The sequence below is a fragment of the Mirounga leonina genome, unplaced genomic scaffold, assembly GCF_011800145.1.
Source record: "Mirounga leonina isolate KUSES-001 unplaced genomic scaffold, KU_Mleo_1.0 Mir_165, whole genome shotgun sequence".
Lineage (NCBI taxonomy): Eukaryota > Metazoa > Chordata > Mammalia > Carnivora > Phocidae > Mirounga > Mirounga leonina.
The window spans coordinates 60,701,799-60,773,887 of record NW_023270415.1 but is presented as its reverse complement, the minus strand read 5'-3'; the positions used below and the strand labels follow the sequence as shown (position 1 = coordinate 60,773,887).

The 72,089-nt window shown below is 38.7% G+C and overlaps 1 protein-coding gene across 1 annotated transcript; it reads right to left on the bottom strand.

Moving 5' to 3' along the window:
• Positions 1 to 17,914: 17,914 nt before the first annotated feature.
• SLC30A8 (solute carrier family 30 member 8) lies at positions 17,915 to 52,907 on the bottom strand. The gene is made up of 8 exons (XM_035011796.1): positions 52,468 to 52,907; positions 42,425 to 42,624; positions 32,711 to 32,857; positions 30,027 to 30,180; positions 26,205 to 26,355; positions 24,534 to 24,639; positions 20,403 to 20,537; positions 17,915 to 19,031 (listed from the first exon to the last, which is right to left on the bottom strand). The coding sequence occupies exons 1-8, from the start codon at positions 52,536 to 52,538 to the stop codon at positions 18,886 to 18,888; spliced, it is 1,110 nt and encodes a 369-aa protein (XP_034867687.1). The 5' UTR covers positions 52,539 to 52,907; the 3' UTR covers positions 17,915 to 18,885.
• Between the last annotated feature and the right edge of the window lie 19,182 nt (positions 52,908 to 72,089).

Sequence of the window (72,089 nt, the reverse complement as noted above, 5' to 3'; positions counted from 1 at the left end):
TGATAAACTGCAAACCAAGTTTATTATTGTGTAACACGAGGTACCAATCATTACCCATGGTAGGCTTGCCTTTATTCATTCATTTATCCAATATTTCTTTAGCCTCTATTAGATGTCACTGATTGCGTTCATCACTGGCAAATACTTACAGTCAATATAGGGTGGAGGAAGAGACATTTTAAAAGTGCAGAAAATCTACGTTTAATTATAAATGTGATTGGTGCTACAAAGGAGGAGTTCAGGATGCTTATAGGGGAGTGCAATATAGGGGATCTAAGCCAGGCCTAATTGTATGTCATTTAAGTCAAGATTGAATGCGAATTTAGCCCTTATTCTGTAAGGAAGAAGGTGGGAATTTTCCAAGCAGAGGATTAGAATATGCCAAGTCCCTGAAGGAGAAAGTTGGGACATCTGATGAGTGGGAATGTGGCTGGAGTAAGAACAGGAAGAAGGAAGAGAGATGCCGCATGAGACTGTAGAGATGGGTCAGGGAAGACCTTGTCAACTATAGTTTGCATTTCAGATTTTATTCTAAGAGCACTTAGAAGTTACGTGACGGATTTTAAGGTGGGATGTGACATAGTAGCAACAAGCCAGGAATCCTTCTAAGTACTTTATATGTGTCAACTCTACAACCCTACCAGGTGGATAGTTTTCTGTCTTCCCCCTCTTTTATAGATGGGGAAGTTCAGCCTTAGAAAATTTCAGTAACTGATGTTAGACAACCAGCAAAAAGCTGAACTGGGATTAACGCCCGGGGCAGTCTGGCTCCAGATTCCCAGAACTGTTACCTGACGCTGCCTCTAATGATTAGCTTTGTGTTTTGGAGGAGAGTGGATTGATAAGCGTGTTCCATACATCAGTTATATCAGTTGGCTACACGAGTGAATGAAAGTAGACTACGATTCCAAGAAGAAATCACTAGTCATCTATCTGCCTTGGGTATGTACTGCTGGAGGAGGCCTTTTGACAAATGTGAACATCACTGGCAGAAGTACTTTCTGCACCTATAAGACGTTTTGCACTTACAAGGCTCTGCAAAAATGGGAAGCAGTCCGTATTTCAGCAACTTCCATTAAGCTGTCATATACCTTCCCTGCGTTTCTGGCCTTATAGCAAGCCTTGGATTAATATCTTCTTTACTTAGTGGAAGTTTCCCCCACCCCCCACACCCACCCAGCCATCCTGTAGTCTGCTCCTGATGGTACAGTCTAATTACCTTAATGTGAGATGCACAAGGTCAAACCCAGATCTTGGGCTCTTGGGTGGTTGTGAATCATTTAGCAGCTACAACCAACCTTTAACGATGGCTAGAAAGTATTAAAAGTTTGGACTTTTTCTTTCCCTCAAATGACACGTACAAGAGAGCAGTGATGACCTTCATATGCAAAGGTGTCTTTTTTGAAGTTCTAAAGAAAAGTCTGCCTCACCCAAATCCACAGTATGAGAAACAAGAGGAATACAATGGAAAAAGCTAATCATAAATTTTGTTTTGTGTATTTTTTGCATATGGCAAATTCAGAGACTATAGATGTAGAACTCTACATTAAGTATATATTAATTAAGCATTTTAAGCCATTGAAGGTGATTGTTTTTCAAAGTTTATTTTTTAAAATAAGTAATAGAGGGGCTCCTGGGTGGCTCAGTTGGTTGAGCTCCCAACTCTTGACTTCAGCTCAGGTCATGATCTCAGTGTGGAGAGATGGAGCCTCGCATTGGGCTCTGCACTCAGTGGGGAGTTGGCTTGTCCCTCTCCCTCCCACTTTTCCCCTTCCCCTCTGCCCTCCCCCCTTGCATACCCTCAAGCTCGCTCACTCTGAAATAAATAAATACAATCTTTAGAATAAAATAAGTAATATATTCACAACACAAACACAATTTTCCACCCAATCCACTAAAAAAATTATATACATATTTACATACATATAAAATTCTAGGTCCCCATTCTTTAAACAGAATAAATTGACGCCTATTTAAGACAAACGAATTTCTTCTTTGGGGCCTGCTTGAGATTCTCTCTCTCCCTCTCCCTCTGCCCTTCCTCACTGCTCACTTGTGCTCATTCTCTCTCTCTTTCTTCCCCCCCCCCCCACAAAAAAGGGAGGACTTTACTTTGAGTCTTCTTACTCCAGCCCCTACCTTACCACCTCACCTTCTATGACTACCAAGCAGTCTTTCCCCTTTGGTGCCAGATGAGGGAATCGAAGCCTTCCTCTTGCCCCTCAAGTTATATTTTCATGGTATGCATGTAGCCATGATGAGAAATAAGGAATATAGAATAAAGTTTTAGAGCATGTGTTTGGTAATGACACAAATCTGCGTTTGAATCTATGATCTCTTACAAGCTTTGGACCAGTCATTTCACCCCCCTGAGCTGTTTCCCATCTGCAGCATGGAGGATATCATATGTACATCATGAAGTTTGTTGAGGGTTAAATAGGAAAATGTATTTAATTTCTTATCCCAGTACCTGACACCTGGCTAGCTACTGTTATCATTATTATTGATATTATATCAATAGTATATTGCTGTCATGATTATCATTTATAATGAGGAAAAGGTTGGACCCTGTTCTCTCCCTCTAGCAGCCAGTTCAAGACAGTACCTGACCCCTGGCCAAGACTTTGGAAGAGATATGCTAAGCTTGAGCTATTAATGCTATTTTTGTTATTTAATATTCACTGAGCACTGAGAAGGTACAGCATTCATGGAGGCAACCTCTCCAGCTCTCAGAGCTGGCAGCCGAGAGCTGGCTGGGTGTGTGGCTGGGAACAGCACAGCCAAAAAAGACCATCTGGCCCAGTGCAGTCAGGGCTCCCAGGAAGCCCGTGGGGCCTCTGACTAAACCAGATAATTTGGCTTCTAATCAATTTAGCATTTAAATTCTCCAAGCCCTCCTGTCTAAGATGCTAATTTCTCATAAAGAGGCCTGTGCTGTATAGGAGCCTGCATCATCAGCTGCTGCTTTTTCTTCTGCCCTGTCTCACTCCTGTCCGCTGTATGGATCCACTGGAAAACAGAGACTTCTGCCTTATAATAAATCAAAATCCTAATTTGAATAAACACCACTGCCAACCCCTCACTTTAAGAGGCCTAAACACATTTGGGATTTATGGCTTTGCCACTCAGGTAATACTTCTAGAAGAGATGCCAGATTCCCTTTCTTGTTAGGAAAGTGGGCTGGCTTTCTCTGGCCAACCGTTCCTTCTAGAACCACCCAGTCCTCGACGTCCAATGCCTCCAAAAATCGTTTGAAGGCCGAGGGTGTCCTGAATTCCAACATAACATCAGTGCAGAAGCTGTGTCCTCCAACATGTTAATTAGTAACAGGATTCTATTCTAAGTCACAAAATGCATCCCGTAATTGCTTTCTTTATTACCTGCTTCAGCCAGGTAAATGGCATTCCAGGAAGTCTGACTGTGTCCAGTTTCCCACAGCAAGTTAAGCAAGACTTCCTATTAAAATCCTGTGTTATAAGTTTGACTTACAGTGCCCGGGGGAAACTTCAGATCAGACCCTCTGCCTCATTTTCCACTGAACTACTTTGAGTTCCTCAAGTATAGTGTCAGGCATGTAAAAGCTGCTCAGTCAACGTCTGCTGAACAGAGCGCAATAATTGCTACCTAAAGAATTATTTCTCGGTTTAAATGGATTTGTATTTGCAACCTCATGGTCAAGTGGTCTTACAGGAAGACCTCAATAAGCAATTCTCCACACTTCAGAGAAGCAAATAGTCATTGTGTATATGACTGCGTGTGTTTTAGATATGTTGAAGGTTGGGGAGCTATACTCCCATGAAAAGAGGCAAATCTATATAATACAATTTCTATAAGATGGCGCCATACAGTAATCATTACAGTTAGTAGTAATAGTAATAATAATAATAATAATAATAACAGCCACGGATTATATGATAGTTTACAGTCTACAAAGTGCTTTGCCTGTGATTTCCCATTTGATCTCCATAACAAGTACAGGGGGGGTAAAAAGGTCAAGAAGAACTCATCCCCATTTTACTTGTAGGGAGACAGCTCCAGAGTTGGCTGTGCATGATTTACAATGACAGAATTGGCTCTGTGGACACCAGTCTTGTTACACTTGCTACCCTCTATTCCCATCTGCTCCACGCACTCCACTTCCCAAAGGCTCAGGCAGGGATCCATGAGCCACTCCTACATTTTAAATGTTAATATATTGCAGGGCGCCTGGGTGGCTCAATTGGTTGAGCATCTGGCTCTTGGTTCTGGCTCAGGTTATGATCTCATGGGTCAGGGGATGCAGTCGAGCCTTGAGTTGGTCTCTGAGCTCAGTGGGGAGTCTGCTTGAAGAATCTCTCCTTCTGCCTCCCTCCCCAGTTCTCTCTCTCTCTCAAATAAATAAATCTTTTTTTAACAAATTAATATATTCCATAATTATTTGTTCAATAAACAGTCCTGTGAGTACTTGGATGCTAGGCATAAGGATGGGTTCTAGGGGAGGATAAAAAGCTAAATAGGAGAAAGATCACTGCTTTTGAGATACTTGAAACCTAACTGGGAAAGTCAAATTTGTAAATAAATATGTTTTTTTGTGGAATGTGATAAATGCCTACAAAGTGTTGAATAAGCAAAGAAGGTAGAGGATCTAACTCTTCTGAGGGTGGAAGTCAGAGAAGCTTTGGAGAGAGGTGATCTTTGGCAAGGCCTTAGAGGATGAATAGGAGTTTGTATTTTCTTTTAGTTTTGTTGAGATACAACTGACATATAATATTGTATAAATTTAAGGTATATAACATAATGATTGGTATATATATAGTGAAATGATCATCACAGTGAGTTAACATAGACGCAATTTTTTTTTTTTTCTTACGATGAGAACTTTTAAGATCTACTGTCTTAGCAGTTTTCAAATTTACAATACAGGATTGTTAACTATGGTCACCATGCTGTATATCACATCCCTGGAATGTATTTATCTTATAACTTGGAGTTTGTAGAATATGAGTTTTTAAGGAGGAGGAGAAGAGAAGGAAGGTATTTCAGATAGGAGAAGTGAGCCCTAGTGCAGAGCCATGAACCAGTAATGGCCATCTGTGAACAGATGAGGAGCTCAGTGTGCTATGAGTATAGAATGCTTGGGAAGAGTGATAGTGGATGAAACTGGAAAATGAAATCAAGTCAGGTGACCCCATACTGAGAAGTCTGGTTTTTAATCCTGTGTGTAATGTATTTTCTCAGAACTAAATTTTTGGAAAGGCACAAGGTTTATGCACAAGTATTATACCTGTGTACGTGCTTAATAAACTTTAAAATTCCTCCTCTGGACAGAGGCCAAGATTGTCCCAGATCAGGTGTGGATAGGAAATGGGCCTTGAAGTTCATAGTGGGGATTGTCTGGGTACCATGGCTTTTCCCAGGTGGCTGCCTGAAGGAAAAGGACAGCTTCTGCAGACCCATTGGAGGAAACCATACCATCACAGCCAAAAAGGAAAGATAGCCAAGTATGGGTTTATTTATTATTATCTTGTTTAAATGGTGGTGATAGCAGATAGGAGAAGGGCTCCGAAGAAGAGATGCATCTCAGGAGCATGAAGATGAGATTAACTAGTTATCTTGTCCCCCACCTCCACCTGGTGATTCTTCTGACACCGATCATGGGTTGTATTGCCCTGAGAGTGGTGCTTCACTGTGTGTGTGTGTGCGTGTGTGTGTGTGTGTGTGTGTGTTAAAAGCAAAGAATTTCTTTACAAGGGGTTTTGGGGCACTTGGTCAATCTTTGATCAATTTGTTTGAAAATGTGTTTTGCCAAAATACAAACCTGCCAAAAGGCAGCATGCCAAGCTTCTGCGGCAGTTTCTCCTACCCTGTGGAGAGCTTTGCACTTACTAACATTCCAGTTCCTCACCACGGCCTACAAGACTGACCCATTCCAGCCCATCTTGTCCCCCTTCCCCCAGGCTTGCTCACAATGCTCAAGCACAGCGACTTCCTTTCTCTTCCTCAAGCATGTCAAGTTCTTCCTACCTCGGGCCTTTGCTCATGCTGGCCTCCCTTCACCTCTGCCCTTTTGCATGGCTGGCTCCTTCTTGACATTCAGCCTCAGCCCGTAAGTCATCTACGCATAAAGGACCTATGTGACCATGCTGTATGCCACGCTGTGACCTCCCTCTAATGCAGCCCCACTCATTACCATATCCTCTGGTTTGATTTTATTCTTACCACTGCTAACTTTAAACAGAATGAAGAGCAATCTTATTTTAGTTAAAAAATGAGTTTATTTGGGCATAACAGAGGAATTGTAATTTGGGAAAAGCAAGCTATGGTGAAGCATAGGAAAGTCCGAAGAGACAACGGGAAGGTCAGCTTTTACTAGGTTTTAGGAGAAAATTGGGGAGGGTTATTCTGAACAAAAGTTTATTAGAGAGCAAGAGTTTGAGGTTGTGTGGCTTCTGGTTGGCTGCTGGTGGCAGGTCCTGCATTGTTGCTGGGGCAGGGAGGGATCTTTCTGCCTTTTTATAAAGGCAGGAGAGGAAGTCCTATGTGAAAAGGGCCCTCCCTTGTTGAAATATTTCTCATCTTCCTCCTTCCTGTTGGTTTTGCAGGCCACGTGCATGAGGTCTCCCACTTCAGGGCTTTTTGACTCCATTTTAATTCTTAATTTATTTTTGTACCATTTATAGATATCTGAAAATTTCTCATTTAAGTCTTTATTTATTGGTCTGTTGCCTATATTCCCCATTAGAGAGTGACTGTCATGGTCACTCTTGGATGCCCATGCCTACCACAGAGCCTAGCACATACTCGGCAGCCACTAAACGCTCATTAAATAAACAAGTGGATGAAAAAGCAAAGACAGTTTGGGGGTGACTTAAATTCTGCCCTACATTAGCATTAGTATTTCAAATACCCAATTTCTATTTGACATCACTAAGCATAGAGGGAAATGCCATCTCTTCTTATGCTTGCATCACATTATTTCAATGTCCCCCACCCTGAATGTGTGTAACTTGTAAATCAGTTTTCCTTTATTATCCCCAACCTCTTACCCTTATTTCTTACCCCATACCCCATCCTCCACCCCATATCTCTCCAGTCTCTCAGTCTAGTCTGTTTGGTACATGAAAGGAGAGGGATTTATACTTATCTTGTGTACCCTTATTTATGTTGGGCATTTTATATGCATTATCTCAGTGCAATTTGCTTAAATACCGTCCAAATATTGTCAGACCCTACAAAATTGCATTATAACCTCCTCTTTTTTTGGAAGCTCCTTTTTCCCTTCTATTTTTCCATTTCCTATTTATTTCCACCAACTCCTTAAAATACTTGTGTACTCAACAGAATGAATCTAATTTTTAAAGGTCCCCTGATATGGGCCAGAGATCTTTTCCTGGCATATTTTGATCATTGAATACTCCAAGTGAGTCCATTAACCTTTCATTCAAAATACAGAACCCATACCTTCTATGACACTGCATCAAAAGCAGAGACCTAGTTCACAGAAAGAGGAAACTTTTTATGTTCTCAGTCTATGCTATGTGCAGGTCGCAATGAGGATGTCACATTAGTTACCTAACAATCGCAACAACCTTGTGATATAGGTGGCAGTATTCAGTATCCTCATTTATTATGAGAAACTTTATTTCATGATGTAGCCAAAACCATGCAACTAGAAAAATGTACTGGATTAGAACCAGGGGTGAATGAATCCAAGGCTAGAATTTAAATGTGCATATCTAGTGTTTAAAACAAAACATATGAAAGAATTAAATGCTTCATCATCTTATTAATGATGATTAAAGTCTGTTGGACAAGAGTATGTTACTCTGGATAAGATAATTCACTGAATACTGTTCTGTGCTAGGCCATGTGCTAGGTGTTATTATTCATCATAAATATGATAAATAGGGAGGGAAACAGACATAATACAAAGAGACAAAAGCAAAAGCACAAGCACATATCTGGTTGAAAGGGTAGCACTGAAGATGGAATAATTGGCATTGGGTGGAATGTCAGGAAAGCTTTCCAGATGAGGGCCATCTGAGCAGGTTCGCCTCAAAAGAGAAAAATAATAACTAAAATTTACTGAGAACTTACTCTGAGTAGCGGCTTGTGCTAAGTGCTTTAATCCTTGCAACTCATTTAATCCTCATGACGGCCAAAATAAAGTGGGTATTATTAATCCATTTATCAGTGATGGAACAAAGACTTCGGTCAGTTGAATAGCCTTCCCATGGTCAGACAGCCACTTTGTCAATCAGGGTCCAATGAGACCACATTCATTATTCTCTATTATTTTATATTTCACATAAATATTTTAACTAGGTATTGAAGAACTGGAAGGCAAAAAGAGAACATTAAAATATAAAACACAGACCTGCAGAAAGCAGCTGACACTCCTAGAACTTGGGAAGGTAATAGAAATCAGAAGCTTGGAGAAGTAAACCCCCATGGAACTAAAACTCTGTCCCATGAGGAGGTGGCACTGAGCAATTGATGCTGGTTTTTTAGCCCAGGGTGGCCACCATGGAGCTGGGATCTAGACCTGTGAGAAGGGAATATAGCAAGCTAGTGCTTTGCTCTGAGTTTTGTGATGACACTGGTTCTGTGAGTGCTGGATAAGCTGAAAATTGGAAATACTGCTGAAACTGGAATGAACTTCCAATGCCAGGCTGAAGAAACATTGCTGGTTGACACAGATCAGGAGAAGATCAAGCAAGAATCTGACAAGCAGAAAGTCTTCTTTTCCTCCCTGTGGGCTTCTGATCTCCCTCCAGGGCCTCTGACCAGGGAGCAGCCAGCAAAGGAGAAGTGTGGTGAACACGATCCCTACCCCAGCATCATGAAGTCATTCCAGCCAATGCCCGTATAGAGAGCTGGGAGCTGAGAGACAAGGGCTTAGCACAGCCACCTGGTCATCCTCTCATCATTGCCTTTCCATTGTTCACTCTCCTAGATGACTATTTCACTCTCTCTCCTCTTGCTTTAAATCCCCAATACCTCTTCCTCCATTGTCATACTCTGTTGATAATCCTGCTTCCTCCTTCACTTAGAAAAATGAAGCAACCAGAAGAGCATGACAGGCCATCTCCATTGCATCTGCCCACCAACCCACAGAGTTCTGTTCTGGTAGAATCTCGGGTTTGTAGATAAATTACCCATGCTCCCCTAGAGCCAGTCCCAACACTTGCACAATAGAATCATTCCCCTCCTGCTTATCCATGTATACCACTCTAGAAATTCTCTCCTCTTTCTGAGTTAGTAATCCATGTGCTTACCTGTATTTCCCAGATTCCTTTCAGTTAGGTTGGGGTTAATTCTGGCCAGTGGACTCTGAGCAGAAATGAGATGTGTCAGTTTAAAGGCATTACAAGTGACAAGTTTAAGAAGTGGTTAAAAACCAGCATGTCTCTCCTTCTCTCTCTCTCTCCCCCTTTACATCAGAGGCTAAATGTTCCACACGGTGCCATTATATGACCTTCATTACCATGGACACCTGTATAACTGTGTGGGGTCTACAAAACCACTACTTTTGTAACTGTAGCCCGGATTTCCCTCCTGAACTGTAGTCTCATAAACACTGTCTGTTTGACATCTTTACTTTTTTTGTTGTTTAATAACTTGTCTAATTCCAGATTCCCAATCCTGCCCCATCCCATCCTCTCACATTTCCCCACTCTCTTTTTCTTTTTTTCCCAGCTTTATTGAGGTATAATTGACAAACAATAATTGTCTATAAGATGTATAATTTGACTTTTTTTGACTGTGTGAAACAATTACCATGATCAAGCTAATTAACGTCTCCATCACTTCTGTAGGTACTGTGTGTGTGTGTGTGGGGGTGTGGGTGTGTGATGAGAACACTCTTCAGGCCTGCTCTCTTAGCAAATTTTAAAGTATGTAATACAGTATTTTTTTAAAGATTTATTTATTTATTTATTTATTTATTTATTTGACAGAGAGAGATAGAAAGAGACAGCGAGAGAGGGAACACAAGCAGGGGGAGTGGGAGAGGGAGAAGCCAGCTTCCTGCAGAGCAGGGAGCCCAATGCAGGGCTCGATCTCAGGACCCTGGGATCCTGACCTGAGCCGAAGGCAGATGTTTAATGACTGAGCTACCCAGGAGCCCCATATAATACAATATTTTTAACCATAGTCACCATGCTGTACATTAGATCTCCAGAACTTATTTATCCTGCAGAAACGGGGACTTTGTACCTTTGACTAACATCTCCCCATTAACCCACTCCTCAGCTCCTGGTAATCACCATTCTACTCTCTGCTTTTATGAGTTCAACTTTTTTAGATCCCACATGTAAGTGGCCTCATGCAATAGTTGTCCTTCTGTGTCCAGCTTATTTCACTTAGCATAATGCTCTCAAGGTTCATCCTTGTTGCAAAAGGCAAGATTTCCTTTTATTAAGGTTGAATAATATTCCTGTGTCTGTGTGTGCATGTACATGCACCATATTTTCTTTATCCATTTATCTGTAAACAGACCACTTAGGTTGTTTCCATACCTTGGCTATTGATAGTGCTGCAGTGAACATGGGAGTGTGGATATCCCTTCAAGATACTGATTTCGTTTCCTTTGGATATATATCCAGAAGTGGGATCAGGGTTCCTGGATAATATAGTTATTCTATTTTTAACTTTTTGAGAATCTTCCATACTGTTTTCCACAATGGCTGCACCAGTTTGCAATTCTACCAACAGTGTGCAAGGGCTCCCTTTCCTCCACATCCTCACCAACACTTGTTATCTCTTGTCTTTTTTATAATAATCATTCAAACAGGTATGAAGTGATATTTCATTGTGGTTTTGATTTCATTTCCCTGATGATTAGTGGTGTTGAGCACCTTTTTGAATACCTGTTGGCTATTTGTGTGTCTTCTTTTTTTTTTCTTTTTTTAAATTTTATTTTATTTAAATTCAATTAATTAACATATAGTGTATATCATTACATCACGTGCCCTCCTTAATGCCCATCACCCAGTTACCCCATCCCCCCCACCTCCCCTCTAGCAACCCTCAGTTTGTTTCCTATAGTTACATGTCTTCTTTTAAGGAATATTCGGGCCCTTTGGTCATTTTTAAATCGCATTATTTGATTTTTGCTATTGAGCTATTTTAGTACCTTATATATTTTAGATATTAACCCTTTATCAGATGTATGATTTGCAAATATTTTATTTTATTTTATTTATTTTTATTTTTTTTTAAAGATTTTATTTATTTGAGAGAGAGAGAATGAGAGACAGAGAGCATGAGAGGGAGGAGGGTCAGAGGGAGAAGCAGACTCCCTGCTGAGCAGGGAGCCCGATGTGGGACTCGATCCCGGGACTCCAGGATCATGACCTGAGCTGAATGAAGGCAGTTGCTTAACCAACTGAGCCACCCAGGTGCCCCGCAAATATTTTATTTCATTCCATAGGTTATCTCTTCATTCTACTGACTGTTTTCTTTGATGTGTAGGAGTTTTTAGTTTGATGTAATCCCACTTGTCTATTTTGCTATTACTGCCTGTACTTTGGGGGTAATATCTAAAAAATTATTGCCCAGGCTAATGTCAAGAAGCTCTTCCCCTATGTTTTCATTGAGTAGTTTTGGTGTTTTAGGTCTTACCTTTATGTCTTTAATCCATTATGAGTTGATTTTTGTACATAGTGTGGGATAGGGGTCCAGTTTCATTCTTCTGCATGTGGATCTCCAGTTTTCCCAACACCATTTAGAGACTGTCCTTTTCCAGTTGTGTGTTCTTGGCATCCTTGTCAAAGATCAGTTGGTTATAAATTCATGGATTTATTTTTGAGATCTCCATTGGTCTGTATGTCTGGTCTTATGCCAATACCATTTCAATTATTGTAGCTTTGTGATATATTTTGAAATCAGGGAGTGTGATGCCTCCAGCTCTGTTCTTGCTCAAGACTGCTTTGGCTTTTCAGGCTCTTTTGTGGTTCCATATGAATTTGAGGATTGTTTTTTCTATTTCTGTGGAAAATGCCATTGGAAATTTGGTAGGAATTGCATTTACTCTGTAGATAATGTTAGGTAGTATACCCATTTTAACAATATTAATGTTTGCAATCTCTGAACAGCTGGTATCTTTTCACTTATGTGTGTCTTCTTCAGATTCTTTCATCAATGTTATTATCATTTTCAGTGTGCAAATTTTTTCCCTTCTTGGTTAATTCTTTTCCTAAGTATATAATCTTACCTGTTCCAGCACTAACATTCCAAGCTCATCTAATCCTCAAGTCATTGCCCAACATTTGCTATTGCATTAGAGACACTGATACCTCAGTAACTGGAGAAAGAAGTGAAGTGAAATACTTCAAGTTCTGGAATAATCAGTAAGATTGCATCAGGAAATATGACTAATTTCATTATTTGACTGCACTGAACAATACCTTTATGAAATATATTTTTCAAGGGAGAAGCAATGCAGGTGTATTTACTTCTCAGAGTTGATGCCTAGCATTTGAGTGTTAATTTTTTTCAGGACCTCCAGGGTTTAGTTATGCAGCCATTTCTTAATCCATGATAGAATCTTCTAGACTAATATAAACATACCTAAAGCAATATTGTACTTCCTGAACTTGTGTCTGACATCTAGTTGATCAATAAATATTAGTAAAATGAGTTGAAAAATGAATTACGTGAGTTAACAAATTAATGAAAAGTCTCAGGGTAGAGGATTAGTAGTATTCTTCAAAATCTATATATGGAAATGTCTCTACTATTGTGCAAATGTTTATATCCAGGTAAAACATTCTCCATCGTTGTAGTATAAGGGGTAAATTCCAGAGTATTTAAAAGCTATCAAAATAATAATTATGATAAGAGGAAGGAGGAGGAAAGGAAGAGGAGATGAGAAGGTAAGGGAAAGGAAAGAAGGAGAAAGGTAGAGGAGGAGGAGGAAAACAATAATATGTCCTCATCAACTGTGCTTGATCATAGTGCCTCCCTCAGAATTTTCTCTTTAGTCAACATTAAAGATGATCTAATCTAAGACCCTAAAGAATCTTCTGTATAGCTTTGTGTTTGTAAAGGATTAAAGATTGAATGGAAAGAGAATCTGCTTCTTGTTTATGAATTCAGAGCTTACTGAGCCAAGGAAATCTGAACTGTCCCTTCCCATTTCAAATTCACACAAGGTGCTGAACTCTGTGAGAAAGTGGAAACTAGAAAAGGATACTTCATCTTTCTAGGCCATTAATTATTCATAGAAAGCATTGCTCTGAAGAAATGTCAACACAGGGTACTCATATTTTTTTGACTGTAGACTTCTGCCACGTCAAAGACAAATGTGGAGTAGAGAATGGGACAGTAACAGAAATTCTTGTTCATCATTTGCATGTATATGCCAGATAAAATCCATTCTTCATCTCTGAAAAAAAAGTAAGAGAGGGGATGGAAAAGAAACAGGGTATTAGCTTGTTAAGTGCCTACAGTCTCATGTGAAGAATGCAGTTCAACTTCAAACAAGACCCCAAAGTCACATCTGATCCTGATTCTTTTGGACAGGTTAACTCACCGTGGTTTATAATATCTTCAGTACAACCGGTGCCCTTTCTTCTTCTGTAATACCCCCAAAACCTCCTAAATTCTACAATCTAGGGAAATAACACTTGAAGGGACCATTGGACTGTGTACAACAACCACATGGCTTCAATGGCTTCAAATAGGATAATTATGTTTTTAGCAAATGGGTATCCCTTTGAAGGAAGGAAATATAGGGCAATTATGCTGAAACGTTGTCTCCTAGGGCTTGATTGACACACCTGAAAAGGGTGCAATTCAGCTTGACATCTCTCTTCACTTCCTGGCCTTCATGGGTGACAAAGCACAAGTGTGTTTGTTTTTTACAACTGTCAAGGGCTCCCACTGTCTCTGACCCCCATCCTTTTCCTCACTGGGGTTTCATACTGATGACCAAGATGATTTCAGAAGTGCCCCTGATTCTTAGATCATCTTCCATCTCCTTTAGCCCAATCTGCTCCCTCAATGGGTTCTTTCCTCCAATAAAAGATTGAGAGTGGAGTAGTATATTCTCATTACAGTCCTGACTGGTGTTATGAGAAATATTTTCCGCCATGATTCTAGTGATAAAAAGATGATGACTTAACCCAAACTCTCTCTTTTTCCTGATTTTGTTCTAAACAACATACATTAACATTTTAAAATAGAATTTAAACAGGTGTCCAGTAACAGAATGACAAATGTTAAGTGTGAAATCTGAAAGTTAGGAAACTGAGCCACATATGGTCACCTTTTTTTTTTTTTTTAAATATCTGCCTGTGCTGGACTATTAAGTGGTTTCATCATTGTCACATCAAGCAGGACTTGTAAAACTTGGGATGTGGGTATTCAAAGACATTTGCTTGGTGCCTTTAATGATTTCTGTAATTAGTCATTTAAACAGATTGCCCTGTGATCCAATGCAGGGAATGCAGGGAGACAAGCTGAGAAAATCATTTCCTAAAGGTACTTTAAACTAATTGCAGAAAATGAGGCTTGTCTCTGAAAGAGTCTCTGGCCCATAGTTCAGTGGTGGAGCTGGAGCTGGAGAGCCGCATTCTCCAAGAATCTATAAAATGTATATGCCAGGTGTTTTTTTGGACAGTGCTAAAGGCCTTTGGTGGCTCTGCAAAATTTAACAGATAAGGAAATGGTTCCTCCATGCCAATGACAATTTAGAAACCAGAAGGAGGAAATGCACCTGGTTAGAACAAACTGTGGCTAGGAGAGAGACCAAGGAAGGGATCCTTCACAGGAGCAGGGGAAGAGGGTTGGGAGATCTGTGACTCTGCCCTCTTGAACTGGGCAGCTGTACTTTGTTATTAAATGTACTTGAAGTGACTAACTCAGCATTTACTTTAAAGATAAAAGTAGGAGTGTTCAGAGTGCGTCAGAATGGGACTTCACTATTTTAATGAGTCCATGCCTCGCACACTAGGCAATGTTCTCAGTTGACGTCTTTATCTCAGCAAGCCTCAATCGCTCCATGAGAGAAAGAGCTGTTCAATGCTCACCAATAATTCTGCCACTCTGTTGCAGGAGTTGTGTTGAAGACTCAAAACCTTTTAAAAGTGGGGATGGTGTACACATACATATGCACTCATTTCATATATAATAAGCAATGAAAGTTAAGATTTACTGGGTGCTAACTAACCACATGCTATGCACAAGTCTGACATCTTTAACTGTCCTAATGTATTAAATTCTCACATATCTGAATAGGGAGGTTTTCCTGATCAGGAAACAGAGGGACAGAACATTTAAGTAACTTGCTCGAGGTCACAGAGCTAATAAAGGCAAGAGCTAAGATTCAAACTCAGGCAATCTAACTACAAATGTGATGTTCAAAGTGCAAACATTCTCTCCTTCATGTCCTTCAACGTTCCCACTTCCCATCTGTAACCAAATATATGAAATGCATCAATTTCTTTTATGGGCTCTAACATCACCATAGAGTGCTAGATGAATCTTGACTGGGTGCTGGATGACAGAGAAGCATATTAAGGATGGAGGGTGGCAATGAAGTTGGCCTGATTTCAATACTCTGAAGAATAAAGTGTGTTTCTTTGAATGACGTGAAAGATGTTTTGATAGCCAGAGAGAATACAATGCCACAAAGTAAAGAATTCTACTATGCTATTCCAGGAATGTCAGTGGCCTGGAGTTCACAATCCTGGACTCCAGGGAAGAGGCAAAAAGAGAAGCTGACTTTCAAAATTGATACATGGTACCTAAAGTCTCTTGGTGTCATCTGCTCTTTCATCTTCAAATCCTTAAAATCCCCATTGCAGATTGTCTTGCACTTTACCCCAAAACATCTACCATCCAGAGTTTTCAATCTAGCTGACAAAAGAGGTCAAATTTCAGGGAAATAGCAGAAATGGTTAGGGGCCATGGGGCAATTCGTTGGTTGATATACAAATCCCCTTATGATTACCTTATGATTACTGACAGTCAGTGTATTCCTGACATAAAATAAAAGATAAATATGATTTTGAAAAGAAAGCAGAGAAATTACACAAGAACTTTTGTATTTGCCAAGTCTTAAGGGCTCTGTCCTACACAAAATAGGAAAAGCAAAACCATTCAATGGCCTTTGAGACAGGAGAAATGATTTGGTGTGAACTATCCCTTCCATTTTGAGAGCCAGCTGAGGCAGGGCACATTAGAAACCCGAGTGGCTGTAATTCTGGTTGCCTAAACGTGCTTACCGAGGTGGGGGACAAGTCTATTTGTCTCCACTGAGCAGGGTGAATCGTCAGCAGAATGCTAAGTAGCTGTTTCAGCAGTGCCGATTGATTCACAGAGATGGCACAGATGTGACCTCCTCAGTCAAAGTCAATGTTTTCTTGGCCTCAGAATTTCAGAAAAATACAAATGTAAATGAAAAATAATGGCAAGGCCCACACATAGCCCAGAGTCATTGCCCCAATAATTATTTAATGCCTGCTAGGTTTCCAACACGCTGCTAGATGCTGACAATGACATAAAAATCATCAAAGACATAACTTTTGTTCTCTACAATGGTAAAGTGGTAAAAATTATATAGTTTTAAAAATCAGAGTTGAAAGTTTCCTTTGCCACATATCAATAAAAATTAACAGGTAGCCTGGGTGGTATAGCCGGTTAAGTGTCCAACTCTTGGTTTCCCCTCAGGTCATGATCTCAGGACCATGAGATTGAGCCCCGCGTCAGGCTCCACACTCAGTATGGAGTCTGCTTGAGTTTCTCTCTCCCTCTCCCTCTCCCTCTGCCCCTCCCACTCGTGCTGTCTCTCAAATAAATAAATCTTAAAATATTAATCTTAACAGGTAAACATGAGTATACCTTCCATATAGTCTTTTCTTTGTCTAGAATGCCCTTTTCTTTATCTGTCTAGGGAAATTCCAGACACAAGTCAGAGTCCAACATGACTGTCACTTCAATGACATGAAGCCTCAGTGGCCATGCCCACGCAGCAATGCCCCTTTATACCCCATCTGCATGTTTGCAATTCAAGATATTACTGTAGGTATCTGGGTATGTGTCTGAATCCCCCACTCAGTGACCTCCTTTGGTTGAAGTTCTTTTATTTTTAAAAATTTTTTAAAGATTTTATTTATTTGAGAGAGAGAGAGAGACAGCAAGAGAGGGAACACAAGCAGGGGCAGTGGGAGAAGGAGAAGCAGGCTTCCCGCTGAGCAGAGAATCCAATGGGGGGCTCGATCCTAGGACCCTGGCATCATGACCTGAGCCAAAGGCAGACACTTAACAACTGAGCCACCCAGGTGCTCCTGGTTGAAGTTCTTTTAGATTCCAGCTATTCTTTAGAATATCTCTGGGTATGTTAAAAAAAAAAAAAATACAGACGTTTAGATTCCAAACCAGACCCATTGACTCAAAATTTCCAGGATGTAGGCCTGTACATCTTTATTTTACTTTAAGCTACAATCAGTGCTAGAAGCATGGAATTATATAATCAGTGACTCTGAATGAGAAAATCTTGCCTTGCCAACTGCACTTGCTCATCTCTCCTCCCTGATGTCCTCCATGTTTTTTAATTCACCGCTCACTTAGTACCCTCCAGCCACAAGGGCCTTCCTCATTTCCTCCCATGCACCAAATTCTTTCTTCTTGGTGCCACTCATGCTCTTGCTTCTTCTAGAATGTACTTCCTCCTATAATTCATTTGGCTATCGCCTACTTATCTGTTCAGGTCTCAACTTGGATGCTGTTTCTTCAGAGAGGATCTCCACTGACTTCCCCCAATCTAAACCAGGCTCTCTTCTTTCATCACTTGCCACTATTTGTAGTACATTCCTGGTGTTTATTGGTGGAATGCCTGTCTCCCCAACAAAAGGGAAGGAGCTCCATGAACATAAAGACCACATTGACATAATTCACCAATGCTCAGTTCATAGCCTGCATTGACAAATTATTTTTGAATGAATGGATAAATAAATGACATTGGTTAAGTTACTTAACCTCTGTGAGCCTATGTCCTTATCTACAATGATGGTATTAATTCCAACTTTCCAAAGTTGACATTCAAATAAAATGAAGTGACACATCTAAATAGCCTGGTACAATACCTAGACAATAGTTGGGACTCCATCAGTATTATTCAGGATCTGGGAGTTCTTAATTCTTCGACTGAATTATTTCCCATGTGACCTGGGACAAGAACCCTGATGCTCTGTGCCTCCTTATTTTATTATTAGTTCACACTACATGAAAACACTCAAAAAGCAGCAATTTCATAATTTGTCCAGAGCTTTTATACAGACAAATAAAATATCATTCAATGGTTTCAGCATATTAAAACATAATTTGTAAGCAAGAGGGAAAGAGGATATTTGTACCCCATTTGGTGAATAGTGATGTGGATATGGAGCAAAAAGATAATGCTCAAAATCATATTATAACATGGGGAGAGAGTCAAGTTATAGTGGGTGTTAGGTCTCCAGAATCTCTTTTAACCTGGCTTGGCTGTTCTTCTTTTGCTTCTCATGTTTTGGGAGAATTCCTAGGTGCCGACTCTAATAAGACTTTGCCGAGTTCAATTTTACCCACTCATCCTCAGGATACATTATTGAAGGGAGATGAACTTTTTATTGCCTCTGGCTACAAACAGCTGTTACTTCAGCCCCAGTCAGGAACAGTCTATACACACATTCCTGTAATTGAACACAGCTACTGATGAGTCGATAATCCAATTGGCTGATGAATCTAAATGGATTTTCATCTATGGTGGATGGAGCTAAATAAAGAAGGATAAAAGGTGCACTGTACAGTGTCATGAATTTCTCAAACTTCTTCCTTTGGTTCTTTATTTCTTGTGTGCTGGAAACCACAGAGCAGCATATAGTGGCCCGTCAAATGCGAGAAGTCAATGTTGTGACTGAACTAGTCCCGGGGGTCTTCACAGAAAAAGCAGTCGGGGTCCTGGTCAGCTGGAGATTCCATCTGAATGGTGAGTGAGTGCAGAGCAAAGCTATTGCTGAGGACTTTAACAATCTCTCTCCGAACAACCTGGCTGTCACGGCTGGCTACTGTTGAGAAAGAACCATGGTAAGATTGGCACTGATTGCACACACGTGGGTGACTGCTACATTTCCAGCTTCAAGTACTTTGTCTTTGACCTGATGGGAGGGGCGTAGGTGGGGCACTCAGAAGAAGCCATGTTGCCTCTGACAGCTCCGTTGGCACAGACAAAACGGGGAAATTCGAGTGCGGCAAAGTACCCATCACTGTGGGAACTCTTCCTGCCCACAGTTCTCTCTGGGGTCTGGCACACTTAGAAGCTGAGCATGGGAGGGGAGATAAGGCCTGAAGGAAGCTAAGACACAGCTATTTATTTCTTATATGGCCCTTTCCACCAGTCCCCAGAGCTCTCTGGGTTGCAGCCCTTGTATCTCATCAGCATTTATATCAAGACTAGTGATAGGAACAGGGAAACATTTAGAGCTCCCAACAAACTGTTCTTAGAGCAGCAATCTCACCGCCGTCTTTTCTCTTGTCCCAAAAGGCATCTGGAGACTGTAAGTTTCCCTCCATAGTAACCTGACTGCTTACTAGATTCTTCCATCTGCAGTGAAATATTGGTGTAGCAGATGCTATAAATTACTTGTAGCCAGATCTGAGCCTCTCAGCAAAGATGATGATGTCAAAGAAAGCATAGTCCTCAAATGCCTGTCACTGTCGTTGCTGTAGCCTGCCTCTACGTGACTTCTTGAGTTATTTTTTAGCTGCCTGACGTATCATTTCGCCTGAGCTGTCTTCCTGAGGCAGTGAGGGATCCTCTCCCTTCCCCTTCTCCACTGCCTATTTCCCCAGGCCAAGGACACATAATGGACAAATTACCTTCTACTTGAGAAAGTAGTTTTTAGAATAAACCCAACATCCTAAGAATTATCTCACATGATTACAGAATTTCTAACCATCCAGTGAGGGAACCACCATTAAACCCTGCTAGCACGTCTTTTAGCTTATTAGAACCTTAAAGATGGGACCTATGTCTCCTTCATCTTTTTATCTTCAGTGATACACAGAGCATCTTAGACACAGGAAATATTCAACGAAGATTTATTGTTGACTTCATCCCATTATTTAACTGATTGGGTACCAACTCAAACAGGTGAGGTCTGGTTTTCAGAGTCTAAGACCTTGAAGTCTGGGTGGCATTTAAACCATCTATTCTACCTGATACGCTCTGCAGTCTGCCTCAAGGGGTGCCTTCAGTATTATTGTTGCTACGATAAATTTGACCAGAGGTGCTTTCAAAGGACTTGGTAAAAGGAAACACTCCACAGTTGTTTTGATAGGCAATGGACACTACAGGCAGCTCTACAGAAAGGAGGGAAATTATTGAGTTTACAGGACAAGGACTGAATTTTGGCAGAGTATTTACAGAACACACTGACCTGCAGCAACATGAGCTGAGAGAATCACTTGGTTCATTGCTAGAGACCAGATGTGCAAGCTGTGCACAGACACCACTCCATCCACCGCTAAGATGCGCTCTTTCACATCATTATAATTCAGGTTCTTTGGCACACCTGACAAGAGGAAAGGGAGGGACGGAGGTTGTTTTTATTTAACTAAATACAGCTCATCCACATGGCTAAAAGGGGCCGCAAAATCTGCTCCGGAATATCAATGTGCCCTCCCCCTTTCTGGTTTCTGACTTCAGGTGTTTACAATTCAAATTCACCTGACTCTTTCAAAGGGTTTAACATCAAAGACTGTTTGCAGATGTTATGCAATAACCAACAATAGTAATCATTCTCTGTTTTTGGTGTGTGTTATTAAACCAACTGAGCTTTTTCTAATGATCTTTGCATACACTCTAGAAAGCAAAATGAAGAAACATGGGACTTGGTATCAAGTAATTCTGGGTTAGCACTCTGACCACAGCTACCATGAATTTACCCAAATCTTGGAACTTCTCTGATCCTCAGCACATCTGTGGTTAAAATAGGGACAGAAAGAGCAATAGGTATACTAAGTTCTTTGAGGAGCAAATGGAAAAATATCTGCTCTTTATACACTTGCAATGCTATGTAAATAGTAGTTATCCAACAAGTCACTTACTGAACTGTGTTAATAGTTGCTACTAACATTATAATGCCATCTTATTACTCAGTTTATAGAATTTTTATTGATTTACGTGCATTAGTCAGGGTTTATTGGTTCAGGTCTCATAATGTCAGAGTTTGACATCATCCTTGCTTCTAAAGGAATGGTGTAGGGCCACAGAAGAAGGTAGGGGCCCTGTCAGCCAATCAACAATTCTTTTGGGCTGAAGGAACTGGGGTTTCTCTAGCTTGAAGAAGTGAAAGCTCAGGGCAGAAGGATCACTTTTCTCAAACATTGCAAGGATTGTCATTTGGAAGATGAGAGGCTATGAAAGTGTAAGGGTCCTTGCTTTGGCTAGAGAGAAGGCAAGCCAATGGTAGGTTAGAATTGTAAAACACATCAATTTAATATCAGTTTTTTTTTTTTTATCAACTCAACCAGCATAACACTGATAAAGCCACTTGATGCAATAAGTAAATCCCTGCCAACTAACGATGACCCAAAGAGGATGCTGTAGAAGAGATTTCTAAGGATGACCACATTTTAACTTCTACTTCAATCATATATACACAACATGAACACCTGCTGTGTTTGTTAAAAATAAATATGCCTTAGCTCCATTCCAGTTCTTCCAAAGAAAATTTCTATGGATGAGGCTCTGAAATTGACACGCTTTCGAAGTGGCTCTCCACCTTGAATGCACGTTAGTATCATCAGAGGAGATTTTAGGAATCCTGATTGCCAGGTTACATCTAAGACCAATTAAATCAGACCCTCTGGGGATAAGATGAAGCATCACTATTTTTATAGCTCATTTGGTGACTAACAGCCAAGTTTGAGAACCATTGCACTAACGTTTACAAACCACTGGGCAGCTCTAGTTCTCAAGCTTGGCTGCATGTTAAAAAAACATCAAAGCCAGCCCCCACCTGAGTCAATTAATCAGAATCTCTGGGTATGGGGCCTGGGCATAAGTATTTTAAAAAGCTTCCCAAAAGATTAGAATGAGCAGTTAGTCAAGAACAACTTAGTTAAAGGAATAGGGAATCCTTAACCCTCCTTTTCCAGGATTTAAGAACTTTGCTCATGGGGATTTCCTTCTTGGAGCTAATATTAAAATTCTCTACAGTTTTAGTTTAGTTTAATCCCACTTCATATTGTTTCATGGAGGTAACAAGGAGCTGGTTCATATTGTTTCATGGAGGTAACAAAGAGCATGTTCTTTTACTCTGTGAGCTGCACAGAGCTCAGGGCACTAGAAACAAAAGAGTTCTTAGATTAGCCATAGAAGTGTATGGAGTCATGGTCGACACTGTTATATTGTAATGATAATAACGCACCTTTACTGAGAAACTACCATATGTCAAGGTTTATGCTAAGTACTGTATTCATAGTGATTAGCTTACTTAATAGAGATAAGAACTTTAAGAGCTAATTATCAGTGTCACAATTCCTATTTAATTGGGAGAGAGGAAATTGGGAGTCAGAGAGGTTAAGAACCATTGCTAAGGCCAAATAGAGAAGGGGGACATCAGATTCTCAAGTCCATGCTCTGAGTGTGAAATGTTATACCAATAGAGTCTAAGTCTTGCAACCCAAAATTGATTATTATGCCTAATGTGTCATCTCTGAGGAGTTTCATGTGACCCTCTGAAGACCTATTGTCCTCATCTAGGACCCTTGAGATGAAATCACAAGCCCACTACCCCCTTCCCTCTTGCCTCACTTATCTCTTTACTTTTATGGAGAACACAAATCCACTGTTACTTATTTTACTCTCTAGAATAATGTTGACAAGCAAGAGGAAATGTTCCCAGTGGTCTTCAGTGCTCCATCATATATTAGAAATTTTTTTCCTGAGAGAGAGCCTGCAGACATATCAATGCATCCAGGAAAATACCCAAATTAGTGTTTAAAAAATAATTACTCAGGTTAATAAATATATGAAAAATCACTCAATATCTCTCATAATGAAGGAATTGCATATGGAATCAAAAACCTATAATATTTCACCTATCAGATTAGAAAAGAATCAACATCTTGATAATACTCAATGATGGCGAGGATGTGAGGAAATGGGCATTCTCGCATGCTGTTTGTGGGAAAGAAATTGATATGGTATCTTTGGTAGAAATGGCAATATCTACCAAATTTTAAAATGCATATAACTTTTGAAACAGCAATACCACTTCTAGGAGTTACACTACAGATATACAAGCATTAAAAATATATATGTGCAGAATGGTAATTACACTGTTATTTCTAATATCTATCAATAAGCAAGTACATGCATGCAGTGGAATACTTTGTACCATGGAAAGGAATAGGGTGTATCTCTGTATGTGCTAATACGGACAAACCTCCAAGTGAAGAAAATAAAGTGCAGAACAAAATATGTATCAATGCATAATTCTGTTTGTACAAAAAAAAGATATATATACTCTATAGATACATATATATTTCAGGTACATATATATGTAAATGCATAAATATTTTTGGACAGATACATTTCAACTTATTAGTAGGTGTTACCCTTGAAGAATGGGATTGAGATTTCAAAGGTGGAAAAGTGGGGAGACTTTTTATAATTTTATACCTTTCCATATTTTTAGAAAACTTCATTAAGTACAAGTACTCTAACAGTTATAGTGCCCAACGGGACAAAACCCTTAAACGTGTACTCAGCGGTGAATCCTAAGGAAGTGTGGGCTTTTGTCTAGGCACCTGCGCTCTGAGACTGTATTGGCCTTATGTCAAAATGTGCTGGACAAAAAAGAAAAGGTTAAGCCAAGGTCTGGATAGTTTTGATCATCTGAATGCTTGATGTGATGCAACCCTCTAATTCTGATTGAATTTTCTAGGTGCCACTCTCAGTGCCCTCATGTAGTAACCCTTTAAATGCTATGAAAAGACTATTCCAGTTGTTCTCAAAGTGTGGTCCCTGAACCAGCAGCATCAGCATCTTGTTAGAAATTCAAATTCTTGGGCCTCACTCCAGACTGGTTCAGGAATATGGGGGTGGACCCAGCAGATCCCAAGTGATTCTGATGCACTGAAGTTGGAGGACTGCTGGCCTGGTCTAACAGGGGTTTTAGGCAAGCCCTTCATAGGAGTTATAATGCTGTCTGAGAGAGAGATCATTCAATTTTTCTTAGGTATTTTCCATATATTTAGGGAGGAATTTATGTTTTTGCAATATCTCCCTCAATATCTATCCTTAGTATTTGTACATATTGTTTTTATACTGTGCCATATTATTATTTAATGGTTGCTGGAGGAAAAGAGAAGCCAGTTTTTTTTTTTTTTATTTGTTCCCATACAAATAAAAATCATTTTGTTTTCACAAAAATTCCTTACAAATTTATATTTTCCTTAGAATGCAAATTAACGGTGAACATGCCTTGATGCCATTCCCTTCTGTGATTATAGGGAAGAGAAAACATTGATCCTGGAAATAATAATAAAGTCACTCCTACCTTCCATGAGTAAGATGGAAAAGTCCTTTAAGACAGTGATGGTGCTGGCCAGAACCAGGATGGAAAAGACAAATGTGCAGATTGGGTCAGCCATTTTATAGTCTGGCTAGAAAATAAAGGGACTTCAGTTAACTGAATTCGGGCCCTCCATGCAAAAAGTCTGATTAATAAAATAAATAAACGTCCCCGCTTCTTTTTCACAGTCACCCTTTCACCTCCCTGACACTTGACATCCAACTCAGAGCCAAGACTTCCTGAAGACTCAATCCTTCTTTTAAGCTTCAAACTATGTACAGGGAAAAATATCCTTGAGTGTTCTCTCCAAAGGCCTGATTTGACTTTTCTCAAATTAATAGAAGCGCAGAGTATGTGATGAAAATATGCACAAGTTTATACAATATTCAATGGCTTTTCAGCCTTCCTCATGATGAGAAGAAAGGGTATTACCTGCCCAGAGGTTGCATATGACCAAGGTCCAGCTGGAGCTTGGTCTTGGCAGACTGGGGTTAGTTCCTTTCTTTCCCTTTTCAGGATGACACATATTCGAGGCAGGCATCTTTGATTAAGTCCTAAGAGTATGAGCTGAGGCCTCATTCTTGCACTGTCTCACCACCGGCGCCCTTAGCCTCAGGCTGAGGTACCTGATCTTCTGCCCTTGATGAAGTTCTGTTCCACAGAAGAGTCCATGCCTCATTACCTCTGAGAAACTCTCAAACTCCACTAACCAGTACAAGTTTGAACAATTTTGCCTTAAACTTAAAGCTTTCAATGAATATTTGTTCAATTGAATTCAGATACATCTTTATAATTTTTATTTATGTGTTTTCATTTTTTAGTAAAAATGATAAGGAATTCCTGCTAACTGGATGATCAAGATGCAAATGAGAGAGCTAAATGCTCTTCTCCATTACCCCCCACCTATATCCCAACCCACTTCTGTTAGTTCTTGGTCTAACAGATCTGTAGTAAATGTTTGTTTAGGGTCAGAGGTTCATCTAGGATCCATCCAACTTCTTATTAATACCCTGATTTTGAGAGAATTATCTTTCCCCCATTGTGGGTGCTATTGGTGGGGCAGTCAATCAGGTGCTCTCCCTCCCCAGCCAAGCAGCAGGTAAAAGACCCAACCTTAGTCTGTTGGACTCTCTTTCCCAGAAATATGACTCCCCAGCAGAATGACAAGAAATGGGGAAAAAAAAATTGTTGAATCACATTCATTTCTGCATTGGTACCTGGGACAGAATGTGGATAAGTTTCTAAAATCTAAGATACCCAATGTTGCCCTTATTTCTACCTTGATTTCTGTCCAAGAGTACATCTAGTAAATTTCAGCCAATAAATATATTTTTGCTTAAGTAAGCTAGACATCTTTTCTGTTGCATACAACCCAAGAAACTTAAGGTATCCATGGTGTTCACCTTAACTCCATGACAAAAGGAACTACTTTCTGGAAAGACTGATAGCCCTACAGTTGAAGACAGAGCACTTAGGAATTTGGAAAGTCTAAGATTTCAGGCTTTGAACATTTGTTTGCTTGTGTAAACCCTGCAAAGCAGTTGGTATAGACAAATAGGCTGTCCACCCTCATTTAAGTTAATATTGACAGGTCAGCTTCTGTACTACCTAATCTATAAACGTACTATGACAATGAGTAAACTCAAACATTCTCACCTTAAAGTAGATAATAAGTGCGCTGGTTAACACACTGATGCTCTGCAATAGATCTCCAAGGGCATGCACAAAAGCCGCTCTGACACTGGCATTAGCTTGCATGTCTTTGTGATTGTGGTTGGAGTGTCCTTGGTGCAGAATCACACTTAGCCTGAAAGAGAGAAGGGTGTTCTTGGCACATGAGATTAGCCCTTGAAAACCTATGCAGCATAATGGAGAGTTGGCAAGAACATGTATTATGCAGGGTCGCAGAGAGTTGAAATATTAAGGCTGTAAAATGTCCTATTTTGGACTAATTTTGAAAACACATGTACCATAGAATTTTAAATTTGTACACAAGGACAGACAACAAAAGTTCACCTCGGTTTTCTCTTCCATCTACCCAGTGCTACTCTGGTTCACATGAAAACTGGCAATCATCCCTCCCTAGATGAAACAATTTGACAATGAGGAGAGGAAATACCATTTATTGAGGGTCTACTGAATGTTGGGTGCTAAGCTAGGCTTAAAGCTGAGCTTTGGTGGGAGCTAAATTAAACATACTGGTTTCAAATGCAAAAAGCGGCATAAGGGGTAAAACAAAATAAGAAAATATCACCAAGGTCAGATTTTTAAAAATATTTTATTTTACTCAATTTTGTGCATTTCTGTGAGAACTTAAAAATCTGAATAATTTTTTAGTGGCCAATGATGATAGTCATGTGTTTGTATATATGTAGCTATTAACAAGAAACTAAAATATATTAATATATTTTAAATATATGTGTGTAAATATGTATGTAATTTAACATGCAAATGTATATAGAAATGTACATATATAAACATATGTATATTTTATATGGTCCTAAGAGTATGAGCTGCGGCCTCATTCTCTATATATAACATACAGCAAAATTTAACATCTCCTATCCAAGTCAAAGAGATAAGTATTAGGCACTATAAATTATGTAACTGATTTTATTTTGGAACAAAGGTTTTAAAAAAATGATTGTTTAGTACCACATATCCCAGTCTATTTGTTGGTAAAGTATCTGTTAAATCTAAGGTCATCACCACAAAGTGGAATGACTGCCATCCAGCAAGATTTGATCATTACATAATGTACAGCTTTTAGATGGTTGCTGCTTGGGCAGAAATTCACCCTTGATTGATAGTTACCACTTAAGAATCTTCAGACAGCCTGATATAGCTCACAGTTAAACATACTCTCTTTCTAGGTCTATTCATGTGTGCTTATCATATTGTCATTCATTCTTTTACTCATTTTATTAAAAAAAAAAACAACTTATGTAGAGGCTCTTGTGTGCCAGGCACTGTTAAATGCTTGGGGTATTAAAGGTGAGTGAAAGAGACACGGTCCCTCCCCCAAGTAGCTTTAAGAATGATGGAGATGGCAGAGATTTTAAAAAGACCCAGATAAATAAAAATTCTAATCTTAGTAGGTGTACTAAGAACTGGGTACTCTGGGTAACACAACAGGGAAGTCTGATTTCGTTAGACAAAGAAATTGAGTTGGATTCAAAAGGTTATGGTAGAGTTAAATTACAGGCTGGAGGGGAGAGAATGTTTCAGGCAGAGAAAACAGCATGCGACAGCCTTAAGGCTCTATTAATAATCTTTGTCCTAGGATCCCTTTGCAACTTCTATTAGAACCTTCTGTCCTGATTTTGGGTCTCCACGGAATAGATTTATTCCCAAACTATAGTTCTGATATTTCTGTATTCAGACAACACAGCATTTAGCAACACTTGAAACCTATAATCCTGGTTCTGGGAGAAAACATTATAGTCACTCAGTATCTTTATCCATAAATGACTACCTATTTGCACAGGGAAGTCACCACTTTTCAATTCCCTTGCCTTTGTAAGTATGAGAAACACCTGCAGCGTTAAGGTCAAAGTTCAAAAGCAGTTGCAGTAAAAGGAAAATTTGGATGGTATCTATTTAGAAAGTCAAACTTGATCATCAAGTTTCTAGATGTATGTGGTAGTTAGCTAGGTGTATCCTTCATACTCATGTAGCATCGACACAACCTATGTGACATATGACTCTCATGAAATTATTAATATTTTCATTTTCCCTGCTGGACATATTGTTCTCCTTATGCAAAGACAATGTTATTGACCCCCAGTCAGCAGCACATGTGCTCTGCCTTATTTGTCTCCTTGTGGTGATAGATTTGCATTGATCTCCACACACTTTTTCTCCTGGTTCCAATATGAAACACATTTTCAAGTTAGCTGGATGGAAATAGGAATCTACTCAATAATAGCAGTCAAAATACCACTCTTCTAATTGTTTAGCTCAGAGATTTCAAGCAATGATTTACACACTAAGAGGTAAGGAACTGAGGCAGGCATAAGGTAAGGAGATTAGAGTGACCTGAGGAGCTTTTTCAAAATGTACACATTCAGAATTTCCTCTAATACCAGGGATTCCACTGTGCCCTCTCTTAAAAGACACTCTTTAAAATTCGATTCTTCTATCACTGTCTTCTTCACTTTCATGTATAAGCTCACCTCATAGCATGTGTCATGTTGCATTGCAAGATAGATAATACATAGTATGTATGAGTCTTTTTTTTTTTTTCTGCTATAACAAGTTACCACAAAGCTTTTGTGGTTAGAACAACATAAATTTATTATCTTATAGTTCTGGAGGTCAGAAGTCTAAAATGGGTGTGCAGGACTGCATTCCTTATGGAGACTCTAGGAGAGAATTCATTGTCTTACCTTTTCCAGCTTCAGGAGGTCACATACATTCCTTGGCTCCAGGATCCTTTCTCTATCTTCAAAGCCAGCAATACAACATCTTCCCTTCACTCTGACCTCAAGTGTCCCTCTTATTTACAAGAACCTTTCTGGTCACATTGGGCCTGTCTGGATAACCCAGGATAATCTCCCCATCTCAAAATCCCATCCTTAACTTAATCACATTTGCAAAGTTCCTTTTGCTATGTAAGTTAACATACTTAGAAGTTCCAAGGATTAGAATGTGGAAATCTTTGAGGGACCATTATTCTGTCTACCATAGATGACTAATAGGTAGGTAGGTAGGTAGATAGATAATACAGTTTTAAGTAGGGTTGCCCAGAATCAAGCTATCAAATGGGAAGGAGCCAAACAACCAAAAAAGATCAAAGGCCTGGTCTCAGAACCCCCTGTCATAAACAATCAGCTCATTTGGGTAAGAGAAGAGCAATGTGGCAATGATCACGTGTCCAGTAAGACATCACATGTCTCATAAGAATGAATTAAGACTGCCTGGATAAGAGAATGGACCAACAGGTGGAAACTAAAGAGAGAGTTTAGGAGAGAGTTTAGCTAATGCAGCTTAAGAAGGAATTTTCGTGCAGTCACAATGATGCAAAGATAAAATAGGCTGCTTTGGAGAGAAATAAATTCCCTGTTATTAGTTCTGTTAAAATATATGACACTAATGACTATTTTATAGGGATGTTGCAAAAGAGAATTCAAAAGTAGGAAGGGAACTGAAGTAAATAAAATTTAAGATCCTTTCCAGCCCAGCCCTCTGGGAACCCATAATGTGTTCATGTAACAAAAACTAAGTAGGAATAAGTCATATCCCATATGGAACCATCAATATGCATGAGAGAGCAGACTGGCTAGGAGCTCGATTCTGGGCCTAGTGGATCTAGATTCGGATCCTGGCTCTTCACTATCTCATTGGCAATTTATTCACTTTACCATCTTCACTAGTAGAGAAATTAAACAAAAACAAACAGCATCAACAGAAACCCCACCACCTGCGTCCACACAGGGTTCAAGACAAGCTTTATGGGCAGTGTGTGGGGTGACTTACATAATGTTAGCTGCCACAGCACAGCCTGAAACAATGATCATCACAGTCGCCTGGATCTGGTAATCAGGGTAGAGCAGGCGTTCACATGCCAGGTACACCAACACCCCAGTCAGCACCCAGACGCACAAGATGGACAGCAGGGCACCAAGGATCTCTAGGGATTCAAGCACACAGACACCCATACACAAAGACTTTGTCAATCGCCTTAACCTCCCAAGAGTCATAAGACATTCCTGTTCCTTGACGTACCCCCCTCCCCTCAAAGAGGCTTTAAACTAGTTCACTCAGTGATTCACAAAGCAGAAGTGTGGATGGGTTTTAGCACTAAGATGAGACACTTCAATGTTGCGTTCATAAAACACCAGCGTCTGAGTTCATTATGCTCCATATTACTAAGTAATTTCTAGCAAATTTTTAAAGCATATTAATCGCTCTCTGCCATTGCTGTTTTCCTTGGGGATTTTAATTTAAACAGGTGCTAAAATGATTGAAACTTATTAGGAGATGAAATAATGAGACACAGAGAGTAAAATGTGTTTAGAAATTCTTAATTTCGTCACAAAACATTTACAATTTGTCAGTACTGGTACCTTGTGTGGAATAAAATAGTCACAAGGGAAGGCTTCAGAGGGTACTTGATGAAAATGAGTTTCACTTGCCAGCCCAGTGTATTATAAACACAGAGGCAAGCTCAGAGGTATATCAACACTCTGACGGCATTTTAAGAGCAACTATATGGAAAATAAGTATGAGTGGAGACATTTACATTAATATTTAAAAATAAGATAGTGTTCAGTCTGCAGGCCGAGTAAAGCACCTTTGCTCACTTAAGAGTTCCTTAACATCTCACCCTGATCTTTAACTTAACCTTGTAGGTAGGTACTAAAAGCCTAGGAGGGTCTAGAAATCTGGGACTCAGTGGCCAGGCACATTTGGTACTTTTGGCCTTCCCTCTTTTATTTTATTTTATTTATTATTATTATTATTATTATTTTTAAAGATTTTATTTATTTATTTGAGAGGGAGAAAATGAGAGACAGAGAGCACGAGAGGGAAGAGGGCAAAGGGAGAAGCAGACCCCCTGCCGAGCAGGGAGTCCGATGTGGGACTCGATCCCGGGACTCCAGGATCATGACCTGAGCCGAAGGCAGTCGCTTAACCAACTGAGCCACCCAGGCGCCCTGGCCTTCCCTCTTTTAAAGCAGAACAGTGTAACATACTGTTTTCCTAGTGTGGGGCTATTGTTTCCCAGACTTTGGTCATTTACACACAGCCTTCATGATTGTAACCACATCTGCATGCCACCTTTCTCATTAGCCACTTATATTTTTTTAATAAATTTATTTTTTATAACTTAGCTTCTTCCTAAACAAAGCCATCCATGAAATTACATGTGTGACAAGCTAGTTCATTTTCACCTATACGTCTCTAACAGGGCTGCCTCATATGGTAACCATCATCACATGTGACTGTTTCCATTTAAATTAAGTAAAATTAAAAATCCGGTTCTTCAGTAGCAGTAGCCACATTTAAAGTGCTCTATTAGGGCGCCTGCATGGTTCAGTCGGTTGAGCGTCCGACTCTTAATCTCAGCTCAGGTCCTGATCTCAGGGTCGTGAGTTTAAGCCCCACGTTGGGCTCCATGCTGGGCGTGGAGCCTACTTTAAAAAACTAATAAAATTAAAAAGAAAATAAAGTGCTCTATGGCCACATTATACTCTATATTATGGAACATTTCTCTTGAAGCAGAGAGTTCTAGTGAACAGCACTGGTCTTCTAGAGCATCAGTGCTCATGGGCTTCCATCACCGGGATGAGGAAATACAAGCAGTACTCTAAGTTCTCTCTGTGTTTACAAAACAGCTTTGATATATAGTATCAGAATGGGGAAAGTACATGTAAAAATATATACAGAAAAATGACAGGTGCGCAGCCAAAGATACGTGTTTTCCAAGCATAGCACTGTTCAGGGACTGAAAAGCATCTTCAGATCACATTGTCACAAATTCTTTTTATTGAATATGTTTATTGCCTCATCTCTCACTCTCCCTCTCCTTCTCTCTACATGTTAAAGGATAGGCAATTCAAAACACTTGTGATGATAAATTGTTTGGTGTGAAATTAGAACTTCCTACCAGTTCAGCTTGAAAAACCACAGCCCACATTGTCAGTGTATAAGTTGTGGTCTGTATCTAGAGGCAGCTTTCAATGAAGGCTGACCATGTCAGCGTGTTGTCCACCCTTGCTCTGCCCTAAATTCTCCTTCCTATTCCATTCTCGACTTACCTGTGAGAAGTTCTTCAATCTCTCCAGCTGTCCTGGGCTCTCTGTACCTTAGTTTGCAAAATGGTAGAAGCTTTATCCCATCCTCCCTCCCAGATGCAGAGTAGCTTAATGAATGGTCTCGTGGCTATTCCTGTGCACTGAGACCCTTGGTCTGGGGCAGTTGCTAAAGCGATACAGGTGTTCTTGTTGTCCTATTGCAGTAGAGGTAGTGCAATTAATCTGGCTTTTTGCCAAATCAACATTGAGAGCACGTGTTCCCATGCACACATCCTTTATATTCTGTGCACTGATGTGCCTCTAAGGGATTTTCGAACAAGGCTTTGCTTTGTTTCTTCTGTTTTTATCCTTGGTCTGACTGCACAGCTACTTTGCCATTAATGCTCAGTGGGTGAACTGTACCTGCCCGGTGCCATCCAAATGTCAGCTGCTTCGAAGGGGGCTTCGATGACAACCACAAGGAGAAGAGACTGAGCAGGAAACTGGTCAGGTCTATTAAGAGATGGGCAGCGTCTGTGATGACAGCAAGACTCCCAGCAACATGCCCACCTAGGGGATGCAGAACATTACGTGGGATTAGGGCCCCAGAATGCAACTAGTTTCACACGCGTACTAACCACAGTTGGTGAAAGATGGCACAGACTCATAAAACTTTATGAGAAAAGGTCTTGACATGGATTCAGTCTACCTCTTCTTCCCAATTTGACAAGAAACTGACACCCAGAGAGTGTGTAGGATGTGAGCACATAGAAATGGATTTCAGGGGAGCGGCCATTCCTCAAAGAGCAAAGGGGCAGAGACTGGAAAGTGTGGGACACGTCTAGAGAACGTCCCAGTTAGATGGGGACATAAGAGTTCAAAAAGAATATGAAAAGATGAGGCTGGAGAGTGTGGGCTGGATTTGAAGAATCTTGCTCTTAAGGCTGAGGACCTGGGCTTCTGTCTGTAACCCAGGGGTTGTGGTCTGGCACACAGCTGTGTCTGCATTTGACTTGCGATTTTACTATCATCTTCACCACTTCCTTCTGCTCTACTAATTTGTATTATCCGCCTGAGTTCAAGACCCCTATTATGAATAGTGGGGAGCAGTAAAGGAAAGGGCTGGGGTCCTTGACTGTAGTTACAACCTAATAAAGCATAGGAAGACAATGAATCATAGAACACTACATCAAAAACCAATGAAGTACTGTATGGTGACTAACAACATAATAAAAAAATTAAAAATTAAAAAATTAAAAAAAAAAAAAAGCATAGGAAGAGAACCCAAACCATGGCAATCCTGCCTTGCCTTTCTTTCTATTTGGTTTGCCTTCTCTACCTCCTTCTAGTTCCCCTTCGAGAAAAGACCTCCAGCCTCCAAAATAGAAGTTAGAAGAAACTTCTGTCTCTTCCTTCCCAAACAGGGCTCCTTGTTGGAGATCAATCTGGATTGCTCTTACTACTTCTTCCCCCCAAAAAAGAGGTATTGCTGACCCATTGTCCTCCCAGCAGCTGTTTATTGCCTGTGTACGATGAGGCAACAGGGACTATCAGTCACCAGCCCTTCCATCATCAGACTCACCTTGTCTCAACTAATGATTTTTAAAAATCACATATATGGCTCATAATTGCAATAATCCCCACAGACCACTGGCTCTAGCTGTAGTTAATATCTGGTTTGTCAAAGTTTAATGGTCTGAAACAAAGTAGTCTCAAGCTTGTTACTGAGCTGTCAGTGCAAAAAATCAGAATGATTCATTAGCCAAAAAGCAACATTTTGCTAACAAATCAGCTTTTCTTCCAGTTATCCTCTAATGTTGCTCTATCTGCCAAACTCGGGTCTGATAATAAAGCTGTGTTAATAATGCATTATTTCTTACATGAAGAATGGCTACATGCAGATTAGCAGCCGTCCACCATCTCAGCAAAGAACGATGGTGACAATTCCATGTGCTGGGCTCAAATTGTAGCCTAAGTCAAGGAAATGGAGTCCTATAGGAGTTCTTCAACAGGCTCAGCTGAATCAGGAGGCAACTGAGTGAGAAAAAGAACTTGCTTTGGAAGAAGCATATTTATATGAAGGCCCGGGAAGTGAGAACCAGTTTGCAACCATCATTGCTACTTATAAGAATAGCCCAGAAAATCATGCTGAATAGCCCAGAAAATCAGCAATCATGCTGAATCCTATGGAGAAAACTGTGTGCAAGAGGTAGTTTCTGACTGAACTTGCATTTGCTTCTGAAAGCATGGGGTATTATTGACAATGAACGCAGCCATCCAGCCCGTATTTATTGAGCCCTTGCTGTATGCGGTACAGGGATGGGGTATACAAAGATAAACAGAGTTAAACACATCACAGTCTCTGTCTTCAGTGATCTCATTGTCCAACATGCACTGTACTGGAGACATGTGCAGTGGGCTAGAGGATCAGACAACCACTCTCCTTGGGAGCATTGAGGAAGTTTTCACAGAGGGAGGGGTAAGACTGAGCTAGAGGGGAAGGGTTTTTCAGGAAGAGGCAAGAGCAGGAACAAAAACAGAAATGAAAGAAGATGGTGCCATTGTGGAAAAGCGAGAGGAGTGGAGTGTTGGAGGAATAATCAGAAATAAGAGTGGAGACATGGGTTGGGGACCCACTTGTGGGAAACTATGTCAGGCTAAAGAATTTGAATGTTATCCTATGGGATGGGGGAATCTACTATGATTTTGAGGCGAGGTTGTGACATACTCAAATCTGTACTGAAGAGAGAGATCCTTGCTGGCAATGTGGAGGCTGACCTGGAGCGAGGAGAAGCTGGAGGTTAAGGCACAACAGTAAGAGCCAAGGAAATATGAGGAAGGCATGAAGGAAGGCAGGAGCACTCATTTATGGATTACTGACAAGATGGAGAAAGCAGTGTACTGATAACAAGATAGGAGAGGCACTAAGGACTAAATTCTGGAAATGCACTCTTCTGAGGGCTTGTGGGGTAAGAGGACATCAGCGGAGCCATTGGGCCTGTATGTCATACTCACCTCAGGTTCAGAGAGTGGATGTTAAGTACATATGACATGCTCTGTGGAGAACAGAGACATACCGACTGGAATGAAAAAAGCAAATATCTCTCTGACAACATTGGCCTGTGTCCCATTACTGGATGACACCACTCTCTGCTATTAATTCATATTTTTTAAAATCCTTTAACTATCTTATAAATGGCATTATTATGCTATATAATCCTATATAATAGTATATTAATAATAATAATGTATCATAATAGCATACTATAAAAACAAAATTATACTATCAAAAACTCAATGCATGGAGTTATTACTTAACAAGTATTTAAAACACACCACAGTTTGCATAGGTGTGTTTGGACACTTCTCTAGGAGAAGTTCTGTACTCTGAGGTACTTACTATCTTCCCCAGCCCGCTCCCAGCCCTGTTTTCCTGTCTGGCAACCTCCTGCGTCCTCCATCTGTGCTTCACATTCTAAATAGTCCTCCTTCAGGATGTCTCTCTCTGACCGTTCTCAGTTGCTTCCAGCAGTGGCCATGCTTGAGCTGATTTTTTGAGCTCTCAGTATCTATATGTCTGTCTTTTTAAATAGGGATACACGTTTACATATGCATGATAAGGCCTTTCCATAATTAGGAATTTTCACAAGCCATCAGAAAGACTCCCAATTCAACAGGTTCAAAGGCCCCTTGACAGTAGACACACTAATGCTCATAGCCTTCTTTAATTCCTTCCACCAATCTGCTCTGTGGCCAATTCTCTTTCAAAACACAGCCCTTTGACCTGGTTCTCCCCTGTTCTAAATGTCAGTTATTCTGCAAGGCCTCCAGATTTAATCTAGATTCTTCAGTCAAGCCTCATGGTCTTTCTTGAACCCCAGCTACCATTCTAGTTCTATTCTGCACTTGTTCTGTTTTATCTTACATCACTGACTTTGGTAGATCTTTCAGAGGTTCAGTTGTAAGTCATAAATGCCTAACTCAAACTGGCTTCAACAACAACAACAAAATGATAATTTATTGGCCCAAACAACTGAGAACAAACCAGGGTGGGATTGGATCAAGTGCAGCCTAATCCTAAGGTTCAAAAAACGTTTGGGGGGCTCTGCTCTGTCTCTAACTATTGCTATTTATTGTCTTACTGAAGACAGACTACCTCACCCTTAGCAAGAAGGGTTGGACTTGGGAAGCTCCAGGTTTATATCATTTCATCAGAGTATTTGTGGAGGATAGCAAGCTTCCCCCCTCCCCGCCCTGCCCAGCCTCTCTATGAAAAAGACCCAGAAACTGAATAATCTTGCTTGGCGTCTCATGCCCAGCCTTGCCTCTGAGCGTGAGTTTCTTGGTCCAGGAGGACCAGAACTGCAGCCAGCACAGAGTAGGAGGAAGCTTCTGGAACAGGCAATCCTTGACCACTACAAACAGTGGCCCCCAAATGTAGCTACACATCAAGAATCACTTGAATTTCTTTCTAAGAATACAGATTTCCTGTCCTATTGCCGACCCACCCACTTAAAATCTTTCCAAGCAAGGCTGATATTTGGTACCTCCTGGACCACAGTAGTTATCAGGCGCTGCTCATCAGGGCCCTCCCTCTGGAAGGCCTTTTTCATCTCCCTCTTAGCCATCTTTCGATTCCTACACAAACTTTAAGGCCTGTCTCAAATCCCATACCCTGTATGAGGACCTCCCGGATTCCCAAAAGTGACCTGAGAATAAGAATCGCTTTCTCTGACCTGGTCAAGAATGGCTTTAGGTGAGGTCTGGTTGGGGTCTTGAATGATGATCAGGGTTTTGATGAGTGCAGGGAATGAGGAGAGGCACTTTCCATTCAAATAAAAAGACATAAGCAAAAGCTACAGAGACTTTAAGATACAATGCTATTTTGCACAGGATGGATTAACAGCTGAAACAGAAGAGTCATGTTGTGATATAGTAAAAGAAAGAGACTGATAGTCGGTTTGGCAGCCAGATGATGGAATGATTTGAAAGTCAAATTTTCCAGAATGCCAGAAAGTTCGAATACATTGATCTCTTTTCACTTGGGGTAGCCCAGTGAGCCCAAGCACAGAGGGAGCCCCTGAACCACCCTCTCCCTGCTACAGCATGCTCATGGGTCTACCCCAGTACTCAGTAAAGTGTCTTGTGCTTGCCGTGATGGGGGAAACGTTGTGAAGCACTGAACTAGGCAAAGAGGAACCATTGAAGAATTCTGAAGACAGATTTAACATGATAAGAGCAATGTTTTAGGGAAATCAGTTCAAAATCAATGCAGCTCAACTTCCAAATGAGTCTGTCAGTATCCATTTAATTCCTGTCCTGACAACATCACTTTCTTCTGGCTCTAAACTGAAGCCAGATTAGAACTTATAGACTAATTAATTATTAAGAATGAGAGGGAAGAGGGAGATTGATTGGCTCGCTCCAAGTGAATAGTTTTTCATCCCCCCTCCCCTAAAAATAAAAGTTATCTTGAAGCAACATGACAGGGCATAGGAAAGGTACAAGGAGAAAAGTGAGTTTTATGAATGGGAGACCATCTCATGATTAGACATCAGCTGGGGAGAAGATGCCCTCTGTTCTCAGCATCTACATGGATTCTGGGGAAAGCAGAGGAAGAAAGGAGTAGAGAAAACAAGCCAGTTTATACATCTTGCTGAGCCGTGTTTGCATGCAGTGGTGCCAATGCTTTATCTGGAGAGCTATGAATTTCCAGAACATATCACCTTTTTAAGCCACATTTTGAATAGGTTCTGTTCTTAAAATTTTCCATTTTATCCATCTCTTACATGAGCAATAGAATACTGTCCATGATCTTATGAATTTAACTAATAAGAAGACATATACATCTGGCATAAATGTCAGTGGATTTTCCAAGTGAATTTTCAAATTGGAACTACTCAAAGTAAATTCCTTGCAACTTCATCAAGCTATTAATTCGGTTCCTTCAAAAGACTTACCCTGGTATGGTATCAGTTATTTTTATAATCTTTGACTGGAAAATTATTTGTCAACCCTGGATTTTTCTTGGACTGGATGAGTCTAAGTTCTTTTCCAGTTTTCAAAAGGTATAAAAGTCTGAGTGGATAAATAGGCTATAAGACTCCAGAGGTTTAAGAAACCAATTAATTCCGATTGTTAGCTCTGATAGTGCAAAACCAAACCAAGCCAAAACAAAACAAAACAAAACAAAGACAAAAACATAGCAGGTTCTGTTTTCCTGAACATGAGCCCCTGGATTCAGACTGCCTTCCTCCAGTCTTGGATTATTATTAATTTAGCCCACCTTTTGGGTAACAAAAAATGAAGCCAAAATATTGGTAAGAGTGTAACAGGTAATTGTGGTAATGGAGTAATAGTAGCTTATGAGACTGTATGCCAGGTAGTTCCTAGTGTTCTTTTTTTTATTTTGGGGGGTAGAAATAATAAATAAGATACATTGCATATCAAAACTTTTAGACTAAGTTCATAGTTAAACATAATTTTCTCATTAATAAAAAGAAAGGATAAAAATAATCAGAGAAGGGCGCCTGGGTGGCTCAGTCATTAAGCGTCTGCCTTCAGCTCAGGTCATGATCCCGGGGTCCTGGGATCGAGTCCCACATCGGGCTCCCTGCTCGGCAGGAAGCCTGCTTCTCCCTCTCCCACTCCCCCTGCTTGTGTTCCTGCTCTTGCTATGTCTCTCTCTGTCAAAAAAAAAAAAAAATCAGAGAAGGATATAACTCAAGATATTAAAATATGCAATAAGATTACAACCCTGAAGAAAGATGGAGGAAACAACAAATATTTTTAAAGCCAAAACTGTGAATTAAAAACAGAGGAAAAATTTAGATAATAATATATTCAATATGTATATATATACACACATATAAATAATGTAAATAAACTAGACACCTACCAAGTTAAATGAAGGAAAAGAAAATATATAAGCAATATTAAAATGAGAAAGAAGCTAGACTAAAGAAGAGAATATTAATATGAAATTGTCATGTTCCAATGTATGAAAATAAATTGGAAAATTTCAATGAGATGGCTGACTTTGGAAAAACATAAATGACCAAAATTTACTAGAGAAGTAGAAATTTTGAGTACATCAAAAAATGAGGAAGAAGCTAATAAATATATTTTTAAAATTGTTTCCAAGAATGTCTCCAAAGCTAGACAATTTGCCAGGGATCTGTTTTAAAAAAGGAAGATATAATTACAGAGTTATATAAATCATTTCCATTTTTTTAATTAAAAAAGAGGTATCATTAAGACTAAACTTTTCATTTTAATATGCATAACTCTAATTCAAAAACTTAGGAAAATAGCTCCAAACAGAAACTATCAATTTCAATTATCAATAAAGATAAAAATTCCTAGTGAAAATATGAGTGACCCAGATTGAGCAGTGCATTGAAAGAATGTTCCACCACAGTGAATTTGAGAGGCACAGCTTAGGAACATGAACCCCTGAATTCAGACTGCCTGCCCACTTAAAAGTACTCAAATAAAGTACTTTTTGCATTTCAGGTTCCTCATCTATATAGTGCAACTAATTATAAGAGGACCTACCTCTCAGGGATTTTGACAGGATTAAGTAAGGTAACATAATGACAAGCACTCCTCAGAGTTCCTGGCACATAATAAGCATTAATTAGATATCAGTTATTATTATCAGAATGCCAGAAATGCAAAGACTGTATTATATTTGGAAATCTCTGAATATGAAACACATCAACAATGTGTCAAAAAAATTTTAACAGAGTATGTTTAAAGGAAAATATACTTGATAAAAATCAACAAGTATCCTTAATTATTTGTTAATCATTTAAGAACTTGGGAAAAAACCCACTTCATTCATAGAATGAAAATACTTTACCTCTCAGGAAACATTTCACTTAAATAGTTGAACAGAAGATTTGATTTAGCATAAAGTATTATTTAACATGATAAAAATATGAAACATACAGAAGAGATATAATTATTGAAAAAGAAGAGAAATATGTTTTTTGCACGAGAGTGTTATCTCCTAGGAGGGGGAAGGATGGATGAGAGAGGAACAAAGAAAATAGGTTGAGATACATTTAGAACAAAAATACTGCAAATACACTGATTAGTATAAAATGAATATGCAAAATGGAAAACATTCGAGAATACCAAAAGTAACCACCTAGAAAAGAGGATGTGCAAAAAGGAAGACCCCACTCACCTCTGGAAAGAATAAACCAAACACATCTAAATAACCTTGGCAAGAAATAGTCTGCCCCTGTATTAAAACAAATAAGCTAACTAACTAAAATCACAAAACAAATGAGAGATGTAGAGTATTTGGATAAATGGAGAGACATACCATATTCCTAGAGGAGAAAACTGAGTATTTTAAAGAGATTTGTGTTTCCAGATTAACTTACATACCAGTAAAATCATAATCTGATTTTGGAGAGAACTGAACACAATGGTTCTCATGTATTAGAATAATAAACAGAAGTAAATGGATTTTTCCTTTTTTCTGTTAAACAAGGAATAATGAGGAAAGAACAACAAATATTATAACATATAAATCTATGTTAATTAAATATGTTACTAGTAACAGAGAAGAACAATACAGATCAATGAAACACCTTAGAACCAAGCCATTATTCTTTTATAAAATATTGATAAATGATTAAAGAAACATCAAAAATCAATGGAAGGAATAATTAATTATTCCAGAAATAATGCTGAAAACTGTTACTTAGAAAAAGAATTTGTAGTCCTTAGAGCATATCTAATCCCACAATGATTTAAAATTAAATGCAAAAAATTGAACAACAAAATGATATTTATTTTCTCAGTAGATAGGGACCAAAGCACTAAAATAGTGAAAGAGCAGGGCACCTGGGTGGCTCAGTCATTAAGCGTCTGCCTTTGGCTCAGGTCATGATCCTAGGTTCCTGGGATCGAGTCCCACATCGGGCTCCCTGCTTGGCAGGAAGCCCGCTTCTCCCTCTCCCACTCCTCCTGCTTGTGTTCCTGCTCTCGCTGTCTCTCTCTGTCAAATAAATAAATAAAATCTTTAAAAAAATAAAAAATAAAAATAAATAAAATAAAATAGTGAAAGAGCAATAAAAGAAGTTAGCTCAAAATGGAATGTTTGGTACAATTACATATATAAAATTTAAAACTTTTCTACATCAAACCAAAAATTAAAAAGTAAACAATAAACTGAATAAGTACTTATAACAAATATAAAAAGTTCAATATCCTAACTATATAAAGAGCTCCCAGAGATCAACATAGAACATTATAAATTATCTAAAAAACAAATGAGCAGGAGACATTAAGAGGCAAGCAGGAAATGCATCAACAAAGGGAAATATAGATTACTAATAAGCATGCAAAAATATTCTAACAGTAACAAAAAAATGAATAATAAAATAAAGCATATTAACCTATACATTAACAAAGATTTTTAAAAGATTAAAATAAGTTCTGGTAAAGATTTGGAGAATTATTCTTACATACAGCAGGCAGACATATGAATTGTTTTAAACTTTCTGGATAGCAGTTTGGCAATATGCATCAAGAAGTAATAAAAGTATTTATGTCCTTCAGTCAGTTTTTCCACTGTTAGGAATCTCTTTCAAGGGATTAACCAGAGAGGCAGCGAGACTCTTATTCATGAGTTTTCACTGCAGTATTGTCCACAGCAGGAAAAAAAAAAAAAAAAAAAAAAAACCACCTCCCTAAATTTCTAACAATAGGGAGATGGTTATGTAAATCACAGTGGAGCATATTATAGAATATTATTCAGGCATAAAAATGTTTTTGAAGAGTATTTGATGGCATGGTCAAAAGCATTCAGTATGCTCTCAGTTATGTTAAAAAAAGTTATGTTAATAATAACTATTGAGTTATGAATAGAAAAATATATTGTACAAAAATACTCCACAATGTTATTAGAGGTTATTACTCAAATGTGGGATGGTGATAAATTTTATTTTGTTTCCTAGTATTTTCCACCTTATCTATAATGAGCATATTGTTACTCAGTACTTACAAAAAATATGAAATCTTTCTTTCAAAGGAGAACTTCTATAACCCTTCTGCAGTGATGTGGGGTTTTGTTTGTTTGCTTGTTTAATCAGAGAAATCTCTTTAAGTAATACTCACCCACGACCTCTGCAATCATGAAAACGAAGCATATTCCCAAAGCAGCACAGAGTTTCCACTTGGCATAGACTTGCTCGTTTGCTCTGTTCTCTGTGGCCTTGGAGTTGTTGTGACAGTGATAGATGGCTCCTGACTCCAGCTCCTCTGGCTTCTCTCCAGGACATTGATCTTTATTCAAGGATTTCTGCTGGAGTTCCACACTATGGTTGAGTTTGACAGAAGCAAGAAGTGAACATGGTTGCAAATACCTCACAACCCTGCCCATTCTCAGAACTGATAGTAGGACATCTGCTAACTAGCTGGCAAGTTGCTGTTCACAGCTCCTTCCACAAGAAATATCAAGTGTAAGGAACAAGCAAGAAATTTCCTTCTGAATTCTCAACTACTAAAGGTTTTGCTTTTATTCAGTCAAGGTCTTATTCAGTCTCTACCAGCAGTGATTAAGAGATGTCAAAGGAACAGGAGAAGGGAAGCAGATACACTTTGATGCATTTCCTTCCAAATTACTGCACTTTGAAAAGATTTTGGACCCTGTGTTACAAATTTAAAGGGGGGGGAGGCAGGGCAATGTTGGATATGTGCGTAGGAGTCAGCTTGATGATTCAAATACTCACTATTAAATGCCAAAACTCTTCCTTTCTTCTCCACAGCAACACTGTTAATAGATCATAGCACTTTCTCCTGCTGAGTCCACGTGGACTCTCAGAAACCCTCTTAACACAGCTTTGCAGACAATCTGTCTCAATCTATCAAAGCTGTATTGGGAGTCAAACTTGCTTATACTTCCTGAAGCAGGCAGTACCTATTAGTTCCTCTCAAATATAAAGCATTATTTAGAGCCATGTATAGGGCTCTAGAATTTCATAGATGAAAAGATTGTAGATACCATTCAGTCCAATCCCATAGTTTCTTAGCTGAAGTAATCAAGGTTCAGAGAGGTTAAGTAATTGTCTGAGGCCAAATAACCAGGAAACGGCAGAACTGGGATTCTAAACCTAGTGTTTTTTCCACTGGGCTCCACCCCACCTCCCTCCCTAAACTTTGATACACCTGAAACCAATCTCTACTGATGCCAATATCAATATCCACGGATCTTGAGCCCATCAGACTTCCATTTTTTAAATAAACTTATTAGAAGACATTAATAAGATTCTTAGAATTAGGAACTTAGCATTCATGACTTTGAAGGGTATAAGAAGAAAAATAAATCCACCTCCACTTGAAGAGCTAGTTCATTTGTCTTATCCCCATCTGGAATTAAGGGTCTGAAGGTTTTGGTTTAGATGATGGTAATTATTATGACCCTACTTATCATTATATTTGGGTTTTTCCCGAATAAACTAAAGTATATATTCATTACAAAAAGTCTAGAATTACAGAAAAGCACAAAGAAAAGGGAAAAATCACTGGTAATCTTACCTCCAAAAGACAACTGTTACTGATATTTTGTTGTTTAGATTTGTGACATATAAACACACTTTTTTTTACATAATCAGAGTCCATAATTAGGGTGTTTTTGGTTACAAGTACTGAAAACAAAGCTCATGCTATGAAATGGGAATTATTGGTTCTGCAACTGAAAGCATCTAGATGTATCAGGCTTTAACCTGATTTAGGAAGACACCAGAGGCATTGCTCTGCATTCTCAAGTACACTTTAACCGCAGGCTGGTTTCCCTCATGGTAGTGGAATGGTTGCCCTAGGTAATCACAGTTGTGCACCTGCCTTTTCTTATACAGGCAGAGAGAGTGTCCATTCTCAACTCCTAAACAAGAGTCCTGAGTCGCATGCTGATTTGGCCAAATGAGAGGAATATGGCCAGAGGAATATGGATGGGCTAATTGGCTTAGACCTTGTTATAATCAGAATGGCTAAACCCTACCATGCTGACACCTGGAGCTGAGATTGGGGTAGATGCTACCCAAATCTTATGGCTGCAACTCTGTGGGGAAGGGCTGGAATGGGTTATGGATGAAATGACAATGTCACCATAGGATCCTACCAAAGATACAGCTTTGGAACCTGATTCTTAGCTATATGTATTGTTGACGTTTTCTCAATTTATTAAATATTCTACACTATTATGTTTAACATATAGAGAGCACTGTATTTAATATAAATATGTCATACATAATGAACTGATTTCCTATTATTAAACAATTCATTCTTTTCCAATTATTTGCTCATATAAATGGGGCTGTTGATCTTTATAGTTAATCTTTACTCAATATATTATTATCTTCTTAAAATGTAACCCTAAAAGGGGAATTGTCTGGTCAAGAGGTATCTACATTTTTAAGGATTTTGGTATATATCGCCAAATTGACTTTGGAATGTTTGTACTGATGATATTAATAACACTCAGGATTTTGAACATACCCTGATAATAAAAAATATATCATGTAGCAGTGTGGATCACCAATGGCCATCAACTCAGGAGCCTGAGAACTAAAAATAAAGCATGATAGAGGTTTCCTCTTCCTTTGTGCTAAGAAGGCAACATGAGCAAGACAGAGTCACCGATCATTCTGGCACTGTTCATTTGGCCACTGATTTGCTGAAGTCATAGGAAGATTTGCTTTATTTTATATTTTTCATGAATCTTGTGGCCAGAGAAAACCAGGTGGTAAGTGACCAGGAGAAAGAACTTATTCTGAAGCAGTGCAGAAGTCAAAGGCAGGAATCCTACTAAGGGCACAGCCTCCAGGGCAATGCCACAAGAAGAAACGTGCAAGAAACCTGGCCAATTTTTACCTTTGAATACTGCTTTATTGTCCTAGACTCTAAGATTAACCAATATGGATATACTTTGAGCTGAGATTGCTCCTTGAAATACTAAGCAGGAGATCCAAAGGTGGGCTACAGAGGCTCCATTGAAATTGGATGCAATGTGTTCATATATGTGTTTGTGTGTGTTTTATGGGGGGATGCAAGAGCCCACAGTCTTCACTGGGCTCCTAAAAGTGTCTGTAATTCCCCCAAAACTTAAAAACCAAAATTAAAGTACATTTCTCATTACCTCATTAGAGCAAAGTGGTCTAGGTACCTATAGATGCAGAATAGGCTCTTACTCTAAAAAATGAATGTGAATCCTGAGAATTTTAAGAAGGTTATAAAAAGCAAATACTATGATGCATCAAAAAATGAATTATGAATAAATCTCCATAGATTCCCATGAATTCAAAGATGGTTGAAGTTCTGAAGAATAGGAATAATAGGCCAGAGCAGAGGAAGTTACTGTAGCATCAAAGAAAAAAAGGGGGAATAACAGGAGAAATAGGGAAATATTCAAAATTTTTCTTGCAATAGCCTACAACTTTCAGTTTATTTCTTAAAATACTAATTAGAGAATGGAGTTTTGTTTTGTGATCTTGGAGAAGTTTTTTTTTTCTTTTGTATTTTATTTTTGTTTGATGGTAGAAGTTAAACCACTTTGTTTCTGTGTCTCTAAAGTAGAGCTGGTAAAACTTTCACCCTCTTATTTCATATGTTGACTACATAAAATCACTTCTATTTTGCGCTTTCACATCACTTCTCCCAAGAACCTCAAATCACTATTCCTATGAGAAGAGGAGATGAAAGCTTAGGTCCCACTATGCATATCCCAATACCTCATGTATTCATTCATTCAACAAATTTGTACTGCATCCCTGCAATGTGCCTACACTTTCAGAGATGCTAATTGATCCATGGTCTTTAAGACTAAGTTCCTGACCTCAGAAGCTTATATCTTAGCAGAGGGAGACAAACAGTAAGCCAGCCGATAGTCACAGAGGCTGTGTAGTATGATGGGTCAGTGATCAGGGAGTAAAGGTGGGACTACTTCAAAGAGAGTGGTAATGGGAGGCACCTCTGTAGAGATATCTCTACAGTGAGTTAAAGGATAATGGGAGTAGACCTACATGAAAGAGAAACATCACAAGTGGAGGGTATTGCTGGTGCAAAGGCAAAAAGGCAAGAAAGAGCCTATCCTGTCAAAAGCTAGCCTTGACAGAAAGGGAACTACATAGGTGGCCACTGTGGGATGAAGAAAGTGATATTGGATGACATCAGAGAAGTAGGCAGAAGTTAGATCATGCAGAACTCTGTGAACCATTAAAAAGGGTTTCCTTTTCTTCAAGAAGGAAGTTGGAAAGTTTTAAGCAGGGAAGTAACATAATGTGGTTCACATTTCTAAAATGCTCACTTCAGGTGATGCTTGGAAGGCTTGAGCATAAAGAGGCAAAACATGGAGACCATTTAGGAGGTGGCTGAAGCAGAGATGCTGGCAATTTGGACCAGTGCAGTGACAAGGAAAAGGGGAAGAAGTAGCCATATTTGAGGGATGTTTGGGAGGTAGAATCAATGGGACTTACTAACCAATAGCATTATTTAGAGGGGAATGAGGGAAGGTGGGACTCGAGGATTCCTCATGGATTTCTGGTTACAACAGCTAGGTGGAGGTCATGCCAGTTTCTGAAATGGACTGAGTAGATGATAGTACAGGGAGGAAGCTGAGAATTTGGGCTCTGACATCCCATTGCTAAGTCAAATCCCAGCTTTACCACTCAGTAATTGTATGACTGTAAGAAAACAACTTAACCACTCTGTGCCTCAATTTCCTCACCTGCAAAATGGGGATGATGATAACACCTCTCTCACAGGGTAGCTTTGAGATTTTAGCTAGTTCATATGAACACTTCCGAGTGTGTTTGGAACAAGATAAATACACAAAAAGTGTGAATTTTTAAGTTAGTCTACCATTTTCACATTACATGATTATCATTGTTCTTCAGAAACAATAAAGTTGTACTGTGAAATAACTTAAAGCTAGGGGCACCTGGGTGGCTCAGTCAGTTAAGCATGGGACTCTTGGTGTTGGCCTCTTGGTTTCTATTCAGGTCATGATCTCATGGTCCTGGGATCGAGCCCCAGTAGGGCTCTGCTATGTAGAAATGGTGACAATGGGCATCCTTGTCTTGTTCCTGTTATTAAGGGAAAGCTTTCAGGCCTTTACCACTAAGTTTGATGTTACCTTCATGTTTTCTGTAGAAAACTTTTTATCAGGTTGAAAAAGTTCCCTTCTATTTCTTGCTTGGTGAATGTCACTATAATGAAAGGCTGTTGTTTTGTTGAATGCTTTTTCTGCATCTAATGAGATAATCATGTGGTGGGTTTTGTCCTTTATTTTATTAATGTGGTGTATTCCTTTGATTGTATTTCAAATGTTAAATGAAGTATGCATTACTGGGATAAATTTGACTTCACCGTAGTTCATAATTTTTTTTTATCTTGCTGTGTTTAGTTTGTTAGTATTGGGTGGAGGGATTTTTGAATCTGTATATATAAGGCATATTGACTTATAGTTTTATTTTCTTGTGATATCTTCTTGTTTTGCTATCAGTGGAATGTTAAAATATAGTATGAGTTGGAAAATGTTCAATCCTTTTTATTTTTTGGAAAAATTTGTGAAGAACTGGTATTAATTCTACTTTATATGTTTGGTAAAAACCACCAGTGAAGACATCTGGGTTTGGGATTTTCTTTGCATGAAGTTTCCTTAGTACTAAGTCAATCTTTTTACTTATTATAGATCCACTAAGATTTTCTGTTTTCTCTTGAGTTAGTTTGGTAGTTTGTATCTTTCTATAACTTTAGTATTTCATCTAATATTATATATATTTATATATATATATGTATGTATGTTATGTATGCAATTTATCTTTACATCAGTTAAGAGAAGAAAGGAGAGTAAATATGCTGTCTAATTACCTTTATCTTTACTGATGCTATTTGGTTTTTGTGTCTTGATTCAAGTTAATGTCTGGTGTCATTTATTTTCAGCCTGAAAATTTTCCTTTGCTAGTGCTTGAAAAGTGAGTCTGCTAGCAAAAAATTTTCTCAGTTTTTGCTCACCTGGGAATGTCTTCATTTCACCTTCATTTTAGAAGATAGTTTTGCTGGATATAAGATGATTGGTTGACAGTTCTTTTTTTTTTTCTTTTAGCTCTTTGAATATGTCATTCCACTGCCTTCCAGGTCCTTTCATTCTGCTAGAAGTCAGGTGGTAATCTTACTGAGATGCTCTTGAACATGATGAATCTTTTTCTCTCTTGATGCTTTCAAAATTTTTTTCTGTTTTGCTTTCAGTATTTTCACTATGATATGTCAGAGAGTAGATCTGTTTTCCTTGATTCTTCTTAGAGTCTGTTGACCCTTATAGATGTGTAGATTAATATTGTCACCAAATTTTTGAAAATTCTAACCATTATTTCTTTGAATATTTCTCTCCTCCTTTTCCTCCTCTCCTTCTGGTACTCCCATTATGCGTGTGTTAGGGCATTTAATGATGTGCCACATTTCTTTGAGGTTCTGTTACTTTTTCCTCATTTTTTTCTCTGTGTTCTTTATGTTGCATATCTGTTGATCCATCTTCAAGTTCACTGATTCTTCTGTCAGTTCGTATCTACTGCTAAGCTCCTTTAACAAATTTTTTATTCTACTTAATGTACTTTCAACTTCAGAATTTCCATTTATCTCTTTTTTATATAATTTCTATCTCTTTACTGACATTATTTGATGAGACACTGCCATCATACCTCTCTTTAATTTTTTTAAACATGATTTCATTTAAGTCTTTAATCATATTTATAATGACTACTCTGAAATCTCTGAATGCTAAGTCCAACACCTGGGCTCTTTTAAAGGCAGTTTCTATTACCTGCTCTTTTTACTATGTATGGGTTATTTTTTGCTGTTCCTTTGCAGGTCTTATAATATTTAGCCTAAAATTGGATGTTTTAGATAATACATGGTAGCAGTTCTGGATACTGATCCCCTGTGGGCCTGTTGTTACTGATGTTTACTTGTTTGCTCTATTATTTGTTTGGGAATGGCTTGTCTAATTAAGTGGAATCTCTTTCCTCCTATGTCCCCTACGTGTGCAACTTCTGTTATTATTCCCAAGAGGGTGAAGCCTTAGTATACACAGAGTCATCTTTACCTCCTCCACCCCAGCCCAGGGATACTGATCATTTTAATCATGTTTGCTTTGATTGTCTCTTTCCATGGTCTCACTGTTAAGCTTCTGGCTGTTCTGCCTAAATGGGTATCACATCCAACTATTGACCAGTTTAATCACTTATTGATTACTCTACTGTCTTAACAATGCCCTAAGGCATAAATTGCTCCACAATCTGATCCAATTAAAGCTGGACCTTATGTTAGTCTGCTCAAGCTGCTATAACAAAATATCATAGACTGGGTAACTTAAACAACAGAAATTTATTTTCTCATGGTTCTGGAGGCTGAATGTCCATGATTAAGGTGCTGGAAAATTCAGTTTCTGGCAAAAGCTCTCTTCCTGGTCTATAGATGGCTACTTTTCTATATCCTCACACAGTGGAGAGAGATCTCTGGTGTCTCTTCCTCTTCTATGGGGACACCAGTTCTACCATATCAGGGCTCCATCCTGATGACTTCATTTAACCTTAATCACCTCTTTTAAAAGTCCCGTCTCCAGCACAGCCACATAAGAGTTTGGGCTTCCAAATATGAATTTGGGAGCGGGGGGGGACACAAATATTCAGTCCATAGCAGGCTCCTTTAAGGGGGAAAATATTTGAGGTCATGAGAAGGAGAATGAAGACTAACCAAAAGCTAGTACAAAGCCCCCAGACATGTGAGGAAAGCCATCTTGGAACTTTTGGCACAGCCCAGACACCAGCAGAATGCAGCCCCATGAACAAACCTCACTGACCCAAGAATTGTGAATAATAAAATGATTGCTGTTTAAGCTACTACATTCTGAGACTAGTTTGTAGCCCAGCAGTAGATAAATGAAATACTCCTTTCGTGGAATTAGAGAATAAAGATTCCTTCAGGGTAAGTTTCTCAATAGCTAGTAACAATTTAAATTGAAAGCTGATTATAAGTAGAAAGAGAGAAGGAAGGAGAAAAGAGAAGGACTATCAGAGGGCAAAGTTGTCTGGGAAAGAGAGACAGAAGAAAATCCATGAGAAAGGAGATCAGAGAAGATGATAAAAGGAAGCAAATAAGTGAGGAAATCAAGGTCCATGTGACCTCAAGGAGAAATAGAGTAAGGATTCAGGAGGCCACAAGGTGAAAGTGTGTGTGCAGGAGAGGTGGAAGAGGAGGAAGCAGGCACTAAATTCACGAACAGGAGGCATGGGTTCAGATCCCAACTCTGCCATAATTAGACAGCTGACCTTAAGAAAGGCACTTCTCTTTGGCATTCAGGTTCCTAACTGGTAAAATGAGGGATCAGCATAAATCATCTCTCCAAGATTTAACTGTTTTTATATGAAAAGAAAATAAAAATGAGTTTGATAGTTTCTATCATCACCATATCCTGAAAACCATACCCATTTAGGAAGTGAAAGAGACCTCTAACTCTATATGGTTAGCTTTATTTGTGTAACAGAGTTAATGGTCTATTTTAATGAGAAGGCAAATAGTGTTATTTTAATAATGTAGAGATGCTCTATTAAGAGTGTCTATAGTAAAAACAATTCTTTGTCTAAAATTTCTGCCTGACCTAATATGAGGTTTTGTTATTTATGGTCTTAATAAATCACATCTAATATTATTTTCTAAGAAAATAATTGTTATAATGTGAGATAATAGATGTGCTAGATTCTATCATATATTTTTAAAGCAAAATTATAAAGATCCTATTAAAAGTGTCCCTTTACAGTTGTTCAAACATTTGATGCTATCAAACACAATGTTGCTACTCTTTTAGAATATGAATTTGGTTCCATGAAACAAACAAACATTACACATACTATTAATGGGTATGTGTTCTCTTAAGTTCTGCTCCTATATGAAATCATTTCAGATTTCCATTCATTCATCTGTACGTACTAAGCATGTTTCTCTTTGCTCCTCATTCAGACTGAATTCCCCAAATATACAAAACTCTTATTCTTATATGTCTCTGTTTTTACCAGGCAATTATCTCAGTCTGGAAAATGTCCCCCACCTGTATTTTCTTTTTTTTTTTTTAAAGATTTTATTTATTTATTTGAGAGAGAGAATGAGAGAGAGAGAGCACATGAGAGGGGGGAGGGTCAGAGGGAGAAGCAGGCTCCCTGCCGAGCAGGGAGCCCGATGTGGACTCGATCCAGGGACTCCAGGATCATGACCTGAGCCGAAGGCAGTCGCTTAACCAACTGAGCCACCCAGGCGCCCCCCACCTGTATTTTCTATGGAATTTTCCTAACCTTACTCTAACTCCTTTTCATTTTTCACTTCTTATTCTATCACTTCTGCAATGCTTTCTCTGACCCCTAAAGTCTGGCTAAGGCCTAGGTTCCTTTGAGATCGTCTCATTAAACACCTCCAGAATGACACTTCTATGCTATTTTGTAATTGCCTATTTTCTGTGTGCATTCCACATTAGACTCAAAGTTTCAAGAGGACAGAGATCTGAAAGTAAGCATGTTTTCTTCCTGTTATATATCCAAGCGTGTTCAATCAATAGTAGTTCAATAAGGGGAAGATAAATGAATGCGGTACTGTGCATGTGGTATTGTGGAGATAGTAAAAGGACTAGAACTATGTAGGACATTAAACTCAGCTATATTCATTATAGTTGTGTACATTTGACTATGGTATTTTATGATTAAGAAAACAGCAGTTGGTTTAAATATCAATGTAACCCCAATTCTGTCACAATGTTGAAAAGCCTTAATTTTTTTCTAAATATAATTTAGTAAAATATATTTAGAACTTTAAAAATGGGAATAATTGAGGAAAAGAAAGGTAAACAGATTAGATCATATATGCCTGTTTCCTGGAAGATAAACTACAGATGAAAAATATATTAATAAAATGTATCCTTTGTGCACTTAGGATATTTAAGGAATCAAATCCTGCATTTTCCAGGATATGAATTATACAGGTCAGTCAACAGCTTATCAGATTTTACAAAATACCCCTGAGTTGCACAGCAAGTTTCCAATTTTGAAGAAGTAGGATCTAAGGATTTATTGAATAGTCAAGACACAGAAAGTCGTGAAGCAGAAACAGGTGTCTGTTACCTGTCTAGGGTGAAGGCATACATCTTGGTGGCTCTGTCATTCACAAGGTAAGTTCTTTCGAGAAACTCCATGGTGGTCAGGATGAGAGCTTCTGCTGTTGTTTGTGGTTGTTGTGGCTTCTGCTGTTTACCTCACTGCTCAGTTTGGGAAGCAAAGCAGCATTATAATCATTCACATACTTTCCAAAGAAAAAAATAAAAAGGCTTCTGTGATTTAGAATAACAAGCCTCCTACATCAAGGTTCTTGGTAGGTCTGCTAAAATTACAGCCTCCTTGGACGATCACCTGGTCTCATTCTCTTACCCACAGAAACTCCTTTCCTACAGAGACCTGCAGGAAGGATCAGGTGAAGCGAGAGAGAGAGAGAGAGAGAGAGAGAGAGTGTGCTTCCGATGCTATCTGATTCCACTGTTTCCTGAGAGGTAGGGGAGCTCAAGGTTTCCTGCTAATTGCTGATGTAGATGTTTGGTCTTCAGAACACACCTGGGTGAGCTGCAGACACCCTTCTGGGCACTAGTCTCATGATTTCCCTTTCTTTTCCTTTCATTTTTTTTTGGTGGGGGGGGAATCTCTCTCTCAACCTAAAAACATTTCTCCTGAGATTTAGTTCTAAGATGACCTCTAAGCACTGTCAGGATTTACTTTCTCCTCTCCCAAGGCCATTTTGGGATTTCACTACTGAAGGGAGGACATGGGTCATTAGTTGCTGAAGTCTGTAATCTGAAACAGTTCCTGGTGTGGCAGCTTTGAAGCCCTTTTGACAGGCAGGAAAAGGGCAGACTCAGCTTCTAAATAAATTACAGCCCTCAGTCATACCTAAAAGAACTGGAATGATCTGTCTTCTCCCTGGGTAGGGTATCCTCTGCTGAGGATAAAAGACTCACCCAAGGAAACCCTATCAGGAAAACAAATTACAATTCAGGAATGGCATCTTCTGAGTTGATCCCAAGGGACATTCAACCCCCAAACTCCTAGGAATTCACATTTTATTTCATTATAAAGCATTTTCCTTTCCAAATAAGAGAAGGGACTATAGCCCTTTATGGTGGGCATTTGTGGGGAGGCCAAAGAGCATCCAAGACCTGTACAGATGCACATGGGGAATTGGGGAGTACAGACTGGAGAAGAAGCCATAAATCTCCAACTACTGAGTACTCATTTCCTTCTCCCTCTGTCAACATTCACTTCCTAATGGGAAAACTCAGAGTAGTGTAGTCCTGGAATAGCCCAGTTGCCCAGCATCTTGGGAATCTGCCCATAGTACTGAGCCGAAGTCTGCCACAATGGCCTAACAGGAGAGATATTGCGTCTGAAGAAGAAAATGGGATTCAATGGCAATTTCAGTAGCAGTGAGAGGAGAAGTCACCTTTGGCTAACAGTGAGAGCATCAGGTGTCCTATGACATCTGCAGTGAAGCTGTACCTCATGTTTAAGATTTCAAACAGCCTCATCCATAAGTTCTAAGGTCTTTCCATATGACTCCATTGCCTAACCAATCGTTAACTTGGTTGTGACTGATGGAAATCAGAGAAATGGCTCTGGGAGGACATTTTTCCTTGCAGGAGAAATTCTGGGTCTAGAGTTACTAGAATAATCCAAAGCATTTCCTTCTCATATATCCTTACTCTTAACTTTGCAAAATAATAGGTTATTCTGTGGATGCAAAGTAGGAAACCAGAAAAGAATTACTAATCCATCTTTGTGACATGTTCCAACACTTTGCAGCTTGAATCATTTGTGAATTGTTTCTAGTACATAGGAGAGAAATAGAATTCAAGTGAATGAATGTCAAAAAGGGAATTAGGCTGAAATCCATTAAGGATAAGTGCAAAGAAGAGAAGATAAGCAATATTCAAATGCAGGAAAGAGAATATATAGCTGTAGCTATCAACAGGGAAAAAAAACAATCTGGAAGTTTGAGATCTGCATCATGAGTTTTGTCACTAACACATATATAGATGCGCAGATATATTTACATCTGTTCATGATTCTGTGAGCACAGAGATACATACTAGGTTGTTAATGTGAATTGCCTGTGAGGCAAGAAGAGAGTGAGGATATATGGGAAGTGTAGGGAAGGACTGACACAGAAGAGGGTGAGGTGGAGATGAGAAAAGAGGGAATGGGGAACCCAGCAAAGAAGAAGAAAAACATGTATTCTGTGACCTCTGCTATTTATTTATAAGTTAAAATATATAAAATTGCCATTTTTATAGACCTAATATAGTCTAAAATCAGCAATTTCCTATGATTTACTTAAATATATGTGCATGCATATATACAAACCTATAAAATGTGTATGTGTACATGTGTGATCATTTAAAAATAAAAAATATGCATTTTTTAAAAGTATTAAGAAATTACTTTCATCAAATTTTTGTGAATTTCCAAGTGCTACTCTTGAAAATAACTACTCTAGTATAACCCAAAACTTCTGGTGTAAGTAGCATAAGAGTAGCAAAGAGTAGATTACAGCAAATAAAACTTTTATGTTAAAAAAGTAAGTTTTGCTGCTATAAATTTAAATGTAGATAAATTATGATTAAGAATTGCCTGCATGTCACATTGTGTGAAATATTCACCTTTTGATAACTTTGTCAACTTATAAACTCATTTTAACTACACCACCATCCCCTTCCCCCCATTATTCTGTCAGTACAATGTCTATGAAGAATTTCCCATCCTCTCTGACTAACCTTTGGCCCACTCTGGCTTGCACCGCCCACCAAGGACCAATGGCCCTAATCAGACTGGCAAAATTCACAAAATATGCATTTGGAAAGCAACACAGATCAAAAAAAGAAAATCCTTTCTCTTTTTGACAGTTGGTTTTGGTGGGCATTATGCTGCTTTTTCCAGTTTCCAAGGCAACCAGCTTCTAAACCATTCTGAATTACAGGTTGTCCTCTCCTCCCACTCACCATCACAAGCTTGTAGAAACTGAAGGGGCAAAATGCAATTTATTAACAGTTACCTCTGGGAATAAATATCATGTCAGCCATAAGAACATCACTGACATGACCAAAGAACTGATTCAGCTTCCCAGTGCTAGCTGTTGTTGGCAACTATTTCTTAATAGGATTTTACAAACATTAACTAATACTCATGCAAAAATAATTTACACGGGTGTCTTACACATCATTTGATATTTTACTTGCAGAAAGTGTGTTTGGAAAACCACCATGATCATCCCTAGACACTAAAGTGCTGAGTTCTCAAGATTTGCATTCCCCAAATTTAAACTCATACTTCAGAAACACTTCATATTGCCATTGTTTGCATGTAACTGTCTTTTAAAAAGAGACATGAAAGTGTGCTTGTTTTAAAATAATAATGTGGATTTTCATTCTGTTTGGCTATTTCTTGTTTGTGTGGAGAGGCAGTATAGTAAAGTGGTTTAGTGCATGGACTTTCAAATCAGAGAGACTTAATTTCAGTTTCTGGTTTGACCATTTCCTCACATGTGTGACCTTCAACAAGTTAACCTGGCCTCTGTGGTTTTCAATTTCTCATCTGTAAACGGTGCATTAATGGAGTCCCTCTCTACAGAGTGCTTGTGAAGAGTAAAAGAGATAATGTGTATAAAAGTTTTAGCCTAGCATCTGGCATATAATCAGTGTTACATAGAAGTGAGTTGCTATGGATTTGGCCATGTCTAAGTAAAATGTCCTGGCTATCTCAGAGAAATTGACCCCAGTCTTAGCAGAAGGCTAAGAATTACCCATGATGGAAGAATCCATCAAGGAAGTAGAAGTTATTGCAAAGAAGACCTGGGGACTTGAACCCACCGTCAGTCAGCTATATGACTTCAGGTAAATCCCTCAAGCTCCCTAGGCCCAATGTTCTCAAATAATCTGTGATTTGTGATTTCTCAAATGGATTTTTGCCTGCCTCATTCTACTCGCTTAGTAGTCGAGTGCCATTCAGAATGTGTCCTCCATAAAGAGGACAAAACAGGAAGGAAATGAGAACTCAATCAGTATAATCACCTGCTGAAGATTCTGGACTTCTGTACTACCACACAGACTATAAAGATATTATTTCTAAGCTCAGTGGCATTTCCTTAGTAAGGTGGTTTTGTGGTTATTACTACAGTGTGAGTTCTTCAAAAGTTCCATCCAAGAATGTGAAAACAAAGACATTGAAAATTTAATTGGATTGTATTTTAAAGCATGTTGTGAAAATTTCATTTTAATCTAAAGTAAACATGTATAAAACACAAACCATTTCCTGATATTTCATACTTTATGTGAGAATGGACTGAGCTATCTGAGTTTTATTTTCTCCTTGATAAACTGGTACTATATAACTCTTTCTTTTGCCATTTTTTTTAAAAAAGATTGAGCTATAGAAATGTTTCAGTGCAAATGCAATTTATATTTGTTGAAAAAAACTTGATAAAATATTGATACAAAAACAATAAAAATAGTTTATTAAGCCTGATGGATGCAAATAAATAATACAAAAATAAACTAGCACTGTTTTGGTAGGGGGGAATATTGGGACTAGGTGGTTAAAATGTTTACGAAGTGTATATTTTATTGATTAGTCTCTATGTCCCACAATTCCTTTCACAAGCACTCTGCAAACTTAAATTAATTAACCCTTAAATGCACTCTCCAAGAAAGATATGGTTGACTTAGTCTTACAAACTCCAAAGTAGTTATCTGCTGGCTTCACATTCTTACAACTATATATGTCTCTCTTCTTTACTTTTTTTTTACTTTGACAAGCAAGAGAGGGTTCTAAGGACCAAAGCCATGATTTTTAAAGCATTAGAATAAGAAATGTATAAGAAAGAACAAGAAAAGAAAAATCATGATTATTTCAAAGCATTTGATAAAACACAACATCTATTTATGATTAAAACTTCTAAAAAATGTGGACATAGAGAGACTGTATCTCAACATGATAAAGACCATATATAATAAGCCCATTAGTGGTGAAAACCTGAAAGCGATTCCTTTAAAATCAGGAACAAGACAAGTATGCTCATGTTGCCACTTTTATTCAACATAGTATTGGAAGTCCTCACCAGAGCAATCAGGCAAGAAAAAGGAATAAAAGGCATTTACATTATAAAGGAAGAAGTAAAACTGTCACTATTTACTGAAGAAGTAAAACTGTCACTATTTAGAGGACATGATATTATATATAGAAAATCCTAAAGACTCCATCAAAAAACTGTTAGAACTGGGGCACCTCTGTGGCTAAGTCGGTTAAGAGTCTGCCTTCAGGGGCACCTGGGTGGCTCAGTCGGTTAAGCATCTGCCTTTGGCTCAGGTCATGATCCCAGGGTCCTGGGATCAAGTGCCGCATTGGGCTCCCTGCTCAGTGGAGGTCTACTTCTTCCTCACCTTCCCGCTCATGCTCTCTCTCGCTGTCTCTATCTCTCTCTCTCTCAAAAAAAAAAAAAAGAGTCTGCCTTCAGCTCAGGTCATGATCTCAGGGTCCTGGGATCGAGCCCTGCATCAGGCTCTCTGCTCAGCTGGGAGTCTGCTTCTCCCTCTCACTCTCCCTCTGTCCTCGCTCTCTCTCTCTTTCTCAAATAAATAATCTTTTTAAAAAACTGTTAGAACTAATAAATTCAATAAAGTTGTAGAATACAGAATCACTACACAAAAATCTGTTGATTCCTATATACCAATAATGAACTATCAGAAAAATAAATTTAAAAAACAATCCTATTTACAATTGCATCAATAAGAATAAAATACCTAGAAGTAAATTTAACCAAAGAGGTGGAAGGCCAGTATATTGAAAACTCTAAGACATTAATGAAAGAAATTGAAGAAGACACAAATAAATGAAAAAATATTCCATGCTCATGGATTTGAAAGTTAATATTGCTAAAATGTCCATACCACCCACTGCAATCTATTCAACACGATCCCTATCAAAATTCTAATGGCATTTTTCACAGGAATGGAACAAAAAATCCTAAAATTTATATGGAACCATTAAATACTCCAGGTAGCCAAAGCCATCTTGAGAAAGAAGAACAAAGCTGGAGGCATCACATTCATCTAATAGAGATTAGACTCTAATATATATTTCAAGCTGCATTATAAATCTATAGTAATTAAAACAGTGTGGTATTGGCATACAAACAGACACATAGATGAGTAGAACAGAATAGAGAGTCCAGAATTAAACCTACACATATATGTCAGTTAATTTACAACAAAGGAGCCAAGAACATAGAGTGGAGAAAAGACAGTCTCTTCAATTAATGGTGCAGAGAAAACTGGACAGCCACATGCAAAAGAATGAAACTGGACCACTATCTGACATGATACACAAAATTAACTCAAAATAGATTACAAACTTGCACAAAAGACCTAAAGCCATAAAACTCCTAGAAGAACACAGAGCCCTTAAGCTCCTTGCCATAGGTATTGGTGATGATTTTTTGAATCTGACACCAAAACAAAAGTAATAAAAGTAAAAATAAACAAGTGAGACTACATCAAACTTAAAACCTACTGCACAGCAAAGAAAACCATCAACAAAATGAAAAAGCAACCTACTGAATGGGAGAAGATATTTGCAAATATGTATTTGATAAGGGAATAAAGAAATCATGCAACTCAGTAGCAAAAAAAAAATCATTAAAAAATGGCAGAAGATTTGAACGGCATTTTTCCATAGAAGACATAGAGATAGCCAACAGGTACATGAAAAGATGTTCTACATCATTAATCATCAAGAAAATGCAAATCAAAGCCACAGTGATGTATCACCTCACACCTATTAGGATGGTTGTTATTAAAAAGATTAGAAATATCAAGTGTTGGCAAGAATGTAGAGTAAAGGGAAATCTTGAGCACTGTTGGTGGGAATGCAAACTGGTGCAGCAACCATGGAAAAAGGTATGGAGGTTCCTCAAGAATTTAAAATAGAACTATCCTATGATTGAGCAATTCTACTTTTGGGTATTTATCTAAAGAAAGCAGGAATATTAATTCAAAAAAATATATGCAGCTCCATGTTCATTGTAGCCTTGCTTACGATAGCCAAGATATGAAAATACCTGTCCATCAATGGAAGAATGGATAAAGAAATTGTGATATATGTATACAATGAAATATCACTTAGCCATTACAAGGAAGGAAATCTTGCCATTTGTAATAGCATGGATGGTGCTCAAGGGCATTATGCTGAGTGAAATAAGTCAGACAGAGAAAGACAAATACAATATGATCTATTTCATATGTGGAATCTAAAATATGTATATATATAAGTTTATATATATACAAAAATCTAAGTTCATAGATATAGAGGACAGATTGGTGGTTGCCAGAGGTGGGAAAAATGGATGAACTATTTTTATTTTTTAGTTTAAATAAATTTTTAAAAATTTTTCAAAAGAAATCACCCTTAAATATTCCTCCATATTGTTATCACCTGGTTTCTTGGCAACTACAAAATATGTAATTTCTTTTGAAAAATGGCAAAGAAAAAGCAATGACATTAGCAATCATTTTGGCTTACGTGTACCATTTAGGGATACCATTTAAGAAGGTCAAGGAATTAGCTGTCTAATTAGATTGCAGATGAATTAAAGATAATTTAGGATGTTAATGGCAAAAATGGTAACTATCCTTATTCAGTCAGCTTGAAGTTATCATCCTTGGATGACAAAAAGTTAACCAGAAAAAAAAAAAAGAAAGAAAAAAAAATGTAATTGAAATACTTGAGAAAAAAATTATAATTTCAAACTTCTGTGAGGCAGAAGATTTTTATGTTCTTTTGGGGCTAGCAGAGGGAAAAAATACATCATTTGACTGCCTTTTGCAAGAGATATAAATAAATTTTAAATAAACAAATAAATAAAATTAGAGCTTTAGCATGATTCATACTTTGATTTTATTTAGAAGTTATCAAGTGACTGCTATGTGCCAGGCATCTCACTAAGCTCTGGAGAACAGAAGATAAAAGGCACAGTCTCAGGAAGTTTAAATGTGTGTGTGTGTGTGTGTGTGTGTGTGAATTCATTTAGCGAGGCTCTGTGCCAAGCACTGATAGAATTGATGAACACAACAGTCTATTCCCTAGAATGATTACAGATCAAAAATTCACTGCAATAAACCGTCCTGCCAGTGGGGAGACCAAGACTAACAGCTCTAATCCCAGTGGAAGGTACATGAAGGAGAACACTCAAGGCTACCCGGGGAGGCTGCCCCAAGGTGGTGAGCTTGCAGGATCTTGAGGATGCTGGTCCTTAAGAACTCTGCATTGAGAGGAGGATCCTGGTGCATGGCTGGCCAGGGACCTTCATTTCCAGAAGGGTCACTTCTCTGTCATTTCGGCTGGTCCTTTTCATCCAGTTAGTTTTTCTTTCCCTTGCTAGATTGCTTCTTGCATCTAGTGCAGACTGTATACAAAGTGTCACCTAGAGGTTGTTCCTGCCCATCCAGCCCGAGGCTCTCATGTCTAGCAGATTAAGTTTTACAAAAGGTGTTTCAGAGACTTTGTGATTATCTCTCACCCATCTGCATTTTGTTTTCCCTGGTCCTATCTCTACTCTGTTAGAAGTGAAGGCACAGATCTTGGAACTACAGTATCTGATTGTCAAGTAAGGAGCTTACGGAAGATGGCTCATTAGCCATCAGAGTGGCTAATGAGTATTTGTCTCTGACACCACTTCAGGATGTCAGTCTATCTCTCAGTTTACATAGAAAATTTCAATCAAGCTAGGTTTTATTCTATTTTTGGCTTCAAGACAACAATCCCATTGGTCTGTTTTGTCGAATCACCAGAACTTTATTTCTGTTGTTACTGCTTTTGGACATTTCTTGGATGTTTAATACTATTATCTGAGCATTTTTATTGTGGCTGACAAACACTTGTATTGGTCTTTCTGGAAAATTACTTTCCTATTTGAATCTTTAAAAAAAAGGTAGACAAAAACATACTTTCTAATATTCCAGCTTAGTCTATATATGCACAGAGCCTCACTAAAAACTAAAGCACTGAATTCCTGAATTAGAGAGAGAGAGAGCCCCTTATTATTATCTGGAATGCTACCATTTAATTTTTATGAGTACAGTCTACTTTCCTTTAGTGAAAGGCCTTGAGGGGCCTTTTGTCTTAGGAGACGGATTTTCACAGCAAGTCCCCAGATGGATGCCAAGAAAGCAAAGACATAGCTCATCTTCTCCCCTGAATCTCAAAGTCTGGATTTATTTGACTCAAGGCTGACAAGACTGCCTCTCAGGAGATAGTCCAGAAGACAAAACAAAAGCCACCTGGAAGCTTTCCCCTGATAGACTGAGCCATTGTTTTTCACATCAAACCCAAAATGCATCAAGGGACGGCAGGTGGGTTTTCTGCTTGGAAGCACAACCACAAGGCACTGCTAACTAATTCATCTCTTCTTTGGGTATTAACAGATTTGCATCTGGTGAGTCTACATTTTAAAATGCAGCCAATCCAATGGTAGCAAGTCTCTCCGCCACCATCCACCATTGAATTTGCATCCAATGCACATGAGTGAGGTATCATATTACCTTTTGCAATCCTAAATTCCCTACTCAGTCACTCGGATATTGGTCAAGGAGCAGGTAATGGGAGCTTGCATTTCTTTCAAAGGCAGCTAACTCCAAAAGAGAACAAAAATATGTATTTAATTGTCATGGACGAATATGTAATGCATTATTGAAAGTATTACATTTCATAATGGATTACTTTAAGCTTTAAATACCTGGGGTAATATTCCCCCTTACCCTTCAGAATTTAAAACTAAGATTTTTCTCTCAGTCTTCAACAGAATTGTGATAATTCACCATTCACAGAATAAAAATTTCATTTTAAACATTACCAATGCCCAGACTAAACTGCCACAAAAAATAATATCCAAGGCACAGTGACATTGTCCTCATATTTTAAATGTTATTTATGCAACAAAAATCAATATGACAAAACAGTATGAACAATGTTTGATAGAAGTTGGTTAGAGTGGGATTTGGCATAACTTGCATTTCCTAGTCACAAGTTAGTTTCCAAGAAAGCTGGTAAATAAGTAATGTCAGATGCCCCTTGGCCATTTTCTCCTGAATGAAAAAGAAAGAGAAATCGATTCTATGATTAATGTAATGTCCCAATGAATACTAATTCTTCATTACTTCTTAGAGACATCATTATTATGGATGTTGCTGTCAGCAAATGAAGAATTGTTCTTTTTAATCTGCTTTATACTACATAGCCATTTCTACCTTAACTTATTAATAAAGACCAGCCCCCCAACTGAAGAGCAGTATACTGATTATTCTTAAGATATGAACACATTGGATTCATTGTCTGTTTGTATATATCCTTTCCACTGTTGACTGACCAGATTATGGGCCTTTGAGCATTCCACTCTAACCCCTGTGATCATTAACTACTAATTCAAAGTCTTTGCCGGGTAGATGTAATTATTATTTAATTTCTACCCAATGGCTTAGACAATATGGGATACTTCCACATATTAAATTCTCCTCTGGGGATATTTCTCCTCAGAACTATCATATTTGACACCTGAATCAGTCCAACCACCCATTTTAACTGATACTACTGCTGAGTTGACTATGCTATCATGCTGAATGCACCCAGTTAGTAAATTTGGGGGCTGTAAGAATCTAATTCTGTTCCTTTTGCTGATTTTCAGTGTGTCAGTCAATACATAAGTTTGCTTCTTTCTGCCGCAATTTCCTAACCAGAAAATTTTGAATGACAGTACTGAGCCACCTCAGAAGACTTGTGAGTAAAAATAATCCCCTTCATCCTTCAAAAGGAACAAAACTACTTCCAAGTATTTAATATTGTTAAATACTCACATTAAAATATGAGAAGTCATTTATGGATAAAATAAGTAGAATGTACCATGAGGTAAATACCACATAAAGAAAATTTTAAACATATTTTTAGTTTAAAGAGTAAGATATATACACAGCAAAACAACATTGAAAATTTAAAACGATAGACAATGGGCAATATGTCCTCCACCTAAGATCCTAGGCTAAGATCCAGGGAATAAATCAGTTTTAAGAATATCCTGAATATCTTCATTGAAGATATGTATATTTAGGAGTAATTTATGAGCCTGTCAACAGTTAATTACTTACATGTCATTTTTAATTATTAATAGACCATATTTTCTACAACAGTTTTAGGTTTACCGAAAAATTAAGTGGAAGGTAGAGAGATTTCTCACATACCCCATGTCCCCACCCATGCATAACCTCCGTTGCTAACATCCTGCACCAGAGTGGTACATTTGTTACAACTGATGAACCTACGTGGACACATCATTATCACCCAGAGTCCACGGTTTGCATTAGGGTTCACTCTTGATGCTATATATTCCATGGTTTGGTTAAGTGTATAATGACATGTATCTACCATTATGGCGTACTGCTTAGTAGTTTCACTGCCCTAAAATTCACTCACACACAGTTTCTTAAACCAAATTTGTCCAGTTTTTATGAGGCTGCTGTTTAGTGAATGTTAAGGTAAGCATCGATAATGAAGCTATTTTCTTAACTTTTGCTTTTGCTGGGAGACTCCCAAGCCTGTCCTCTACCTACTGGAGCAAGAAGATTTGATGGTTGTGGCTGCTGGTCCATAACTCCCCCATGAGTCAGCAGCGCTACACTTCCATGTCTACCTCATGACTTGTTTACTAGCAAATTAAACAGGCTACAATTCACAGAAGTTGCTCTCACTGGGAAAGAAGTGAAGAAGAAAGCAAGAAGGCCTAAGAGAGAACTCAACTCCATTGCTCAACGCAACAATTGGCACATCAACCCATCCTCCTCTTCCTCCCAAGCCTTGATAAAATTCCCACTTCTAATAGCTAGGCTATAAGTGTATGCTAAGCTCTAGTTATTTAGACAGACATAATTCCTGCTGTCTGGGAATTTGTAATCTAAAGGAAGACTGCCTTTGAAAAGCAATCCACTTGGTACTGGGTGACATATCACAGTAATCACAAACTAGCAAACATGTCACAGGAATGCCCACATATTTATACTTAAAGTGTATAACATTCATTCACAAAACCTGAGCAGAGAGTGAGGATAAAAGGGACTATCACCAGCCCAGTTACCTTCAAATGCCAACACTAGAAATTAGAAACTCTGATCTTAGGCCCTCGAGTTATTAGATCTGGCTCTGTCAGTCAAAAACAACATTACACTTCACACCTTATCTTACAGTTTCTTGAGGCCTTAAAAAGAAAATCTCACTCTCCAGGGCCTGAAATTACAGACACTGAAGATTTTAACATTGTTCTGAGCAGTTAGACAACTTAAAATGAAACATTTACTTTGTCATGTGAATCCAAATATTTTCCTGCCTTTCAGGGAAATGTCACAAGAAGGTGAATCTTTTCTGGCTTAGTCTAATTGTGAAAGTAATGACAGTGCCCAAAAAATAATATCTCTTCCAACACCCTAAGGGCAAAATTATCCTTGTCGCTCTACACTGCATATCTCTTTTACAGAGAGTTTCAGTTCTTGTTCTTCAGCATAATGTTTACAAACACTCAGCAACTTATTATTCAGTAGATGAGAAGAAATGGGAAAGCTACCAAAAAAAAGTAATAATTTAAGACATTAAGTAATGTGAAAAGACTAATTAGAAGTGTGACTTGCCCATCATTTTCCCTAAGAACTTCCACATGAGACTTCTTTCTCCTAGGTTTCAAAAATAAATGTGGTACAGATGATAAACAGGCTTTAGAGTTATTTATCTAAACTGAACACCTGAGAATGTAATAGTGACGTTAATGTAATCAACAAAAAACCAGAGGACAGGTTCAGCGGCCTCTCTTCTGGAGAGTAGCATTTGTGGAGAGTTTGTGGAGAGTAGCGATTGTGGAGAGTAGCAATTGTGGAGTTTCCACTGAACTAGTTGCCTTGTTTTTAAAATTGGCACTCAAACAAGTAAACTTCTCCCACCTGGAAATGCCCCTCCTAGACACCTCCCCAGTACTGCCTCGACTTCCTGGAACACTCCCTCTCACTCTGGCTGAGCACACGGGTGTAACCTTCTCATCTTAAGGTCTCAGCTCAGATATCACCGCCTCAGGGAGCCCTTCTCAGATCTTCCTGTGAAAAGCAGTGTGATCTCAGCCACATCCAGTTTCCCTCCACCTTGCACTCTTCATTTCCTTCAGAGACCTTATTACTATCTGTGTTACCTGCACTATGTGTTTGTTTCTGGTCTCATCCACTCCTATGAGATGTAAGCTCTTAATGGGAATGAGTTCTGCTGTTTCACGCTGTTCTATCCTCAGTTCTGGGTGTAGAGTGTGTGGTATGTCATGGGTGAATAATACACATTTTCAGGGCGCCTGGAGGGATCAGTCGTTAAGCGTCTGCCTTCAGCTCAGGTCATGATCCTGGGGGTCCTGGGATCGAGGCCCCCATCGGGCTCCCTGCTTGGTGGGAAGCCTGCTTCTCCCTCTCCCAATCCCCCTGCTTGTGTTCCCTCTCTCGCTGTGTCTCTCTCTGTCAAATAAATAAATAAAATCTTTAAAAAATAAAAAAAGAAGAATACACATTTTCTTAATCAGTGAATGAAGGAATGAATGGCTGAATGGATGGACGGATGGAAAATACTGGTGAGAAATATTGCATAGGGATTCAGGGTAAACCATTTGAAGTCATGGAGAATTGGGTATCACTCTATTTGCCAGGGGGTCATCATAACTGTGCTGAACCTTTCTGAACCTTCTGTTTTCTTGCCTGTAAAATAGGAGTATTTAGATTTTTCTCATAGCTATAAAGATTAACTGCAGTAATTTATGTAAGATTCATTTCACATATAAACCTAATAGTAACTGCTTAATAAATAAAGGATATCATGTTAATACTCCATATATAAAGCTAGCCTGTAATCAGATAGGCAATTCTGCCTGATCAAATATGAAAAAAAATCACAAAGTACTTTTAGATCTAGTTGTCAAGTCACCTTATAAGGAGAAGGAAAACTATAATAGACTGGACTTTTTGCCCTTTAAAAAAATCTGGATTTGGCAGGGGCATTAAGCTTGAAATTGCATTGCTAACTGGCATGTCTTAGCTTTATCTATGCTTCCTTGAAGGGGGAAAAAAGACAGGAAGAGAGAGGAGATCACGCAAGCTGACACATTATGGAAGCGAAAAAGACAACTCTGACACTTACTAGTTAAAATATCACACAACTAGATGCTATTTTAATTTTATCTTCATAAAATGCAGAAGCTTTATTGCTTATTTCTCTTACTAAACTTTCAGAATATACTTTATTCTAGTGCTATTTAAGCTTCTAAGTACATTTGGACAGTATATATGCATTTAAAAATATATGTGGAGAGAGCCAATTCATTATAGGACATGAGGAGTTCTGCATTATTTCTCATTGGTGCAAAACTAATTGGCTTTTCCCAGTCATTGCACAAATATTTATTTTTCCATTTTATCAGCCTTATAATTGCAGCTGAAATTAGAAGAGGGCACAACCACCTGGCAAGTTTTTTGCATTTCTGAGCATCCTAGCCACATTGGTTTCCCAAGCCTTAAGAGCCATTGCTGGGAGAGGTCCCCTACTCTCCACAATGCTACCCATTGACGTGACCGGTTTCTCATGCACATCTCCATTCATAACAACATTTGGTGAATTTTTTCCTTGAGCTGAAAAGAAATTCCTAAATATTCATGTTTCCAAAGGCTCCAGAAGTAGGAATGAAAATTGGTGGTATAAACTCCTGGTTCCTCCACTGACCACACTGGACACACACATATCTGAGCTGGTGTCTCTTCAGGTGAAGTGAAGAAGGAACAATGCAAAAAGTATGAGAGAATGGAAAAATTAAAAAGAACTGAAACCCATAACACAAAGTTACATTTCCAGTTTTGAGGACTAGATTCAAATAATCTCAATAAATGTAACAAAGACCTTTCTTAAACACCCAGATTTCTTATCTGCTAAAAATCCTACATATATGCTGATATAACCAACTGAGGGATCTCCTGGCCCCTGAGGTACTTGGCCTATAGAAATCCAAAGTCTTCCCTTTATTTTGGCAGTTTTCTTGAGGAACATAAAGGATGGAAGGAGTAGGAAAATGTCTGACTCCAGCTTCTCCTTTCATGTCAACTATCTTCACTTAGTAACATATTAAACCAGAAAAGACTGTCCTCCATTTTTTCACAGAAAAAAATCTATGCACACAGTGCATTAATGAACATAGAAGATTTACCGAAGATGGAGGCCAGAGGTGAAGGAGGAAGTTAAATTGCATCCGTGTGAAATTACGTAATGGGACCATAGGCGTCAGCATTCCAAAAAGATACTTCATTCCCTGTACTAATGGGTTTAAAGGTTTTCACCTATCTTTCACTCACCTGGTCTCAGTCTGCCCATCTTGCTGAGTTCTGTCACTTCATTCTTTTTCTGTTCTTTTCTCTTCTTCCTCTTGGAATCAGAGCAAATGCTTAAACCTATCACCTTCAGAGTAATTTGAGGATAATCTTCTGTTGCCAGATTATGTAGTTCTCTATCCTCACATTAAAACGTTTATCAAGATATTTTCCCAAATGAGAAGAGTTCTCTCACTAAAAGGAATTTTGATGCTACAATTTCAGTCTCTTGATCTTCTTTTTCCTCATTTCATGAAATGGTACTATATACGTGACAATCTTTCCTGCCATTCATTGATTTTCAATTGTCCTCTCTTTCTGGACAAAGGGGAGGATTTCTCTGCCCTCTTGAAATTGCATGTGGTCATGTTGCCTATTACCAGTGGGTTAAGGGGGAAAGTCACATTAGTTATTTCCTGGTAATTTGATTTGTAATCTGAGGAGAAACATGTTGCTTCGTTGCTGTAAACATCTGAGACCTGTGGCTTGTTTGTTTGTGTAGCATAATCTAGCTTCTTCTGTCTAACACAGTTCTTATCGCAAAGGTCTGGCACAACCCTTTGCTCCCTATGGCAAAAGATTGCATTCCCCTAGTGTAGGTTTTACTATCAGGGAATGAGCACCTAAGACAGGTTCTACCCTTTGACAAAGTTCTCTGTGAGTCTCAAAGCCTGGAAAGGCTCCATTTTTGGAGAATTTGCCCATCCCTTCCTCTCCCCAGCTTTGCCTCTGCTTGGACATTGTCTATCGAGGTCCTGGCAAATGAAACTAAACAGGCACTTGCTTCCCAATTGCAAACAAAAAGATGATAGATGGGAGGTTCCCCCCAGCAAGTCAATCTATTGGTTGTATTAGCTAATACCTACTGCTGGTTCTTTGTTCAATTTCTTCATCAATAGTTTACTATCTTCAGTGTCCTTTTTGTGGTTCATACCGCCACATCTGAGAATGAATTGAGAAATTAAAATAAGCAACTACCTTGAGGGTGAAGTACATTAAGGATGACTTGTTGTGTTCTGAAATTAGAATGTGATGAAATTTCACAACTAAAAACCCTTGAGGTGTACACATAAAACAAGTGAATTTTATGTTAGGTAAATAATACCTTAAAATGCCATTCAAAATGACCAAGTGAAATGGGTGATTGCTTTAAATAAAGCATAAATTCAAAAGTCAACTATTTCCTTATGTTATGAAATTTTCATATTACTCTGCACACAAAAAAATACCACAGACTTTCATTTCAGCATTTCAGGAAGTATGATGGTGCCCTCAGGGTATTAATGGCTAATAACAGAATTCGTTCAGGTTTCCAATCAATATTACATTTAAAGGTTCCATTGTGTTAGTTTAATATCGATAGCCTGTTTATGTAAATGCCATCATTTAGTGTCATTCTGATGTCTGTTTATGCATTGCATAAAATCAGGTAGATCACATATTTAAAACATGAAGGCATCTGATCAGGGGAGTAGACCTTTAGTCTCTGTGTCATCTGAGTAAATGGGAAGGTTTAAGTGTTGGCACATTCTATCAGTTGTCATGTATTAAAACTTAGGTCCACGAAAGGCTGGTTAATTCCCGGTGGTAAGGAATAAATAGTGAAGGTGGAGGAGATGGAGCCTGGCCTGAGGTACACCCTTTAAGGTGAGACTGAAGATGGAGAAACTTCATATTAATTCATTCCACAAATGAATGTGTGGTGCATGCCTACTCTGTGCCAAGCAGTGTGCTCAGTACTGATGCTGCAATGGTAACTGAGTCGAACAGGTTCCTCTCCTAAGGAGTGTATATTCTAATGGTCAAGAGGAAAGCCCAATTCAATGTCAGAGCCCTTGAAGGGGAATGGGGACTGGGGTCCTCTGTGGAATAAAGGGAGAGTAGGTCATCAACAAGGATACTGAGGACACTGCAAGGCTCTGTGGTCCTCACTTGTGGAAAAGGAGACTCGGGCTTCAGTGAGGGGTCAGGCAGCGCAGGGGTTCTTCAGTGGACACCCAGAGCTCAAATGTTGTGTGGAAGCTAATACTAAGTCTTATTAAATGAGAGTATGAGAATGTTTAAAATTGCCTGCCTCCACAATGGGTTCATCTGGGGTCCACAATGGACGTCTGTCCTCAGATGAAGAGTTCTTGTAGACAGTGAGCCTGGCTATTAGAAACCACAGTGGGTACAGTTGAGGAGAGGCTGTAGGACAGTGGTTGAGGGGACCCTGGGAGCAAGAAACCTGGGTTTGAATGCCAGTTCTGCCATTTAGGAGCTAGGCAACTGGGCCTGTAGTTTAATTAGTTTTCTTATCTGTAAAAGGTCCATGAGTGGGCTGGTATCTAAGTTATTGCATTGCCGTGATGATTAAAAGAGATAAAGTGTGAACAGCACTTGGAAGACTGCCCACCTTTCCTCAAACTCAAGATATGTTACCTACTATTCAAGGATGCAAGGACCTAAACTCTGCAGCTGTAAATAGGTCTTTTAATCTCATTTTCCCACAAAGGATCCAACCATAAACCAATGAGGATGAGTCTACAGGCCATACAAAAGCCAGTCTTACCACTTCTTCTAAAACTTGGTTACTAGAAAGTAATTAGCTTGACTATAAGCACCCAATAAAGCAGCATTAGATGTAAATGACCACTTTTTAATACCCTGGTTTCTATTTCTGTAGAAGTCCACATACCAGAGACAATACTGTAGGAGCACTTTATATTTTATATTAATATAATATTGCACCTTCCCAGTATTGTAGCTTGCATCACCTCTCAAGATGCTAGGCTTCCCGAGAGCACTTTAGACAGGGGCTGTACATGATATTAACCATGCAGAATGGAACTTAGGCTCAATGAGCATCCTTGTGACCACGTGAGGTGATGCAGGAGTGGGGAGCAGAGAGGGTTGCAGTACAGAGGAAGGAAGGATGGCTGAATGCATGGTCAGAGAGTAGGATAATTCTCAAGAGAATGTATTCTTCTCACACGCCCCTTAGCTTCCTCTTTGACTAAGGTGGGAGTGGCAAATGGGCAGGGAGACTTTAGCAAGCAGAGCCCTGGCATTGGCCAGGCATCTCTTTTTCTTTCGCCTTTACAAACTCAATCTGAGCTACAAAGACAGGAACGAGGCAACTCTTCCAAAACACTGTAGCCCAGGGTTGGTCTCAGATGTCTCCCTAACACTAAGTGGCTGAACTACGGGTGGTAGAGACAACAGCAAAAGCTGTGAATTTCTTTGTGAGCAGGATAGAACTCTGAGACTGTTGTTTAGACCTCAGCCCACCATTGCTGTTCCCCCAGTTTACCAGCTCCACATCCAGCTTCTCTTAGCCTGTCAGCAGAGCCTGCCTGGAACCTGGTCCAGAGCCCTCTTACTGATACAGGTAATGAAAACTTGGACTGTCCGTTCCAAATTAGGAGTTCCTTGGCCTGGAAGCCGCACAAAAGGGGACTGCTTTCTATCAACTGATTTCTATCAACTCTGACTCCCTGAGGACATTAGGCCTCTGTCAGAGGCTCAGAGCCATTTGCCTTTTCCCAATACCGCATCTTGGAGTGAGCTTCAACTTTTAGTGAATTATTTGCACGATTTTCTTTCTATACATTCACCAAAATTTTGCTATCGCCTGACAGTAATGCAAAGATAAATGTCTCATATTATTGTTCAGGTGATAAAAGACCAGACTTATGAGTGGTTTTACACATTAAAAAAAAGTTATATCTTTCAAATGTGGAGGTACAGGGAGAGAAGGAACTAGATATGTTTAGAGAAATTTTACACTTAGGATGGCTGATTTTTTTAACATATTTGTGCAAAAAATAAATAAAAGGGGCCCACTATAAAATATTACTCTAAATCTACATTTGTTTTGAGCTGCTGTAGACTCAAGTTCTGAAAATATGACTTATCCAGTCTGGTAATGTATTAAGAATGTGCTGTGGTTTAAAAAAAATGAGCTATTGATCTTAGAAGATTTTAATTTAGATTATTTCCCTTAAAAGTGTAATAAATGGCAGGGCTCATGTTGAATCACTAAGACAGCAATTATTTTAAGAGTATCAGTCATCTCTGCTTCCACTTTAATCAAATCTCTTTATAGAGTTTTTAGACAGTATTTGAAATAACAGCATAACCTGTCAGTGGAAAGGTGTTTTGAGTTGTATGTCAAAAGTTGAAGAGAAATTAGAAAGACAACTCTTAGTTTTAAAAGACTAATAATGACAGATGGGCAGTTGCTTCTATTTT

Coding starts and splice junctions, on each gene's coding strand:
- SLC30A8 (XM_035011796.1), bottom strand. CDS start 52,538: ATGGAGTTTCTCGAAAGAACTTACCTTGTGAATGACAGAGCCACCAAG. Junction 42,625..52,467: donor TATGCCTTCACCCTAGACAG/GTAACAGACACC, acceptor ACTCAACCATAG/TGTGGAACTCCAGCAGAAAT. Junction 26,356..30,026: donor GCTGTGGCAGCTAACATTAT/GTAAGTCACCCC, acceptor TCTCTCTTTCAG/GCTAAGTGTGATTCTGCACC.